This window comes from Rhipicephalus microplus, chromosome 1 (genome assembly GCF_043290135.1).
Source record: "Rhipicephalus microplus isolate Deutch F79 chromosome 1, USDA_Rmic, whole genome shotgun sequence".
Taxonomy (NCBI): domain Eukaryota; kingdom Metazoa; phylum Arthropoda; class Arachnida; order Ixodida; family Ixodidae; genus Rhipicephalus; species Rhipicephalus microplus.
Window position 1 is genome coordinate 130587401 of NC_134700.1, and position 72089 is coordinate 130659489.

At 44.0% G+C, this 72089-nt stretch overlaps 4 protein-coding genes across 4 annotated transcripts; 3 read left to right on the forward strand and 1 right to left on the reverse strand.

Moving 5' to 3' along the window:
- Window positions 1–17051: 17051 nt before the first annotated feature.
- On the forward strand, window positions 17052–18302 carry LOC119178360 (uncharacterized). Its single transcript, XM_075871009.1, has 2 exons — window positions 17052–17165; window positions 17862–18302. The coding sequence occupies exons 1-2, from the start codon at window positions 17154–17156 to the stop codon at window positions 18240–18242; spliced, it is 393 nt and encodes a 130-aa protein (XP_075727124.1). The 5' UTR covers window positions 17052–17153; the 3' UTR covers window positions 18243–18302.
- A 3866-nt stretch (window positions 18303–22168) lies between these two features.
- Window positions 22169–29231, reverse strand: LOC119178359 (uncharacterized). The gene is made up of 4 exons (XM_037429556.2): window positions 29089–29231; window positions 28370–28425; window positions 27207–27349; window positions 22169–22445 (listed from the first exon to the last, which is right to left on the reverse strand). The coding sequence occupies exons 1-4, from the start codon at window positions 29160–29162 to the stop codon at window positions 22266–22268; spliced, it is 453 nt and encodes a 150-aa protein (XP_037285453.2). The 5' UTR covers window positions 29163–29231; the 3' UTR covers window positions 22169–22265.
- Window positions 29232–54287: 25056 nt separating this feature from the next.
- Window positions 54288–56269, forward strand: LOC119177868 (uncharacterized). Its single transcript, XM_037429054.2, has 2 exons — window positions 54288–54373; window positions 55904–56269. Exons 1-2 carry the CDS (start codon window positions 54362–54364, stop codon window positions 56225–56227), a joined length of 336 nt encoding a protein of 111 aa, XP_037284951.2. The 5' UTR covers window positions 54288–54361; the 3' UTR covers window positions 56228–56269.
- Window positions 56270–70117: 13848 nt separating this feature from the next.
- LOC142765714 (organic anion transporter 3-like) lies at window positions 70118–71113 on the forward strand. The gene has a single exon (XM_075867192.1). The coding sequence runs from the start codon at window positions 70118–70120 to the stop codon at window positions 71111–71113; it is 996 nt and encodes a 331-aa protein (XP_075723307.1).
- The last annotated feature ends 976 nt before the right edge of the window (window positions 71114–72089 follow it).

The following is a 72089-nucleotide window of genomic DNA, read 5'->3' on the forward strand; positions in this document are numbered from 1 at the left end:
AGGCTTACGGCGTACAGCCTGACCCAGAAAAAGTTCGAGCTGTGAAGGACTTTCCTGTGCCAAAAACTGCCAAAGATGTCCGCAGCTTTGTGGGGCTCTGCTCCTATTTTCGGCGGTTCATCAAGAACTTCGCGGAAATCACTCAGCCCCTAACAGATTTACTCAAACCAAATAGGAAGTATACCTGGGGTCCCTCGCAAGGAGCAGCATTCTCCGACCTGGCCACATTGCTCACTTCTCCTGTGCTGGCTCACTTCGACCCTACGGCACCGACCAAAGTCCGCACCGATGCCAGCGGTTACGGAATAGGCGCTGTGTTGGCTCAACGACAACGTGGGCAGCATCGCGTGATAGCTAATGCCAGCAGGCTGCTGTCCCCCTCGGAGCGTAATTATTCCATCACAGAGCGCGAATGCCTAGCGTTGGTATGGGCAGTCGCGAAATTTCACCCTTACTTATACGGCCGACCATTTATAGTTTTCACCGACCACCACGCTCTTTGCTGGCTCGCCTCCCTCAAAGATCCCACAGGTCGTCTCGCCCGCTGGGCACTCCGCCTCCAGGAGTATTCTTACACCGTGGTGTATAAATCAAGAAAACTGCACAAAGATATGGATTGTCTGTCACGCTATCCTGTGGCCGACTGCGATCCTATGAGCACTGATTATGTGGGTTGTGTCCTTTCTATCTCCCAGCTGCTTCATTTCAGGGACGAGCAGCGTCGCGATCCGGATATCAGCCGCCTAATACAACAGCTCAAAACTTCACCGCAAGACGCTTCTGTTCGCATGTTTACCTTAAAGGACCACACCTTATATCGGCGTAATTTATCGCCCAATGGTCACGACTTACTTCTGGTCATACCAAAGCACCTGCGCTCCACAGTCCTACGCGAGCTCCATGACGCGCCAACCGCCGGTCGCCTTGGTGTCTCTCGCAAATATGACCGTGTGCGCCGCCGCTTCTACTGGCCTTGCCTTTCACGCTCTGTACGTCGTTATGTCGACGCTTGTGAAATTCGCCATCGTCGCAAAAAGGCGTCGGGACTCCCTTCCGGATATCTTCAGCCCATCGACATCCCATCGGAACCATTCTTCCGTGTTGGTTTGGACCTTCTCGGTCCCTTCCCAACATCCGCCTCCGGAAACAAGTGGGTCGCGGTGGCTATGGATTACGCGACCCGTTACGCAGTTACGCGAGCCATGCCAACAAGCTGCGCTACAGACGTCGCTGATTTTCTACCACGCGATCTCATTTTAGTGCATGGAGCCCCTCGTCAACTGCTGAAAGACCGAGGCCGTACGTTCCTTCCGAAAGTGGTTGACGATATCCTGCGTTCCTGCTCTACCCAACATAAGCTCACGACATCGTACCATCCCCAGACAAACGGGCTTACAGAACGCCTAAACCGCACCCTGACAGATATGCTATCGAAATTTGTCTCGGCCGACCATTGTGATTGGGACCTTGCACTACCCTACGTGACGTTCGCATACAATTCCTCCCGGCATAACACTGCTGGGTACTCGCCATTTTACCTTTTGTTTGGACGCGAACCAACATTGCCGTTGGATACCTTCCTACCAGCCGCTGCGCAGTCAACTTCTGAATATGCACGCGACGCTATTACCCGAGCTGACCATGCTCGTCAGCTTGCCCGCAGCAGAATAATGGCGTCCCAAGACTCGCAGAAGCATCGTAACGACGAGCGGCATCGCGACGAACACTTTTCAACAGGTTCCCTCGTTCTTCTTTGGTCCCGTACGCGACATGCAGGCCTTTCAGAAAAACTTCTCTTGCGTTTCACGGGCCCATACCGTGTGCATGGACGAGGGACCGACACTACATATGAAATCGTCCCGGATAATCCATCAACCTCTTCTGCTCTGCTGTCAAGGGACATCGTCCACGTATCAAGGCTCAAGCGTTACCACACTGCTCCTGCTGTGGACCCGTAAACTCGGGTCGGCGCTTTTGCCGCCGGGGGTCTTGTTACGTGATTTCGGCGGTTTGAAACAGGGCAGAGTGGGACATACCCAAGAAAGGTACCTCAGACTGAGAGTGAAGAAGTGTGCGTTCTCGGTGAGCCGCGTTGAGGCTGTAGACTGTCTACTGTTATTTTCCACGTAACAATATATATATATATATATATATATATATATATATATATATATATATATATATATATATATATATATATATATATAAGGGAAAGAAGTGTATACCTAAGGGCTCGTTTTTCCGTGTTTTGACACAATAATAATGACATCTAACAGACAGCAATGCCAAGGAATGTACAGGGGAAGTTATTAGAACCAATTGAATGTAAATAGGAAGAAAGCAAAGTGGGTGAAAAAATAACCAGCCGTGAGCAAGAATCGAACCTACGACCTTCGAATAACGCGTTCGACGCTCTAACCACTGAGCTATCACAGCTTTTTTTTTTCTTTATTACCTTCTTTTCTCACTGAGCTATGACAGCGGCCTTCCCTCCATCCACTTTTTTGGGTTTATATGTGAATTTAGAAGTAGGAGTGTCAATCAGCACCATCTATAAGCCAAGCGACGAGTGTGAAACACTCTTTTATGCGCATGTGTAGCGTCACGTAGCACGTAAACCTATTACAAGTGGGCAGCTGATCAATAGTCCCTCGTATACAACCTAATGACACCAAGTCTGCCCGTACGAGGCCCTTGTTAATGAATAAGGGAAAGAAGTGTATACCTAAGGGCTCGTTTTTCCGTGTTGTGACACAATATTAATGAGATCTAACAGACAGTAATGTCAAGGAATGTACAGGAGAAGATTATATATATATATATATATATATATATATATATATATATATATATATATATATATATATATATATATATATATATATATATATAGTGAAGAAGTGTATACCTAAGGCTCGTTTTTCTGTGTTTTGACACAATATTAATGAGATCTAACCGACAATAATGCCAAGGTATGTATAGGGGAATTTATTAGAAATAATGTAATGTAAAGAAGAAAGAAAACTGGGTGAAAAACGAATAACGCATTCGATGCTCTCTCTCTGTTTCTCTCTGTCTCTCAATATATATATATATATATATATATATATATATGAGATCTAACAGACAATATAGTCAAGAAAATAATAAGGAAAGACATTACACCGAATTGTAATGTAAATATGAAGAAAAGTGGGTGAAAAGATAACTTGCCGTTGGCAGGATCCTGCCCACGGCAAGTTATCACTTCACCCACTTTTCGTCATATTTCCTTTTCAATTTGGTCTAATGTGTTCCCCTATACTTTCCTTGGCATTATTGTCTGTTAGATCTCAATAATATTTGTAAAACACAGAAAAAACGAGCCCTTAAGTATACACTTCTTTCCTTACTATATATATATATATATATATATATATATATATATATATATATATATATATATATATATATATATATATATATATATATATATATATAGCTACCATGGTATATTTATATTTCATATATATATATATATTTAGATTTCATATATATATATATATATATATATATATATATATAATTTTTTCATCCACTTTTCTTTCTTCTTTCTTCTTATTTACATGCCATTGGTTCTAATAACTTCCCCTGTACATTCCTTGGCATTACTGTCTGTTATATCTCATTATTATTGTGTTAAAACACGGAAATACGAGCCCTTAGGTATACAATTCTCTCCCTTATATATATATATATATATATATATATATATATATATATATATATATATATATATATATATATATATATATGTATATATATATATATATATATTTATATATATATATATATATTTCAACTTTTCCCCATGCTTGATGCCGCACCTGTGGTAGAGAAGTGGCCTATAACATACCTGTGTCATGTAGGAAAATGTACGTCGAGGAGACAGAGCGCTGCTGAAATAATAGATTATTGGACTACAGAGCCTGCTTGAATGGACAACCATGTTCGAACCTTTCGCTGCATTGCAGGAACTGCCGCGGCGCGCCTAGGATGACGGAAGCAAGTGTGCTAGCAAGATTTCAAGAAAAAATGGAGTGGGAAATTGAAGAGGCCTTAATTTTTATCCATAAAGACGGCGATGTGTGTGCCGCGAGGCCGTCGATAGTGCTGCAACCTATCGGAGTTGTTTGCATTACTGCTTGTCACTACAACACTTCATTTCTTTTCATGCTTTTATTCATCCGTCGCGCGTCTAGTTCGTAAAGTTTATATCTGTGTACGTTATTTAAATAAATTTCTGTTGATAGTCAGCGTTTTATTTGCGTTGCCCTTTCCGGTGTCTTTTGCGCTACGTTAATAATTGTAATAAATAAATGTTGAAGCTGTGCAAGTCTTTGGATAAACCAGTAAAATGGAGTCGCGACGCTTTTCTAATTCAATCTGGTTGTAATAAATTGGATAATCACTCTTGGAAGCACTTTTCAACTTCGTGGACATTATATTAAACAACCACTTAATTGTATGGTGCGAAAAAGCAGAAGCTGAGTGTGAAACGAGACCGGGCTATACATAAACCACATGAACAGTAAAATTAGAAAACGGTTGGCACGAATGGCAGGTACTCTCTGTTTCACACTTAGCGAAAATGTCAGAGTGCATGGCATCGTGGTCCAGCCGTAGCCGTAGACACAGTTCTACACTACACCTCCCAAGAGTCTGCACGCGACTGCAGCACTGGCCGCGTCGCCATCTCATGCACTTTGACATTTCCCCTAAATGTGAAACAGACTGTACATACAATTTATAACGAGTGTTTTCTTGCATACGCAGTCTTCTCTTTTGAAATAACACAAGTACTTGTTTCACTTAGGTCAAATTTCAGAATTGTAAATCTTGAATTGCGTATACCGAAGAGAATTGTTCTATACTAGACAAATTAAACTTATATTGACTAATTAGGAAACATAGGGATATTCACGAATCATATCTCCCGACTATAAACAGCCTATGGGCACCACGAAATGAAGAGCACATAGGTTGTTCTGAAGGGACAAATATATCTACGGTGCACACGTTACTATAGTGTGCAATAAGTATTCCTAATCGAAATTGAGGAACAAGAAATCACGTTACTCAAGGCAGCAAGTCAACCTCGTGATTTAGCAAAGCTCAAGCAAAACGCGTGATAGCAAGAATCACCAAGAGTGAGTGAGATTGACTTTATTTAAACATATCCTGAGGAGGCTGAGAAGGAGCATTCCAATCCTACAAGATGTTGTCCAACGTGTCCAACTATAAGGTGCCCTTTGTAGTTACTCAACGCATACGGGAGCGCAGAAACACGGGGTCAACGTTTTCGTTGCAAGACTTCCCACAACTGCCACCATGACAACAGCAAGAAAAGAAGGAAGCACATCTATCAAAAAAAGACGCAACCTCTCGAAGAAGCGCAACGAAAGTAGGGGACACTCGGCGAGTCGCGGCAGAAGCATCGACGGCAAGCGCAGCGAGAACATGAATTACAATTACAGCCAGCAGCGACCGGGGAACGTGGTAGGTTGGGCCCAGGCAATAAACCCGCAAGCAGCGAACCGCAATCCGCTCAATCATGCTGCTCAAGCGAAGAATGACATCGTCGAGTCACTACACGAGGAAAACGACCAGCTCAAGCGATGCATCGCCGAACAGAGAGCTGAAATGCAAGAGATGAACGCCAAGTTGAATCAACATCTCAGTGCGCAGAAGCAGCAACAAGCAACTCTGACACCACCACCGCAGACTCAACCAAGACCCCCCACGACAATGAATAGTAACACAAACTTCGCCATGAAGGTACAAGCCCTAGTTGCAACGGACGCTAACAGCGCAAAACCCGAAATGACTGACACTGCTAGGACAAGTGAACCGACACCCAAGAAGAGCGCGCTCAATTATGCACGTGAACGAAAAGTCAACGCTAGACTAGGCAACCTAGAAAAACGTCATGATCAACTAGAACAGACCATGAAAGCCAACCACGAAACTCTGAGCCAAGCCATCAAGGCTACTAATGATCGTCTCGATGCTACCAACGCACGCCTCGACACGCTGGTCACACTCGTACATGGCATGCCGCTTGCCTACAAGGAAAACAGGCCAATCTGGAAGTATTAGTACAGGCGCTTACGGCGTCAGGACTAATCACACAAGCCTTCACCCAACAGCCATGATGGACGGGACAACGGCAACAGGCATCGCTAACCACAGAAACAGAGCACGGACATAACAGCATCGTCTCCTCATATGGCAATGGATTTCCAACGCCACACAGTGGAAAAAAATATCGTTACAACAGTATACACAGGAAAACACCAAGAGACCCGTCTTCATAATACTAAAACACTTGCGAAAGGCGCAGGGCAAGGGGTCTGCACATTGGTGAAGAAGAATCTAACCTCAATAGATCACGAGTTGCTGCCCAACGGCATCATCGAGCCCACCATGGTCGAAATCGTCACCAGGAAGCACAAGCGCCACGAAAGCACTTTTATAATCAACCTGTCTTTTATAATCAAACAATCTGAACCACTTCCAGCTAAAATTCCGCACTCTTGTGCACAAAGTGCAACAGCTTGCGAGCTCCAACGTAATCCTACTGTGCGGAGACTTCAACACTCAACATGAAGCATGGGGGTACTTATACACGATGGCGAAGAGCCACAGCCTCTACGACAAAACAGTGGACGCAGGTTACCAACTGCTAAACGACCCAAATGCACCTACTAGAAACGAAACAACGTCGCTGCGAGACACAAACCCGGACTTCTCTTTCCTAAACGTGGCGTCACGTGGCGGAACACCAGGGAGACGTTGGGAAGTGACCACGGCATCAATTTCAATAGGCATTGCAGAGAGCGCGCAAAGAGCACACCAGCAGTTAATCGTCGACTGGGACAAATACACAAAGAAATTGGAACACGACGTTATGGAAATCATTGAAGAAAGAAGTATTAACCAACGTGCTGAACGCCACGACCAAAGAAGCCACTCAGACGAGGGAAGTGGATATGGAGGCTGCAATGCTGGATAGCAGATTAGCTCTCTTTATGAAAGCCCTAAACTCAATGAGAAGGCGCTTTAGACGTCAATGCCACAACAGAAAGCTGCGCAAACGTATAGCACAACTTAATACAGACATCGAGCATAATAGCGCAGTCCTCTGCAGACAACAGTGGTACGTGGTGTGTCAAGAAGCCGATGGTCAGATACACAAAGGCGAGACGTATCACCTGCTGCGCCACTTGCTCAACGATCAGACAACCAAGGGAGCTGAGCATTACTTGCTGAAGAAGACCATTCACAAACGTCAAAAAAATGAAACAGGCTGAGGTAGAACGACAGCTGTACACCAAATGTCTTCCTACAATGTCAATTAACCCTCTCTCAAGCTACGAAGGAGCTCCCAACAAGAATCTGGATGCCAACATCGAAGAATAGGAAGTGTGAATGGTTCTGCACACAATTAACTGTAAATCGGCGTCTGTACCGGACGACATTACCAAAAGGCATTAAAAAACTTGAACGACACGGCAATCGAAGCCTGCACCAAGTTTTTCAATCAGTGCTGGTGGACGGGCAAGCTACCGCAACAATGGAAGACCACTAAAACGGTTCTAATCCTCAAACCGGGAACCACCCAGAATAGACAACCTGAGACCCATCCCTCTGACGTCGTGCATGGGAAAAGTGCTGAATCACGACCGACTCAAAAGATGGCAACGTTATGTGGAGGACTCCAACAAACATCCAAATACAGTATTGGGGTTCCGGGCCAAACTGTGCACATAGGACGCCATGCTGTTACTCAAGAACGAGATCGTGGACAGACAATTTCCCACGTTGGACAACAGAGCAGTGCTCGGGCTCGATGTCCAGGGAGCATTCGACAATGTACACCACTCGGCCATCCTTCGGCAGGTGTCCCACTTTCACATGGGGGAGAGACGTTCACTTACATAAAAGATTTCCTGACCAACAGCACCACGCGGCTTCTGGCAGGAGAACTACAACTACCGCTCAGGCAGTCGGGGAGCACGGGGACCCCGCAGGGCTCAGTGATCTCTCCTCTGTTGTTCAACCTCGTCATGATAGGTGTAGCAAGAAGATTGGAACGTGTTAGAAACATCAAGTACATGATCTATGCGAACGTCATCACACTGCAGTCAAGGGGTGGAAGTGACAGCCAAATCGAGGCAGCCCTCTAAGAAGCCATAGTCGCCGTGGAAAAACACCTACGACCCACCGGCATGGAATGTTCACCAACCATGTCAGAACTGCTAGTGATTTCACCGCAACGCGCGCGACGCCCGACAACACCGCACATCAACGTGGTAGCCCAACCTGAACGCCAGTACCACACGTGTCGATGCTCAGAGTTTTGGGTCTGCACCTCTAGCATCTGAACCGGAACTTCGTGACAGTACAGAAGCTCCACGCAGAGCTCTCGCTGCCCTTCCGCTTACTCAAGAAGGTGGCCACGCGGTACCAGGACATAAGAGAAGACAGTCTACTACGACTCATTCAGTCGTTTGCAGTCAGCCATATCTCTTACGTAGCGCCGTTTCACAATTGGAAATTGACGGAGAAGACCAAGGTTCACGCAATGATCAGAAAGGCATACAAGACGGCCCTGGGCCTATGCCCCCACATCAACACGGAACGAATGGTGTGTTGGTAGTTCACAACACACTGGAAGAACTTACAGAAGGCCTGAGAATGGCGCAGTATCACCGTCTGTCCCAGACCAGGACTGGAAGAACGATACTTCAACGCATCGGGATAAACGCGCCGGGGACGACCCCGCAGGTACCAAAGCAGCTACCTCAGGACGTTCTCCAAAGGCTACAGGTTTATCTGCTTCTTAACGAAGTACACGAAGAAAGAAAGTACACCAAGAAAGAAAATGGCGAGAGCCATGATCCTCAGAAAGGGACACACCAATGATCCGCGCGCGTACTACGTGGACGTGGCGAAGTATCCCCACCAGCCAAGCACGTACGCAGCAGCTATGATCGCAGCAGACACTGGAGTGCTGACAACGTCGTGAAGCATACGATGCAAGTCGCCCACGCAAGCCGAGGAGTTTTCAATCGCACTGGCACTGGAGATCTCGGATTGCCGCATGGTTCACAGCGACTCGAAGCCGGCAATAGTCAACTTTGTTACAAATGTGAATGAAACCAGTGCAACAGTATGTTAAATTTAACAATACTGGAAACCAACGTTACCGTCAAGTTGTTTCCTGCGCATGCGGGTAAGCTGGACATGAGCCTGAACCGCAACGAGGAGGCAGATACAGAGGCACAAACGCTAACTAGCCGTGGGTCTTCTTTAACGCATTCCCCGGAACCGGAACGACCTGATGTCGAAGACGAAGAGTATGTCGTCACAACCTATGGCGACGTTCTGCAGTGGTACAGAACGAGTAAACACCTCTACCCACCACCTCATCGAGACCTACAAAGCAGTGAAGCTGCCCCACTACGGCAGTTGCAAGTACAAGTCATATGAACCTCCGTCTGGGCAAAGCACCACTTCCCAGAGGTGTACTCCACAGATATATGCCAACTGTGAAAAAAGGCGCGAGCCACACAGAGACATCTCCTCTGGGACTGTGTACTACCGCCGGCTAACCAAAAAGAAATATCAACTAACATGATCAGCAAAATTATGAGCCATGAGCCAGGCTCTCAAACAGACATGGTCCAGCTTGTGCTTGGCATCCTTGAACGCCTGCGGCTAAAAGCGGCACCCGCACGGATATGAAGCAAGTAGGTTGCTGCTCTGGGGCTTTCGAGCACGCTAGAGTCTTCCTTTAGTTCTCTTACTTCTTCCTCCTTTATGCCGGACCAACAATAAAGTTGTTTCACTCACTCAGCGCATGCAGGGTGAACCATGGTACAGAAGACGATGAAGAGGACTGGCTTGCCCACTGTGCGTGCTGTTCTCAGTCTTGATCAGTGTCATTACACTCGCACTAGGCGTGTCTCGTCTCAATATTATGCCCTAAAACAAGTATATGTGGCAATAAAAAGAAGGAAACTCTATTTTGGAAAGATAAAAATGTGTGCAATAAAAATAAGCTGGCCTATATTACTCTTTTGGGTGACCTAGGGGAGGCGCCAGAAGACTTCTATTTTGAACTCTAGAGCTCACAGACAAGCACTCAATTGTGCAGTGAAGTCTTAAAATGAAAAGTTGGACGAGATACTGAAGTTTCACATGCAAGTACTGATTACCTAAGAAAAGGCATACAACATGGTATTATACACAATAAAGGCATGCACATCTTCACATTCTAAGGTATAGAGCGCTATTGCGTCAATGTGTTTGGAGTAAGCACTGGTGAGGTCGTGCTCACAAGAGAAGCAAGCCAGCTTGTGCGCTCAGATTTGACCACTACAGGCAGCTGGATTCCCGCTGTCTGAGCTGATAGGTGTGGCAGAAACCCTTCTGAAGAAGCTAAAAGTTCGCTCGTGAAAATCGTGGCTGAAAAACGCGCACAATGCGCATGAGAAGCCGATAGTGTTACCCTATTTACACAGGGTAACACACAACTCGAAGAATGTTTCCAACCACCATGGAGTGGGCATAGTGCTTTCTGCATCCTAGAAACTTCCAAAGTTGACCTCGCGAATTTTGAGCGCCGAAGTGCGCGATAGCCTGTGTAGCAAGAAGCATGTCATCCCAATGATGCAATGCGATGGGGGAATAATATACGAGATGCTGCTTTCCTGCGGCAACTCTCATGTGAACCACACTGGGCGCTGCGTACAAGACCATATACGGGAACACCAGCTGTCAATCAAAAACATTAAAATGGGTAATTTGTCTGCTCACTGCGCAGCTTGTGCATGTGAAGTACGATTTCAGCTGACTAGGATACTGGGGCATACCAGAAACACGTCTGCTCGTGAGGTTTTGGAAGCGTTCTTTATTAACATTAAAAGTGGTAGGTGTGTAAGTGGGGCCTTGATATCGCTCTATATACAGTGCAATAGTGTCTTTTTTGATGAATAAGGTGCGTTAGCACGTGATATTTTTTGGCCCGTTTGTACAGTTATAATTGGTTTCCCTATTTAAACGACGCTCTACATTCAATAAAACCCGTTGGTTTATAAATGCAAAGCATTTCTTAGCGAACTTCAGCGACTTTGAGCATATCTATCTATCATCTATCTATCTATCTATCTATCTATCTATCTATCTATCTATCTATCTATCTATCTATCTATCTATCTATCTATCTATCTATCTACGACTTAGCTCTCCAGGTCGTTTCGATAATGGTATCAATACCAAACTTGGTGTGGCATAACGTGACTGTATGAAGAACATATTAGATCAGTCATTACATTAAAACCAGGATACGCATGTCATTAATGTCATGATTTGCATTTTATGGTCCTGCAGCTCTTCGGGTGGTTTTGTTCACATGGCATGTTGCAAAACTTGCATGGTATCAAATGATTGCATGGCGAACACAAGCGACAGACCCTAACATGAAAATCATGACACGCGTGTCATGTAAACACATGACTACATGTCACGCTCATGATGCACTCATGGCCGTTTCGCTTGCGTAACATATTCCAAGTTTGGTATTACGGTATGTCCATAGATGACAAAGGTATGTGGCTGTTGCCCACATGATAATCATGAGATGCGTGTCATGCAGCAACATGAGTACATGTCCCGCTCATGATGCGCTGGCAGCCGTTTCATTGCTTCACTTCTACCAAGTTTGGTATTACGGGCACGAATGGATGACGAAGGTATGATACCGATGCAAACATGATAATCACGACATGCGTGTCTTGTAACAACAAGACTACATGCCACACCGATTATGCACTCACGGCCTTTCGCTAGCTTAGCATATGCTGAATTTTATATTACGTGACGCCAATAGATGACGAAGGTATGTTACTGGTGCAAACATGATATTCATGAGATGCGTGTCACGTGAGAACATAACTACATGCCACAGCCAAGGTGCCAATACATTTCAACGTGACGCGGTGCGCGTTGTCGCCGGCGTTCATTTCACCACGTCACGCCGGCGCTGCCACGCCAGGCGCTGGTCCTGCCATATCTCGCATGCGCGCTCCGCCTTGCGTTGTCCGGCGTCCCTTTGTAACCAAAAGAGGGAGACGCAGTGTTGTCTAGGTAACGCACAGGCGCCAAATGCAGCATGTTGCATTTTGCGCTGGTTGCGGTTGGGCCACGCTGACGAATGCTGGTCGAGCCTGGCGTCAGACTACAGATTGCTCGCGTTTTGCAACGTAGCGTCGCTGTGCCCAGCTGCCCGCGCGTGTTCGCTACATTGGAGTATATTGGGCCCTTCATGATGCGCTCATGGCCGTTTTTCTAACTCCACATATACCAAATTCGGTGTTACGTGACGCCGATGGATGACTGAATCTGGTGCAAACATGATAATCCTGACACGTGTGTCATGTAGGACCATGACACCACACCACACTCACAGCGTGCTTACGGCCGTTTCACTAGCTCCACATATATTAAATTTGGTATCACGTGACGGGAATAGATGACGAAGGTAAACGACACATCCAAACATGATAATCATGACACGGAAGTCATGTACGGAGTCATTTACTTCCACTTCGTAACGTTGCGCTGATGTTAAAGAGACGTGTCAACATTTCTCATTCGTGCTTCGCATATTATCGATTCCAACTGTACGTGGGATCCGACAGTTTTTTTGCAGTCAATCTGTTAAAGTGTTTTCTCTTTATGGTGTCTTTTCTTTATTAGCGAAATTTTTTCTGCATAGATTGAATCAAATAGACCCTCAAGACGTCCTGTTGTCTTTTCTACTATCTAAATTTTCGTGTAAAAATTCAACTTCAATGCCGGTCAAATATAACAATGGCACATAAACACACACACATATCTTCCGAGATTTCTCACCATGAAAACTTTAACAATCTCTCTTTCCCTCGTGTTTCTGCGTGTCTTTCCTCGTGTGCTTTGCCCAGGCTAACGTTTTCTTTCCTCCACCTTGTGCATATGTGTTGCGTTTCCATCAAATAAACAGTCAGTTCACGCTCGTGTTGTGTTATACCTAAGTTTTTCGTGCGTCTTTCATCGTGTTCGAACAGCGCGTCACAAGTGTCGAGCATTCGAGACTCATTTGAAGTACGAGCGATCTTGGAAGCACTACATCACCGTAACATGCCTGAAACATTTGTAAATACCATATCCAACATATAGAAATACTCCGAAGCTGGCCTGCTTCCCTGCAAATAAATAAAGCAGAGGGTGTGGGACGTATCCAGAAATATCGCATATGAAAGTGCTGATTGAAATCCCCTCCAAAAAGTGCGCGGAGTTGCACTTCATCGTCAAAAGCCCGTTCGGTGTGCAGCCTACAGAGTGATCCAGCATAGAACGAACGATGGATGTTGCAGCAGTTTTTCACTGGCGGGGCCTGCAGCGAAAAAGTTTTGTTACTTACACAGGCCTAAATTTGTTCAAGGGTCATAACAAATATTGATTGATATGTGGGGTTTCACGTCCCAAAACCACCATTTGATTATGAGAGACGCCGTAGTGGAGGGCTCCGGAAATTTCGACCACCTGGGGTTCTTTAACGTGCGCCCAAATCTGAGCACACGGGCCTACAACATTTCTTCCTCCATCGGAAATGCAGCCGCCGCAGCCGGGATACGAACCTGCGACCTGCGGGTCAGCAGCCGAGTACCTTAGCCACTAGACCACCGCGGCGGGGCGTCATAACAAATATGAGAAGTCTTAGTGCTTACGTGAGTATGCGTTGCCTAATTGGTAACAGACGAAAAGCATGCTTAATGAATGGATGATGTGCATAAAGTTGAACAATGCTCGCGTAAAGATCACCAATATTCGTCTTTAAATTGGTCTTGGCAAGTGAAATAGCACCCAGCTAGGGTGACGCAAACACATTCTTTACATCGAAGCCTCCCTTTTAGTATTTATGACAAAAGGAACAGTGTAAGTGCTAAAGAGAAGATATTCCAGAATAAACAGCTCGTGGTCGCCTGTCACGTCACTTCCTTGTAATATAGTCAGCGAGTGCAGATTGCTTCGAGAGACTGTTTCCTTTTTGTCTAATTGAGGCGTAGCCTTTTGCTTTACAGTAGCATCAAAGAAAGACATGCGTTAAAAAAAGCCGTAGGAAAACAAAGAACGCGTTGCCCAATATATTCTCAGTGCATCACGTAGATGTTGTGATAGAACAGAATGAAAACGCGGTGGTTCACACAGTGGACCCAAATATGACATAATGACACATTTTCATGCTGTTCTGCCATAATGTTCGCGAACCAAGTAACCTCAATAAAAAGCCTCGTAGTTGTCTCGTCTTTTGAGCCCTGTGCAGGTAACTAAAATGTGTCATCTTATTCGCTACTATATGCTGGACTAGCCACGAACCTCAGTCATGAACTCATACATTTTTTAACTTAGGAAGAAGTGGTACTTCATGGTATTGCGATAGTGCTAGGACAATGTGTTCGCTGCTCTCAAACACACAATGTCCACAATGTCTTCCGGGGCATGCAATACCTGTGAGGCACGGGTCAGTTGTGCCACCTCCTGGCTACGCCACTGCTGACATTCGCTATGGTGTCGTCAGTTCACTATGTGACCACATTTACAGGCACATGGCAGCAAAGAATGTCCAATCATTTGATGATTATGTTTTCAGCCCCGCGCCTCGCCACTGAATCAATGAAGCAGCAAAAACAGCAACAACTTCAGCATCTTGACCTGCGCATGACGCTCACTTCGCGGTAAGCACGTAGAAAACATCAACAAAGATCAACTACACCACTATTGCATGGTATTTCAGTATGCTCTATGAATATCAATTACAATATAGTATTTTCCTCCTTACGTTCTTTGCTTTTAAAGCAGCCACCATCATGTTGAAAGATAGTTCCAGCAGTCAGCTTTTCAGCTTGAAGAAAGCAGGCAACAAAAACTCTGCGAAAACAAGCTGATAAAATGTGTTTGAAAAGACCACGCGATGGCTTGTCATGCGGGTAAGTCTCGTCAGCAAATTTTCTATTAGGCAAAACCTTCATCACTTCTTGAATGGACTAAAATACGTTTCTAGCAAATACCAGAATGGCGTAATTTTTTATGTCCCTCAAAACTTGGAATCATTTTTCCTCTGATTAAAAAAAACGGAGCCCCTTCGTGAAATCCGGATGCAAAACTAACCATGTGAGTAAGTAGGTACCATGTAGGCTAGCATGCATGTATATGATTGCTTTATTGTGTGGTAAAGATTATTACATACCGAGTGGGTAATGCATCAACACAAAGCTGCAAGAACACCGACGCTCGCTTTCCTCCTCTAATACCCCCCCCCCTTCTCTGGCTAATCATTGGCATTTCTGTGGATGTAATTCCCTGTTTTAATGGATGGTCCTTTTCGGCATCATAACAAAATAAGAAGAAATCCTAGTGAAGCTTTTCTCGTCACTACATTACAATACGATTGTGTCAGCCAGCCATCTATTACTCTCTCAGCAAAACAATTTGAATACCGCATACATGCGAGTGCATTCGCCCCTATTCATAAGGTAGTCTATGACTGTGTAGGCTTCTTAACAAGACCACGTGCTTCCGGCTGATATTCTCTTTACGTGGTTCACTTCGCACCTTCCCTGATAATTTCATATGTTTGTCGAAGTTGCTTGCATATGAAGAGTACATTAAAATCCGTAGCATTTCTAAACCATATCTATCTATCTATCTATCTATCTATCTATCTATCTATCTATCTATCTATCTATCTATCTATCTATCTATCTATCTGTCTATCTGTCTGTCTGTCTGTCTGTCTGTCTGTCTGTCTGTCTGTCTGTCTGTCTGTCTGTCTATATATCTATCTATCTATCTATCTATCTATCTATCTATCTATCTATCTATCTATCTATCTATCTATCTATCTATCTATCTGTCTGTCTGTCTGTCTGTCTGTCTGTCTGTCTGTCTGTCTGTCTGTCTGTCTATCTATCTATCTATTTATCTATCTATCTTACATGAGTATATGACGAACATAAATGACAGGTGATGAGGGGAATCTGCCGTCGCTTTGTCTTAGTGCTTTTGGTGCTTTCGAGTCCATTTCAAGCAGTGTTGCGAACCAAGCTTCTCAATGACTGCCACAATGCGTGCGAGCAGCGATATCTTACTGCGGCGTCGTGTCGCTCCCAGTGTTTCGGGTCATACTGGATACAATAAGATGACCTGTCCTTCTAATAGCGCAGTGGTCAGGGTGCTCTGCCCACTTCAATACAATAAATCACGCGGCCAACTTTGCGATAACTTTGATCGTACTAATATACCTGTCTTGTTCAAAATAGCAGCTCAACGGAGAAGTTTCGCAGAGCTATAGTAGCAAGCAACGGGCGGTTAGCTAAGGTGAATTTAAATTCGTGCGTGTCAATAAAAAACATGATAGACGACATGTGCCGCCCGCGGAAGACCATTTATATTTTCTTTCTTTTGTACTGCTAGGGAACTGTCAATACACAAGACTTTCTTCATTGAAAAAACAAACCCAAATCTTGAGGGACAAGAAGCGAAATTATGACGCGGAGAGTGCTCCCGGAAGCATTGCGTAAAGGGCCAACGGCTAACACAAACAACACGACGTAGACGGAGCCGGCGGTCATTCGGGGAGCCAGAAACAAGGTTGGCATTGCGAGCACGCGAAAGGTATCGCCTGTAAAGAAAGCCAGTTTTTTTTTTTTTGTTCTTATTTTTTGCCGTTTGCCATTTCGCGATGGAATTCACGGCCTCTCCGCGGCTTTTCTTACGCGGAGCGCTTAGGACAGGTTACGAATGTTAAGATAACGATTTGGGGAAGGTTGAGAACTAGCTTCCGGACTTCGTTTGTACTGCGTGAGCTACCAACGCCCATTCCCACTTGCCAGCGGAAGTGATGGATACTTATTTTTTCTAAACTTACGTGTGGGCAGGGTATATATACCCGCTTGGCAGCCGTTCCAAGGCAAGAAATCATTGCTGGCAACTTGTCTGCAAGACAAGCACCTTCTCCCGCACTGCTTTTCCCAGTCAAAAAGGATACCACAATTCCACAGAAGACCATGAAGTGTCTGGTGAGATGAAATGTGTATAGTTTATTTACGCATGTTATCCAAGAACTGAATCCATCTGAAGCGCTAGAATTGCGACGGTCGCATAATATTTTCTTTTAGTTTCGATGCTTCAGGTGTGAAGCGACCAAGTTATCAATCATAATTTGATAGTTTCTTCATTCTAGCCGGAAGTTCAAGCTTTTTTACCGTGATATAATCGAATTTAAAATGTGTGTGTGTGGGTGCGTTAGGTGGACAATCATTGATGATATCACTCCATAGTCTAAACATAGTGCACGCAATGAAAATCGTAGGTCGATAACTGTCCAAGTAAATCGAAAACCTGCACATTGGGTAGGCAAAAAGTGTTTTCACATTGATGTGAAAATTTTCTTTTTGACCTTTTATACGTACAACTTCTAAAGAACAAATCACGAATCACGGTATTTGAGAGGTTCTGATGCAGCCGAGAATTCACTATCGGATAGGCGCACTTGGCTGCTCTTTATTCAATTTATTAAGCTTTAGGTTCAGAACATGCTTTTTGCAGCCCCACGGTTACCTAGATGCAGCCATTATGGCTCTTGAACGGTTGAAGTGCTACAATTTAGACAGACAGTGGTATCTAACAGACAACTACGCCAAGTAAAGTGTGTGAGACATTATTTTGTCGTGGCGGAGGTCTATAGAAAGCATACTCTGTTCGTTTGTTTTCAGATGTCACTGCTTGCCCTCTCGGCCGTGATTGCTGTTGTCACGGCTGGCTATGGCTACGGACATGGCTATGGCGGCTATGGCGGATACGGAGGCTATGGTGGATACGGAGGCTACGGTGGATACGGAGGCTACGGTGGATACGGAGGCTACGGCGGCTACGGAGGTTATGGCCATGGTGGTTATGGAGGCTACGGTGGATATGGAGGCTATGGTGGATATGGCGGCTATGGTGGTTATGGCGGCTACGGCGGATACGGCGGCTACGGAGGATATGGTGGTTATGGCGGATATGGTGGCTACGGAGGATACGGCCATGGTGGATACGGCGGCTACGGGCATGGATACAAGCTCATCAGCTACGGACACGGTTACCATGGATAGGTTTATTGTAAAGCAGCGTTTATTGTACTGTAAATAAAGATAACTGTGATATAAACATCATTTTATGGTCGTGTGTAATTTATGGACGACCGTATGTAAAAGAGACACTGCCACACTCACACTTAATTGATACGAATAGACGTCCGTAGTGAAGTAATAGAAACAAATTCAATAGCCTGCTAAAGGCTCAGAGCCCAGGTATTGTGCTCCAGGTATGTTGCCAGAGGTAACAATACATGCTCAAAATCAGATTTACAAGCCGCAAGCGTAGCGCTTTTTCACATAAATAAAACTTGGATCGTGTGCTGTGGCTGCAAATGAGAACTAGTAATTCCTGGCCGTGTATCAGTCCAAACGTTGCAAAAATTCGCATTTATGGCAGGTCGTACGCAAGCGTTTCCTATAGATACAACACGCTTTATTCTCATTCTGCCTTTTCAGATTATCTATCCGAAGCTGGAATCGCTTTTATAGGCCTTTAGATAATTTTCATGGGTTGGTGTCGTTTTCATGCTAAAAACGCTTTCAAGCTGGTCAGGAGCAGAATTGGGTTTTCACAGTATCGTGTCGGCAACGCCTGTTGAATATTCGCTTTTCCAAAAAGAGTAACAGCATACACGTTTAAGCTATACGCGCTATCGCGATTGGTAAGTAACAAAAGCCATCGTGCAGCTCACCTCTGTTCACACCACCTGAATGTGTTCTATGGCGTTATATGTGATAGCGAGCTTCGTATAAAAGTATGTATACATATTCTTGAGCATCCAGGCATGCACATGCCGCCTGATTGTGCGGCTAACACATACGAAACTTTAAAAGAGAGACAGATGCAGGGAAAGGCAGGAAGGGTAAGCAGGTACACGCCTCGTTTGCTACCCCGCACTGAGAGAAGGAACAAAAAGGTGCAAAGACAGACAGAAGAGGAGAATATTACATGGCTTAGGAAAGCACATCTAGTCTGAAGGTGATCACTCAGATTCGTTTATTACAGGTACTTAAGTAGCGCTTTAGTTGCCTTATTTCCTTGTGAAGCACATGTCGGAGGTCCTAGAATATTGTCTGTAGAAAATGATGCGGAGTTGAAATGCTTCAAAAGAAGCATCTAGTGGGTACATCCCTGGGTGTCCTAGTGAGCACCTTGTACAAGATGTTTTTAATTGTCTCAAGTGATGAAGCAGTGCCTATTAGCTTATCTACGCCATTGACCAGTGAATCCGTAAGCGCATATCAAGTCACAGTACTAACCAGCGCCTTACACTCAATAATTTTCAGTGTAACTTCCGAACAATTCATCAAAAAATATTTTGACTGCATAAGAAGTCAGGTGCCTGAGGAAAGTTAGTGTTGTGGATGGGGTACCTTGTACACCAGCCTTCGAAGTTACGAACCCTGTATTTTAGAAAACAGTTTGGTCTGTGTGACGTCGACGATCCACGACATTGCCCCGCCGAAGTTGTCTAGTGACTAAGGTACTCCGCTGCTGCCCCGCAGGTCGTGGAATCGAATCCCGGCTGTGGCGGCTGCATTTTCAGAGGAGGCTAAAATGCGGTAGGCTCGTGCGCTAAGATGTGAGTGCATGTTAAAGAACCCCAGGTTGTCGAAATTTCCGCAGCTATCGACTACAGCGTTTCTCATAATCATAGAGTGGTTTGGGGACGTAAGGTCCTGCCTATCAATCAATCAACGAACCAAAATAACTTGTACTTCAAGCACCCCAAAATAACAGTAAAATAAAAAATGCAGGGCAAACGTGGTAATTGATCGTGTATAATGTCGCATGTTAATCCCCTGTTAAGTGTATTTTCATCGTTTCAAACGAGAGATTTTCACTTCCATCGCCTGTACATGAAGGTTCCACTCAAACGCTATGTAAGCGACATACTCGACAAATCGAAGCTCCACACCACACATCCACACGGCAGGATCCAACTAGCGAACCAATCTTACCTGTGTTGTCTCTAGAGGGAAGTTCATGGGCATAGACTGCGCTTGCATCCCGTCATAATTTGTTTCTGTAAATTGGTTCCTCTGGGTCTTTGAGTTCTCTCTATTCTAAGTTATGCACGATGAGAAGTGCCGCAGCTGTCTTTCCGTATGTAGGCCTGCGGAAAATTGCAGGACGCCCGAGCTTCGCCTTCGGGAGTCCGTCGCAATAACTAAATCGGGTCTGGTGCGCATGGCCTCCTGAACCTACTTTGGTTGTCAGTGCATGTCTGAATCTTGCCATAAAAAAATGAATCACTGCGTGCGTTACATTGGCTGTTTCAAAGTATTATCCAATGCCTACTGCAGGGCCAGTTGTTAAGGGCCTTCTGCGTCATAATTACCTTTTTCTGCGAGGCAGCGAATGGTCCACTACGCGGCAACACGCGGGCCAACGCAGCTGTTCTCTTTGTTTCTGCTGCTGATCACGATTGAATATGTCACAGCGCTTTTTAATGAATGGACCTTTAAAACATCCACTTGTTGCCCAATTGACATGTTTTGAGCTCTGGTGCGCTTCTACTCTTCTGCCACGCTATATATGATGCTTTAAGAAGACTCCGTCCACTACATAGCATTCATATAGTGAATTTTTCCAAAGCAGTTTAAACAAATCTCAGGTCTCTGGTAGGACACCTTGCCATGCGGATTGACTGAGTTGGCTCCTCATTTGGTCCGGAAATTTTCATTATCTATCATTTATTTATTTATTTATTTATTTATTTTACATTCTTATTTATTTATACTGTGGACCCTTAGGTCCAAGCAGGTGGGCAGTGTGAAAAAGACGTAGTTGATAAATTAAGTGACATAACAAATTGTTCGGGGTGGGTGTTTCATACAATCATAGTGAACACAAATAGCGACATAGAAAATAATTTCGTAATAACGCATGTACCAAACAAAAAGAAAAAGAATACTACAGATCTATACTTCATGTGTTGTGTGATTATTGTAAAAATAAATCCATAATAAATGCAAAACAATATTGCAATCATCAAAGGTTCTTGAAAAATATTTTGACCGCATAAGAAGCGAGGTGCCTGAGGAAGGGTACTGTAGTTAATTGGGTACCCTGTATAGCAGTCTTCGAAGTTTTATTTGCATATTTCTCGTTTTTTTTTCTGGCATGGACAAAATGATTATTTCTCGCTCATGGCCAACGACGCCGATTCTGACTCGAAGCCAATGCTGCCATCCCTGCGGAACGAGCTCTACAACGCCCTCGAGTTAATGTCGGTCGCCTTCTCGAAAAGTTTCACGCAACGCCTTCATGTTCGCGACATTTGTGTGTCGACGTCTTGTATTGAACATCGCTTTTATATTATTATAAATAACTGGAATAGCTGTCGCCACTCACTAAGGATAGCCACCGCTGTGCAGTTAATCCTTTATTGGGCGTTACATTTCGATTAAAAGAATGTGAATTGTAAACAGGAAGATTGACTGGCATTTACCAATTCGCGTGTGTGATTCACAAGCGCAATCATTACAGGAGGCTATACAAAACGTAAGATTAAAATGAAAATAATTATGATCCCTGAATTTGATTACGTAGCACTTACTTTGTTACGCAATTCAGCAACACTTGCCATCATGCAGATTTCAACATGTATGCACGTCGGGCCTGCACGTATTCCGAGCGGAGTTCGCGATGCTTGGTGGAACATTTTATTGCTCACATAGAAGAAAAAAATAAATAAGTATTCATTTATTTGTAAAAATAATCTCAACTACAAGAGTTGGAATCATGAAAGTTGTCAATGTTATGTGCATGATTGTATTGTCACTGATTCGTGATATTGATCAAAGCATGATGCGGGTCCTGGGTAAAACGTGTTTGTTTTCACAGCGTTTTCATTTACAAAAATCGTGTGCATTATTCAGTTTCACGACAACAAAATGTGCATTCAAAACAAAGAAAATGGACAAACATCATAATCTGTCTGATGAGATTTGTAAGGCTTTATTAATTAAAGAAAGTGACATTGCACAGGACGCTGAAAGAGCCCATGAAATCCGAAAGCTTAAAATTTTCGATCACTTTAGGGAAGAGCTTTTATTTTGGGATACTATAGATGCCATATGTTCCTTCAACACCTTGTTGAACTTCTCTAAGGAGTCCACCAAACTTCCACCAGCGTGCTCGACAGCTTTGTTCATTCCATCGCCCATTTTTTTTATGGCGTTGAAGATATCGCCAATGAAGTATTCCTCGCCCTGCAATAGCAGAATGGCGCGGTTAGGGCATGCGCTGTCCCGTGATTTGCGGGCGAGATTTCTGTCACCTTCGAGGCAGGCTCCCTTCAAAATGGCTGTACTCGTTATTCCTGCATACACTGTCAATTACCTGTGGCGCATACCCACATATTGTGGATTGAGTTATGCGGGTACGTGTCACACGTGTCTAAAGGAAAAGGTGTGACGCCGTACGTGACGGGAGCTTCCCGTTATTCATGTCATCACCACACAGTCGTATTCGTCGAAACCCTGTTTCTTATACCAGTTTTAGTTGATACTAAGAGCATAGCCGACTTTTCGAAGGGAGCCAGCCCAGTCTTCTTCAAGGCATAATACTATTTACACATTTACGTGCCTTCTTAAAGCGTCTCGAGACAGGAGGGAAGGGGACATAAAAACAATATTAACAACAAAAAAAGAACGAAAAAAAGAACCAAGAAGAAAAGAAGGAGGAAGAAACGTTAAAAAGAAGCAAGAGGGGCATGCCTGGATTGGGAAAGAGCAGGAACTCAACAAAGGCGAACGTAAACGAGCTATGCCATCTTTGTCAACAGTACCTCCCGAGCACCCACCCTTCCACCGAGTGGACATTTTCACCTACGACAAATCGATGGGAGAGCTTAAGCTCTCCTGTATATATATATATATATATATATATATATATATATATATATATATATATATATATATATATATATATATATATATATATATATATATATATATATATATATATATATATATATATATATATATATATATATATATATATATATATATATATATATATATATATATATATATATATATATATATATATATAGGGCACAACGGGAGCGCTGTCAAAAACAACAACAAAAAAATAAGAAAGGACTGTGCACAAGTACGAGTCAATCAGAAAAAAACAAGCATGGTCTCCAGCTATGCTCTTTGTCACCACTGACAAAGTGACACCAGTAAACAAGAAAGGACAGTGTACACGTACGAGTCAGTCAGAAAAAACAAGCATGGTCTCCAGCTTTGAATCTTTGTCACCTGGTCACAAAGATATCTCTGGTGACAAAGCTCATAGCTGCAGACCATGCTTGTTTTTTGTGATTGACTCGTACGTGTACACTGTCCTTTTTTGTTTCTTTTTTTGCTTTTTTTGTTTTTGTTTTCAATTGAACATACAAAGTGTTTACGCTCACCTACCACTTGACGGCCATTGAGGGGACACGGCCGAAGGTGAAAGGTAAAAAGCCGACCGACCCACTAAGTGGAAACCCTTTCCTTACGCACGCCATCGCGGGCCCCTCTCGAAACTGTTGCGAAATAAATATATTTATCCACGTTGACAACGCTCCCGTTGTGTGCCATATCCTATACCTTCACGAAGGCTAAGTGGCCCATCGAATTATTACTCCCAGTATATATATATATATATATATATATATATATATATATATATATATATATATATATATATATATATATATATATATATATACATTTCTTTCTCTCCCCCTTATTCAAGATTGTATAAAGCTGAGCACCAACAAACTGTACCCTCAATCCTGATGAAGGCCAGACTCTGGCTGAAATGTCGAAATAAACCACGTTGTGACTACTCACGGAGGGTGTACTTGACTCTCTCTCTCTCTCTCTCTATACATAGATATATATATATATATATATATATATATATATATATATATATATATATATATAGGAATATGTATATATATATATCTATATATATATATATATATATATATATATATATATATATATATATATATATATATATATATATACACTACTAACGTTTCCCCATTCTTGATGCCGCACCTGTGGTAGGGATCAACATCACACCTTTGTTATGTAGGAAAAGGTACTTCGACTAGACAGAGCATCGATAGTGCTGAAATAATAGATTATTTGACCACAGAGCCTGTTTGAATAGACCACCATGTTTGAACCTTTCGTTGCAATTCAGGGACTGCCGCTACGCACATAGGATGACGGAAGCAAGTGTGCTAGCAGGATTTCAGGAAAAAACGGAGCGAGAAATTGAAGAGGCTTTCTTTATCTCTAAGGGTGGCGATGCGTGTGCCGCGGGACCATCGATTGTGCTGCAACCTATCGAAGTCGATTTCATTACTGCTTGTCACTACAACAATTCATTTGTTTTCGTGCTCTTATTCTCCCGTCACGTGTCAAGTTCCTTAAGCATATATGTGTGTACGTTATTTAGTGAACTTGTGCTTATAGTGAGCGCTGTATTTGTGTTCTTCTTTCCGGTGTCTTTTGTGCTACGTTATTATTAGTAATAAATAAATTTTGAAGTTGTGCAAGTCTTTATATCAACCAGTAATAAATGGAGTCGTGGCGCTTTCCTAATATTATATGGTTATATGAAATTGAAGAATCGCTGATGGAAGCGTCTCACCATTTCGTGGACATTATAGTAAACAACCACTTAAATGTATGGTGGGAAAAAGCAGAAGCTGAGTGTGAAACGAGACCGGGCTATACATAAACCACATGAACAGTAAAATTAGAAAGCGGTTGGCACGAATGGCAGGTACAATATGTTTCACACTTAGCGAAAATCTGAGAGCGCATGACATGGCGGTCCGGCCGTAGCAGCAGACACGGTTCTCGCCCCTCAGAAGTCTGCACGCGACTGCAGCACTGGCCGCGTCGCCATCTCATGCACTTTGACATTTCCCCTAAATGTGAAACAGACTGTACATACAATTTATAACGAGTGTTTTCTTGCATACGCAGTCTTCTCTTTTGAAATAACACAAGTACTTATTTCACTTAGGTCAATTTTCAGAATTGTGAACCTTGCATTGCGTAGAGCGAAGAGGTTGTTCTATACGTGACTAACTAAGTTTATATGGACTAATTAGCAAACATATGGAAATTCGCAAATCATATCTCCCGACTACGAACAGCCTATGGGCACATATGTTGAAGGGCACACTGAAGGGCACATATGTTGTTCTGAAGGGGCAAATATATCTATGGTGCACACGTGACTATAGTGTGCAATAAAGTATTCCTCCTTGAAATTGAGGAACAGGAAGACAATCAGCGCTCTATCTTGTCAGCCTATGACATTGCGTGGAGCAGTGTTATTCATACACATTACCGTGCTGCAACTTCAACTACATATAGGTGACACAAAAATTGTCTCACGTTGGTGAACCACGGTATTTTAATTGGCCTGTTGGCAACTCCTCTTAGTTGGCAGTTCACCTTACCTTTGGCGTAATTTCATACCAGCGCTAGCTTAGAACCAATCACTGCGAATACCAGTGACAAGATTTTTAGTACGCATTGCTCTCGTAGTGTTGTTGACGGGGTGAGTGCATAAAAATAACACAAGCTTTCACGAATGCATGCTGCATGCACGCGGTTCCCGCAGCTACAGAACCCAGTAGCAGGTAGCGCCACCAATCCCAAATTTGGGTTTTCAACGTATTCAGGCTCGATGTATGCGCCGAGTGGCAGGTAACGGAGTTTCCGTGAATAATAAATACTATTCACATAATAAGAAAACTTCAAAGCATCATGCGAGGGGGATAAGCAAATACGTTTTTTCATAGTGTTTGGTAAAGCCAGCGAAGTAAATTCAGAAATTTCACAAGGGGAAGGTAAATCTGGCCGTGGAAGCCATTTTGTTTGTTGAGTGTGGATTTTTTCAGAAAATTATTATAACAGTTATACCTATGTTAAAAGGCATAGATAAACAATCACCAAGCGTGCGCAGAACGGGCCGCGCAGTCACAGCGAAAACTAAAAGCGCGGCCTCTCTTGAGCCTTTTTCGAGCAAGATTAGGGCAACTAGCTACAAGCACACTTTCGTGGTACCCACTACACTATAAATCATAATTTTTGCGTAGTGGGGAAACACCCACTATGCAAGTATTCGTAATTATTCGGAGAAGCGTGGTAACCGCTACACACTTGCAAGGCACTACTTGCACGTTGTTGATGCTGCAGTTCACTACGCTGAAGAATTGCGCCTGAGGCGTTTTTGATGAGTTGGGGCATTCAATGACCGACTCGTTACGCAATTCAGTTTGTGTGACGCGTGGTCGTTATCTATATGGGCTAAAACGCTTTATTGCACATGTTAACGCGATTCCTTACCCGACATAAAGCCTGCATACGGTCAGTTAGAACGGACTTTTGAGCCACGGCATAGATCGGTGGTACAGTACTGGGCCGCCTCACCGAGAGTCTGGGTTTGATTCCCGTTCTGTCTTCAAATTTTTTCATTCATTATGTTTTTCTTTACTCGTACGATAGTGGTTATGGTCAACGGTGGTGAAGGTGGCAGCTGCGGACAACTACGGTGCCTGAATCGGTCGTTGTGATCTCATATCAAGATTCCCCGTAAAACAAGCAAGGGTTCCGAGCTCGCGTAATTTCATTGTTTTGTTGAGTCTTGCCTGAAATCGATCGAGCGGCAGCAGTGATTTAAATAGGAGAATTCTTATGCCACAGCTTAGGTGAATTCTCACTGGTACACACTGCAGAGTAAACGAGAATTTAAACAACATGAATGACCTATACTTAACTGTCAACTAAATCAAATATACGATGTCTGAAAGACAAATCTTAAGGGGTAACGTTCGCTAGCGGTGAACCCCACACATCCTGTCTGAAGAGGAAGGGGGGGGGGGTGAATATTCCTTTGACCCCTTCCCCCATGATATACGCCAAACGCTTGTCTCAAAATACCTCGTCATGAAGTTGTGCGGTTTCCTGCTGTTTTCGTGAGATGACGTGTGGCAAGTCGTCCGAATCACTCGTTTCCACAGCAACATGTCTCGGTTGGCTCTCGATAGCAGGGTCATCAATCTTGTCCAGTTTGTGCGACGAAGCTGCGTGCAAGGCAAACGATTTTTGTGTTGCCCGAATACACTTTAGTGCTTCGCTGGCTGATGACCAACGTGTTTCACGTGCCGAAAGCCATACGGACAAGTGAACACGTTTGATCAGGTAACAGGAGTGTACATATACAATCACACCGGGCCTCTTGCAAGGGGGCCGAAATAGCGATACGGCTAGCATGTGCTACTCAGCTTTGACATAATAATAATAATAATAATAATAATAATAATAATAATAATAATAATAATAATAATAATAATAATAATAATAATAATAATAGTAATCTTTATTGCTCATTTAATAGGAAAGTAGTACATATATTAGGCCTGTCATGGCCACAAAGGGCTTGAATTGCAGTGCCTGGCAGAAGTGCAAAAACATCAATCTTCGAAATAATACATTGGCTTATGTAAAAGGATACAATAAAATAAAAATGTTACAGGAATGAGAACAGCCACTTGCTTAGGACAATAAATTATTCTAACACCGGAGAACATCTCTTAACAGATATTTAGTCCAGGCAATCCGTAGATTTTACGCATAAATGTCAATCGATTACCGAATCTTGCCTAGTAGCAATTCTGAATATTCTATTTAATAGTTTATGAATATTCTCCTTTGAGTAAATACAGTGATCAAAAAGCTGAATATGAATTACCATGACTTTAGGAACATTTCTTACCTTCACTCATATTTCTTGAATAAAAGCCACATGGGCAATCTAAACTTTCAAACAACGTGATAAACACGCCAAAGTTTGGCCTGAAATAGAAACTTAGTTGAAGTCCGACTTCCAGTATACCAGTAGTGCGACCTGATGCCTGTAAAATGTGTGCACTACTCATAGTAGGAAATTCCTGTGCCCCATATAGTAAATGTGCCAACTAAAAATAGCCAAGCTAACAGCAGAGGTGCTTCTCCGGTGAATATATTTTTGTGCTGTGTTCGAAATGCAATTCATTTTCTGTATTTCTGTTGTAATAACGGCAGTCTCATCAATCATCACTTACCAGAAAACACAGTGCAGCAAATTAGGTAAAATACGGCTAGTGAACGTCTCATGGTCCTGTAAAAGAAAGAATATATACGACATGAAAGCAACGTCCCAGAGATGTTCTCCTGTTTATGCTAACGGCGTTGGCCTATGGCGTCCTTACGTAAACAGATATTGTATGTATGTATGTATGTATGTATGTATGTATGTATGTATGTATGTATGTATGTATGTATGTATGTATGTATGTATGTATGTATGTATGTATGTATGTATGTATGTATGTATGTATGTATGTATGTATGTATGTATGTATGTATGTATGTATGTATGTATGTATGTATGTATGTATGTATGTACTTAGGACAGCAGAGCAGTCGATTATAGCACACCCCTTATTGAAGTGTCGTATGCCAATTGCGTGGCATGTTAAAAAGGAGGCTGAAAGTGGGCACAGTAAGGTGATGTTCTCCACGAAATTCGAATCCATGCATAAGATGTAGAATCTCCTTCTTCTTAGTCAAACAATGCTTTCAGAATAACAGTTCTCACGCTATACCTAGCATCCCTTTTTGCACTCAAGTAAATAATATGTGTATACAAGATATACTGTAAATAGCATAACTTATTTGTTATAAAGCATAATGTATGAGTTTTGTATGATGTCGCAGAATGTAGTCCGTCACAACTGCTTGCTGAAGCTTTAGTTGATGCAAAGTTTACGATGCCACTTACCACGGCTGCAGCTGAACTTCGTTCTTGAGGAGGCCGTTTTTCAGTGCTGGTAGTTCATGCTTTACAGGCGGCATTTATATCTGCACTCCCGCCCCCTTGCATGACCAGCTTAATAGATGAAACAAAGGAACACCTACATGAAACATGAAACAGATGCGCGAGACATGAGAGAAAGATACAGATAAAACATCTGTAATCAGTGCTCCGAGCAGCAAGTGTTTGCCTAGCACACACTGATCGAGAGAATACACGCAGTTTCCGGCTATTTTGGCTCCTGCGAGTGTATACCTTACACGGGCTTCCACTGAGGACTTGCTGATAATCCAACTAATATGTATACTGTATCATGTACGAGATACAGACAAGAAAGTTACGAAGTGACCCACATGGAGCGCAACACTGCAATCGGTTAGTGCCAGGACCTTATATATTGAACAAAGGGGAGCTTTCTTCCGAAGACCACGTTTCTCTGTTGGATGCAACCAAACTAGTTCTACGGAAAGTTATGTAAAAACATCATACGTCGTACTAATTGTAATTTTTAACCGCTTCATAGCAATTATAAAGTATTTTCAAACAGATTTTTGTGGTCAATAAGCTCCAAGTCTACAACCTCCGAATGCTGAGCCACATAAAAAGCGAAAAAAAAAAACACTGCTCATGACAGCACGAGCACCGAAACGCTCCACAGACCCGAGCCGTGCTATAGCTCACGAACGCCATTTTCTTAGCAGATAAACTATAGAAAACAGAAAAATATAGAAAGCCCACATTTCTTTCAGAACTGATATCGTGTTTGCTTTAATAATGACACGTGTCATTCCATGTTTCATCTTTTGCATTGAACAATCATTTCTCAAACTAAAGTAAGCAACCGCAGTTGTCGCAATGAAGTACCAAACCACTTTCACATCCCAGTTTCATTTCGGTCCTTACCTTGTTAGCAGGCTCGCAAAGCTGTTTATGCATGCCAGAACCTATGATTCTGCAGCAAACCCTGCGACCTATGTTAGGCGTATCTGACAGGGTAAGCCTTCGCTGCCCTTCACGTAAGCTTAGTTCTTTTCTTGCTTGAGCTGTGGTGGTTAGTCATTTGGCAAAGATTAGTAAATTGTGCGGTGATGTTTTCAATATATATAATCAAGGAGATACTCCGTGAAACAGTAGCAACGGAAGCGTTTATTCCCACAGTTCTGGCCAGAGTCTGGCCAAAACAAATGAAATAAACGCTTTCATTGCCACCGTTCCCACGGAGGATCTCCATGAATAATTGCAACGCGACAGCCACTTTCGCCACCATGCTGTGCAATATATGTATATATATATGTATATATATATATATATATATATATATATATATATATATATATATATATATATATATATATATATATATATATATCAATGGCACAACGGGAGCGTTGTCAACAAGGATAGATATATTTGTTTCCCAACAGTTTAACTCATCCCCTGATGAAGGTAGGACCCCTCCCGAAACTGTAGGAAATAAATATATATATCCCTGTTGACAACGCTCCCGTTGCGCCATATCCCATACCTTCACGAAGACTAACTGGCCCATTGAATCAATACTCCCACCCACTACACGGGATTGTCAGCGTAATATCTAATCGAAACATCCTTACTCTCGAATATGACGCTGACACTCCCGCGCCACGTGATAGGCAAGAGCAGCCAAAAACTTATGAGAAAAATGTCCTCAATCTGTCCAACACAACGCTCACACCCGCTAAGCTTCAACTTTTGTCGAGAGGCTTAACCTTTTGTCTATCATCCGGTAGATTCAATGAATTTGAACTGTACCGAGACCTCGATAACTTTGCGCGTAAACTGCGCCTCCGTGAGTACTTTCATGATCGCAAGGACTGTACGGACGAGAATAGATTGATTGGTGGTGACAAATCATGCTGTCCAGGTGAGCAGAGGGACAAACACCTCGATATATATATATCAGCAGTTCAAAAAGATATCATCAGAGCGTATGAAAAAAAATCGGTCATCTCTAAACAACATATCAAAGTCAGAACGAAGGGCACTCAATGAACTACGAAAAAACACTAAAATTACCATTAAACCGGCTGATAAAGGGGGCTGCATAGTAATTCTAAACACGTCGGACTACTTAAAGGAAGGGGAATGACAGCTATCAGACACAAAATTCTACAAAGAACTTCCAAAAGACCCTACTCCCGAATTTGAAAGGGAGATAAAAGTAACCCTAAATAATCTCCGCCGGGACGAGAAAATTACCGGCAAAATGTTAAAAGCAATGGTACCGGCCCATTCTGTTCCCGGTCGAATCTATTTGCTCCCCAAAATACACAACGCAGCCAATCCGGGACGTCTGATAGTATCCAGTAACAGCACATCAACAGAAAATATATCAGAATTCATCAATTCCTTAATAAAAAACATCCCCCCGAAATTTTCCTATTACCTAAAGGACGCAAATCACTTCATCTGCGAAGCTTCAAGTCTCGACATCCCAGGCGGTAGTTTTCTGGTGACCATGGACGTCTGCTCACTGTACACCAACATACCCCACCATGACGGAATAGCGGCTGTGGTTTCTGAATATGTAAAATCTTACTCATCAACCAGTGTAAGTGGCGAGGTACTGTTTACACTTCTTGAACTTGTACTTAATTATAACCATTTTGACTTCAATGGCAAGCATTTCCTTCAAGTCAGTGGCACTGCAATGGGCACGAAAATGACCCCAAACTTCGCGAGCACCTTTATGGTTTCATTTAAAGTCCCATTCATTGAGCGACGCACCTTGAAACATTTCTACTACAGAAGATACTTAGACAATATTTTTATGATATAGAACCACGATGAGGGAAGTCTTTTCCGCTTCATAGAGGATTTTAACAAGTGCCACCCATCAACTAAATTCACGCACAAAATTTCCAAAACTAGCATTAACTTCTTGGACGTCACTGTCACGGTCAAAAATGACCGCTTGTCAACAAACCTTTACAAAAAGCCTACAGACCGTCAAATGTACCTACATTTCAACAGCAGCCACCCAAAGCATTGCAAAACAGATTCAGGCCTACCGGTACCGAAGAATATGCACCGATATGCGGGAATTTGACAGACACGCAGAACACCTATAGCATTCGTTATTGAAACAAAATTATCCGGAAGACATTATTGACGATGCCATACTACGTGCTCGCAACGTGAACAGGAATGATATAATTAATGGACTAAACAAAGTATCTAAAACGACTTCCCAAACGAACCTTATACTAACTTACTCCTCATCAGCGCCACGAATCAACAACATACTTTCCCGCCATTTCAACATAATCAGGCAAAGCAAACGACTAACTTCTATTTTCATGAAGCCACCTCACGTGGTGTACCGCAGGGATAAAAATCTGAAGGACATTCTTGTCAGAGCAAAAATAAACACCCCCAAAATTCAATCACGGTGCCATCCCTGCGGAAAAGCTCGATGCAAGGTATGCCCACAGATGCACAACACGTGAATCCAAAGCAGCAACGAAGTTTGGAAGCAACGCGGCAGCAACGAAGTTTGGAAGTTCATGTCAGTATAACTCATCCCCTGATGAAGGGAGGAGCCCTCCCGAAACTGTTGGGAAATAAATATATTTATCCTTGTTGACAACGCTCCCGTTGTGCCATATCCCATATATATATATATATATATATATATATATATATATATATATATATAAATATATATATATATATATATATATATATATATAAGGGAAACAAGTATATACTTCAGGGCTCGTTTTTCGTGCTTTACACAATAATATTGTGATCTAACAGACAATAATGCCAAGGAAGGTATAGGGGAAGTTATTAGGCCAATTGTAGTGTAAATGAGAAGAAAGAAAAGTAGGTGAACAGATAACTTGCCGTGGACAGGATCCGAACCTGCGACCTTCGAATAACGCGTTCGATGCTCTGCCACTGAGCTACCATGACAGCTATCCCCCCAGTCACTCTTTTGGGTATATATGTCAATTTAAACGTGGGAGTGTCAGTCAGCGCCACTAGTAGCCATGGTGGCGAATGTGGTACACTCTTTATGAGCCTGTTTGGCGTCACCTAGCACGTGAACTTAATACTAACTGGCAGCTGACCAATAGTCCCCCGTACACAACCTAGAGGCACCAAGTCTGCCAGTACGAGACCCTCGTTAATGAATAAGGCAAACAAGTGTATACTTAAGGGCTCGTTTTTCGTGTTTTACACAATAATAATGTGATCTAACAGACAATAATGCAAAGGAAGGTATAGGGGAAGTTATTAGGCCAATTGTAGTGTAAATGAGAAGAAAGAAAAGTGGGTCAAAAGATAACTTGCCGGGGGCAGGATCCGAACCTGCGACCTATATATATATATATATATATATATATATATATATATATATATATATATATATATATATGTGTGTGTGTGTGTGTGTGTGTGTGTGTGTGTGTGTGTGTGTGTGTGTGTGTGTGTGTGTGTGTGTGTGTGTGTGTGTGTGTGTGTGTGTGTGTGTGTGTGTGTGTGTGTGTGTGTGTGTGTGTGTGTGTGTGTGTGTGTGTGTGTGTGTGTGTGTGTGTGTGTGTGTGTGTGTGTGTGTGTGTGTGTGTGTGTGTGTGTGTGTGTGATGCCCCGCCACGGTCGTCTAGAGGTTGTGTGGCACTCAACTGCTCATCTTCAGGTCAGTAGTCGAGCGAGATTGAATCCCGGCTCTGGTGGCTGCCCATTCGATTGAGGTGAAAATGTTTGAAGCCCGTGTGCTTATATTTAAGTGCACACCAAAGAACTTTCACGTGATCAAACTCTCCGCAATCAACGACTAAGGCGTCTCTCATAACCATATTATTGTTTCGGGGCGTAAAAGTTCAGATAATATATTATATTATTATGCATGTGCGTGTATGTCGCGAGGGCACAGAAGGCGAGATGACACGTTCCGGTGCAACGATAATCAATTGTAATTCTTGTGTGGAAATTGCTTGCAAGAAGACAATCCTATCTGAATAGTGCCGCTTCTATCTCTCTCAATGAGGAACTAAAGCTTCATTGTTGTCTCGCCTGTGCAGTTGCGGGGCAGTCGTGAAAGTGTCGTTTGTTGTCGATGGGTAATGTTCGGACCAACTTGATAAAAAGAAATTCTAGAACCCTTGACCTGTTCCCTTCTTTCTTTCTTTCTTTCTTTCTTTCTTTCTTTCTTTCTTTCTTTCTTTCTTTCTTTCTTTCTTTCTTTCTTTCTTTCTTTTCCTTCCTGTCTTTCTTTCTTTTTCTCTTTCTTTTTTCCTTGTAGCTCATCACGCAACGCTCTACCTTGCCCTTTCCCACCCCGCACCGAACATAAGACCTTCATGCTCGTGATTAGGAGCGCGAATCTTGATTCAATACAGGTGTCCGCGAACAGTCATGTCTTCCTATTCGGGTAACAATAAAATGTAGTAACGTGAAACAGCTAGTCAACTCCATGAGAGGGATCGATAAAAGTTACCACCATTGAGAGAGCGTGAATGGATGGAAAGATGGCGCACGCAAATACGCATGCAACCGGTGCACCTTCGGGGGCCGCTTTTCCTTGCTCTCAATCGTGGGAGCCTGGCTTTTTTAAAGCTTTAGCGTTATACAAGCCGCTTCGCAAAAGTCCAGTGTCGTCGTCAGCGTCATTGGTGTGATTGAAAAATTGGCGATGTCCATGCGCGAAAACTCGAGAAAACTGCAAATAAATAAGTAATAAATATTAAAATATGGCAGGCTCCTGTGGAACTCGAACCCAATCTTCCACGTGGCAAGCAGGGGCTGTACCTCATAGAGGTGCCATTGCATGTAACTGTCTTCGAAAAAAAAAGAAAGATGAAAAGGCGAAGATCGGGAATCTCGTACTCGCTTTGAAGCACGTAGGGAGAAGGATTAAAACGTTCCTGTGCGTTTCCTGTACGTAGTTTGAAGCGAGTAAGTCGGTGGCTAGCAGTAGCCGTATGCAACGCTCATTGCCAGGAATTCGCTTCCCATCAACAAATCTTTAGAAGTAGAGCAAACCATGTAGTTCACTCTGAGCTTCGTCATCGGCGGCCAAATGTCGCTGTAGCACAGCAATGGCACTGTCACGGGACTGTTCGTTCTCGACATTAGCAATCTTAGTCAGATCATTGTCGAGCCACAAGTGGTCCCAAACTTTACAGCGGGGTCTAAAACTTAGGTCCAGAAAATCACGCTCAAACCGTGTATAGGAGCCACCAAAGTCAGGTACCAATCACTTTCGGCGTTTTTCAGCCGCTTCCCGCGCTCTAACCACCTCCGAGTCAGCATGCTGGCGTCGACGTGTCCCTGCAGCTTCGCAATCTTTCACAGTCTCTAGGTCCGCTTGTCCGCTCTGTTGTTCCGCGTCAGCTTCGCGAGCGCTCAACTTCGGGTCAGTTTGTTGGTGCGGCCATTCCGCTCACTGTAGCTTCGTGAGCCTGCCACTCTGAATCCGTTTGTGGGCGTTGGCAGCTGCAGCCGCTCTTCGAGCCCTCAGCTATGCATGTAGCTTTGCCACCAAAATTGGCAAAAGGCACGGCGTTTCAAGAAAAAAAGAAATTTCTGCACGGCTTACCACAGTCACGAGCAGCAAAAAAAAAAAGCCTTTGAATGCTGCTTAAGAAAGAAATTAACTTACGTTTCCTCATCCTGTATCATTGCCTGTGCATTTTCTTTGTATAAAATATTATAAAGAAAAGGTACAGCGAGAAGTTTTCCAGCACTGACCAGTTTTTCGAAAGCTTGAGCTACCGTGCATTACCCTAAACAGGCAACAACAACGAACACCTAATGAGTGCCTATCTTCAACACTCGTTTGATTAGCACTTGCAACCTGCAGTTATAACTGATAACCGGGCCCACATACCCAGGATCGGGCTCCAGGGGCCACACCCGAAATACCTGTGGTAGCGGTGTTTTACCGAGAGAAAATAGTAGTAATAGGTGTTTTGCATGGCTTTCAACAAGTGTCACCAGCCCCCCCCCTCCCCCCCAAAAAAATCCTGGCTATGGGTCTGCTGATAATTACTATTTTTTAACATTTATACCGTCCATTAGACACCACAATGATATAACCGAAATCTATAAAAGAAGATGGTCAGAATCTTTAAAATGTGGAAATGTTGCTGAAGGAGGGATCATATGAACCGATTGATAGATTCATGGATATGTGGGGTTCAACTTCCCAAAACCACCATATGATTATAAGAGACGTCGTAGTGGTGGACTCCGGCAATTTCGACCACCTGGGGTTCTTTAACGTGCGCCCAAATCCGAGCACACGGGCCTACATCATTTTGGCCTCCATCGAAAATGCAGCCGCCGCAGCCGGGATTTGATACCGCGACTTGCGGGTCAGCAGCCGATTGCCTTAGCCACTAAACCACCGCGGCGGGGCGATCATATGAACAGAATCATAAGATTGAGCGTTTTGCTCAAAGCGACGCAGAGAGCTCGCGTGATGTTTTGCCAATGCCAGTTGCATTGCAACCGTCATCATCCTGCCGCAGCTGGACGGTGCAAGGAGAGACATCACCTAAAAAAATATTAGTGGCAGACATTCATGAGCCTCAAGTCCTGCTCTGTAACTATCAACGCAATTCAACTGTCTATAGCTCTAAAGGACGTCAAGTACTGTCCATGAAATAGGGCACTCTAACGACGTCTCACGCATACCACTGCGCCTACCATGAGCGCTCCCAATCACTGAGTTTTTCTTGTTTTTCGGCACACCTGCAAAGCAAACGCAGGTCCTGACCGTGATCCGGCTAAAACGGTGCATGGAGCGGCGTTTCCGGACGTTTGTCACGGTCCAGCGCATCGGCCAGTGCTGATGAAGGCCACTCAACGCGGTCACTGTGGCCCGCGCCGAGGAACGCAGCTGGCGCTGCGCTATTCAGGGCAGCGCTGCGAGGGCCTCTTTGCGAACAAGTCAATAAAAAAAAAAGTTGCAGTGATTGATGCGAGAAGAGTGCGAAGGCGTGAAAATGCGTGTTGTGATATTCTCCTTGTAAAGACTTTCTCATCGTCGGTGAGATGAGTAAGCAAGGCGTGAAAGCTATCTTCTGGCTTGCTCAGGATACACTCCAGGCGTTCGTTCACGACCACGTCTCTTTTTGTAAGGACGCCTCGCTTTTCTGCGGCCGCCCACAAAATATAAGATCGCCAGCCAGAATCGCAGTGGGTAAAATGTTCACCGGTATATCTTTTGGAGAGGGAGCAGCGTCTTATGTGTGAAGGCAGGTATATAGGTGAATGCTCAGCCCGTAGCCCTCGCCATTGAATACGCCACCTGATTTCACCGTCGTACAGCGCTCTCGGATATCGCACGCCAACCGCGCTCCTACTTCTTGAGAGAAAGCATGGCCCCCCTGGTAAGGCTCGGCTCCAAAGGAGGCTTTTCTTACGAAGTCATATGGGTACGATTCTGATCGCAGTTATTAAGGTATAGCTATGCTGATCCTTTGATGTCATTAAAAACTTTCTTAACTATTTCTCAGTCGTCTTTAGTGCATCACCATGTTTTTAATTACAAAATGCCGCTCCACTTAGACTTCAGAGAGGCTCTGAAAAAATTGCTGCGATGCCTGCACAATTTCCCCCAAATTGCCACAGTGACCTCAAGGTCGCGAAAATCTTTCGTGTCCCGCGAAATCAATCTATACGTCTGTCAGGAGCTAACCGCAAACGTTCTGCAATTTTGTGGGCTTATCTGTATGAACTTTGCAATATTTTTACGAATCTTATAAAGACGGAATCACAGTTGTCTATAAAGCGCCCAGCCAACCGCCCCTTAAGGCTGCGGTCTTCTGCAGAAATGTGCAGATGTCGACGACGAAATGATACCTAACCTAGTATTACTGCGTGCTAGGTCGTTGTGCTGTAATTCAAGCATGAATGAAAGCTTGTATCTAAGCTGAGGTACCAGCTGCGGACCCCGTGTTCCCCGTACTGCTTTAGCTAAGTGTGATTTCGCCTGCCCCATCCAAGCTAACGAGACCTGCACCAAGTGAGAGAGACAGCACCATGAAAAAAAGAATACATACGGGCAAGCTGCCTTGTTGATATAAAACAAAGTTGCAGAGCTTGGTGTTTTCAATGCATTCAATCCCTTTCTGCGCAAGATACTGCGCTTCTTGACTAAAGACCAAGTATTACTTACTTACACGAACGTGGAATGGTAAAATGAAGCAAAATAAGAGCTGTAAGGAGGCTGATGATTGACATAGTGGGTTCTGTATGTACGGCGCAGGATAGGCACAATGACAAGAGGTCGAGGACTGGTGGTGACTTGCCATTAAAATGTAAATCAATAAATAAGAAAACAAAGTAGCACACACCATAACTGGTACACGCACACCCAATGTGAAAGAACCACCGAGATAACAGCAAAAAAAAACAAACGAAAAAACAAGCAACATTGAGAAAATCAACTGGACTAAACTCTAAGTTATACGCGTAGAAAAAGTCACGTACTCTATTTCTTTGTCACTGAAAGAATCTGAATCTTTATTGATGCAATTTCCTTTAGCAATAGCCCCAGCCTCAATGATGATACCTGTGTTGTTCTGGAAATGTGTAGCTAAAATTGGAGTGTTCCCGGTTGCTGGGGCATATGCGCAGGGAAACAGTGAACTCAAAGAAAGCCATCAGTTCTTGTTTGTACTTTGTAGTCGTGTTCCTGTAAACGCATATTCAAGTGACTGCCCATGTGACAGGCATAGGAGTGTCCGCATGATAGGGGTATGCTTTAAGCAATGCCACCAGATTAGTCAGTGAAGCTGCTGCTGTCATTATCATTGAATGAGCTGAGGACTCGGCCGACTGGGCAAGTTCTGACACACAGACCGGACAGTTTACGCGGTGCCGAAGGTAGGACTGAGGTACCCGCCTTTTCCCCATTTTTTAAGCGCACGTTATTTCCAATATTTGTACGAAATAAGTGTTTTTTTTCCTCGCCGTTGCTTCAGCATCTGCGCGGCTTCCAGATTTTTTCAAACTAGATATTGCGCAGACTTTTAGCAGCGTAAACGAAAATATGATGGGAATAACGTACATTCTTCTATCTAGCGATCTGCACGTGTCTTCTCGCTTCTGAGACGAATTTTGGAGGTGAACTCGACACCCCACGATGGTTTTATTTTTCTCAACTGAGTTTCAAACTGCCATGAAATAATTGTTGCATAAGGTATACTCAAGGGATACTTATCGTGAACTCAAAGCAATTAGGAAAGGCCTTATGTACGTGGAATCGTTTTCGTTATTTTGTGTTTACGTTTTCGGGGAAATTATTTTTAATGTCTGCGCAGTATGGAGCCACGTGGGGTCGCTTCGGTAGTTCATTAGGGCATAGAACGGGAAACTCATCTGAAACATTCAAACGCTAAAAAAGTGAACCTTTGAGCCAGGTCGCCAGCAGCTATACAGTAAGAGCACATTGTTTGTTTGTTTTTTTGTCCTGCTGCCTGATGACCAATTCGGGTTCACACTTTTTGGTTTTGATGCGCCAATTTCAGGTTTGAAAGACCTTTCTTGCTTCCGATTTGCTCAAGCCCCTCTTTCCTTTATTATTACGCAAAATATAAACCATTTTTATTATTTACTTCTCTGCAGTTCATCGGCACCTTCTTTCATGCTGTTGTCTTAATCTTACTTGTTTGTCCCTGCAGAAATGTAGCATAATTAAAGGAGCCGTGACACCAAGTTTTCCATGAAATTATGTCTTAAGTGGGTCAGTGTTCGTGCATTCACAAAAAGACCGGCAAAGTTTTAGATCACTCGGCCGATAATTTCCTTCATAATTCATTATTTTGCTGGATACTACTGTGGCCTCAGTTTCGGGCGAACCTGGCGTAATTGTGAGCCGTGACGTAACAAGGAGCCATAGCTGTACGAGCGCCTATGTTGCGGAGAACGATATCGTTCCGCAGTCAGCTGCGAGTGAGACTTAGATAATTTTTTTTGCTTTCTTTGGCTTGACACTGCAAGTTAACGATATGCAGTGTATGAAGCATTGGTGGAAGGCGAAGACTCCGCTTCTTCCAATAGATGACTTCATACGCGCCAAGGCAAAGTGGTGGTCTACTGCGGTCGGCAGGATTTATAGACGGCGACTTCAAGTTTTTTTTTTTTTTGCGCTGCAATAATTTTACAGCCTACTTTTCACATGTGTACAGGCATAATATAGCTTCTCCTTTTAGTTTTAGCTGGGTGACTGTTGAGTGACCATGTCATGGCCTGTACTAATTTGAGATCCGTATTTGTTATGTTTTGGTGTTATCGGCAAAACGCAGCTTTTATATACATTTTTATATCCCGTGCATTTTTCGTTCAACCACTCTTAGAGCTAAGGAATAGTCCAAGCGTTACTTGCTCACTAGCATCTTATTACAGCTTTGAAAAAAAAAATATTTTATTTTCATTTGCGAAGCTCAACACGTGAATGTGTCCTTGAAGCTTCATTTATTATTTGTTCATTTTCAGCTGTTCCTGCTGGCTGTATGCTTATCGTCTGCTTCCCTGCTGGCCGACTACTGCTGGGCATTCAGTTTAGGAATGATTAATCCCTACGTATTAAATGGACGTTACGGCACATATGGGCAGTACGGCGACTACGACATGATTGGGAACTATGGCGCCTACGCAGGGCGTGCCTACGGCCCGTACGACTACTACGGCGTTCCGGTTGCATTAAACTGACTGGCAATGTACGTGTTCAGGCAACAGCTGCCAAGTGTTTTTTTGTTTTGTTTTTGATGAGGCGAGTATAGCCTGCTGATAGACTGACCACAGCTCACCTTCATACGGTTGGCAGTAGTATCATGATATCCGATGAACAACACCCAGCAGCAGTCACACGAGTCGAGAAATCGACGCTCGGTGGCATAGCACGATGGTAATGGCTATTATTGAGTCCCCCATTCGGAAGAGAGTCACAGCTTGGAAGCATCCGCGACCCACATATGCCCACCATCTCCCCTCTTAGTATCTATGCTACCACCAAACTCAAGCGGAAAAAAAAAGAAAGCCCACTTGCCCAAGCAATATGAGGGATCACCAGTCAAGGACTTTACAGTGCTCACTGATTTGGGCATGGCTAAAGTAATGCAAACACTTTAGTTTCTTCCATCTTCAGTGTGTGCTACATACGTGTAATTTTGGCACCAACACTTGGATAACAGCCAACATAACTTTCAGCGACCAGATTAGTTGTGGCATGGTAGTAGTATTCATCGTAGTAATAGTATTAATAACAATAGTAGTAGTAGCAATTGATTGATTTTTTGGGTTTAACGTCCCAAAATCATGAGTAGTAGTAGTAGGAATCAATAATTCAATAATTTATTCATTTAACGTGCCCAGGAGCAACCACAAGATCCTTGTGCATGCGCACGCAAAAATAAACTAATAAACAATACAATATCCACAGTCATAAAAAAAACTGAAATAAGAAGCACAAAAACGCACAGACCTAAAGAAATCAACGCGAAAGAAGAAGAATAAAAAGGCAACATAGCAATTATGTAAATTAAAAAATGACATCTGTCTGTGGTATCGACGATACTAACACCAAGCTATTGAAGACACAGTATCTATTTCAAGTGTTTTTTATACCATAACTTCGAGCTGTCCTTATCATCTGGAGTATTGCCCATTCACTGAATAATTGCGAAAGTCATCCCCATTTTCAAAACCGGAAACAAGCGTCGGCCTGAAACATGGCGTCTAATATTGCTAACATTGGTATGATGTAGCTACTTGAACCCATAACTGCCTCCCACATTTACACTCACCTCAATAAGACAAAAAAAAACTTTTTTTTGAAACACGGCTTCAGAAAGTTTTTTTTTTTCCTCTGCGAAACACACTTACTCGAATTCACTACTGATCTGCACTCCAACATGAACAGTCAACAAAAAGATGCCATTTTTCTAGACTTATCTAAAGCTTTCAATCGCATCACACATTGCCGTGTTATTTCTAAATTATCTAATTTAGGTATCAACGCATGGACCCTTGCCTGGCTTAGAAACTTTTTTGTCGCTTCGTCTGCCGTTCCATACCACGGAAGCATATTCAAGTTGAGGAAGACATATTGAGGTGTACAATTTCTGAGAAGCTGTCGGAAAACTGAAAGCTTGAAATATTCTGCAAACACAGCCAAGGGAACGAAGGCTTCACGTGGCAGTACGTTTAGTGTGATCAGAAAAATTGAGCATTCTATCGAAAAGAACACCAAGCTCTCTGAACCCGTAAACTTGCATAACGACACGGTATTGACACAGTGTGAAAATGAAACCGATGGATGTTTTGCGAAATATACTCATGAACTTGGTATTTGAGGTATTCAGGGAAAAGTTATTGTTGACCCATCATTCACAGAAAGAACACAAATCTGGCTTCACCAAGTGACAGTCGTTAACTGATTAAATTTTCCCAACTATCTTGATGTCATCGGCATAGAAGAGAAACGAGCAATAACGAATTGCGAAGGAAACGTCGTTAACGTAAATTAAAGATAAGTGCGGGCCGAATACGGACCCTTGAGGAAACCCACTTATAAATACAAGGAAGACCTTTGGCCATTTACGGCATTATAACATGATCTATTAAGCAGATAGCTGTGCAAGAGACAATTAACAGACGAGTCATCATCAAAATTTGCAGGTTTAACCAAAAACACTGAGTGGCTGAGTATACATCAAAGGCCTCACTTAGGTTACAGTAGACTACGTCAACCTGTCCTCTCTAAAAAATAGGTGGCGTTGTTTGAGTCATAAAACAAACAAGATTGGTGGCATTTCAGCAGCCAGGAAGAAGCCCGTGTTGGTTAGGAATCAATGAATTTTTCACGCTAACGTAAAATATGCCGTGAAGAGCCAGCTCAAAGATCTTCGATGTGGCGCACACTAGAGCAGTCGGGCGATAATTAAAAACATCAGTTTTGTAGCCTGGCTTAAATACTAGAAAACACGCGCAGTTTTCCACGTGGTTGGAAATGTCGAAGCACTTAAACATTTATAAAACATTGCAGTCAGTATACTGGGGTGAATATATTACCATAAGCCTTCAGTATTGCGGAAGGGTTGCCATCTGAGTGACCCAATTAGGACGGTTTTAAGCGCCTAATGCATGAGCAGATCAGCTTTTCATCCATTGATTGATTGATTGATATGTGGGGTTTAACGTCCCAAAACCACGATATGATTATGAGAGACGCCGTAGTGGAGGGCTCCGGAAATTTTGACCACCTGGGGTTCTTTAACGTGCACCCAAATCTGAGCACACGGGCCTACAACATTTCCGCCTCCATCGGAAATGCAGCCGCCGCAGCCGGGATTCGAACCCGCGCCCTGCGGGTCAGCAGCCGAGTACCTTAGCCACTAGACCACCGCGGCGGGGCAGCTTTTCATCCAGCGACGGACTACTAGATCTGATAATTGCGTTTTGCGGTTGTCCCATTAGAGACCTAGAATCTGATGACTTATAAACGGATTGAATATGCGTGGCGAAACAGTCAGAAATGGCAATGTTTTGGCAAAGTCACGTCGACATCGGCCGAGTCCAGTAGCCAAAAGGACTCTCCACTTTTGCTTGACCATTTGCGTGCATACTTACAAAACTCAGCTGGCCTGAAAATAGAAATATAATAATAATAATAATAATAATAATAATAATAATAATAATAATAATAATAATAATAATAATAATAATAATAATAATAATAATATTAATAATAATTTATTTGCATCAACGATACAGGAAGCTGCGAAAAAAAAGTAGGTTGAAGCACAAGCAGCTTGACAGAAAGCCAACAGCACTCATGTCCAGCAAAAAGAAAAAAAGAAAACCATGCAGTATACACATCCTACCTTGGGTGTGTTTTCTTTTTCTTTTTTTTTCTGGTGGGTGGTTTCTATATTCAATAAAAAAAGTCTCGCTGAAATAAATAATCGATTCTTGGCCGATCCTCTGAGTGGGTACGAGCCATGGCTGTGGAACCAACATCATCATCATCATCATCATACACATCCCCAATACAACCTCTCAAACAAAAACATCAATACAGTTGCGTACACTGTAAACGGTCACATAAGGAACAAAAAATGAAGGAAGCAAGACATTGCTTTTGTTTTCTATGTGAGCATCAATTGATAAAACGTTCGCGCTGCGTTCGTGCAAAAGTTGCTTGTATTTCAATGCCTAATTTATGGAATGAGTTGATAATGGTAGCTAGTATGCATCATAATCTCTGCATAGAACAATTTGGTCGCGCAGTGACAACCTTCCACTAATCGTGTGGCGTGTGCCATATGAATGCGTGTTTTCAGTAATAGATTAGATAGCTCATAGTAAATCTTCGTTTACTTTTATCTCTTGTTTGAAAGCTACCATTTGTTGTAATGGTTAAGCACACGGACGTAAACACTTCACAGCTATCCCTAGCTATTGCACAAACCAGTCGTAGTAAGAGTCTTGATGTCGCATTGTAATCCGTGAGATCGTTAAAAGAGAAGATAGATGGCCTTCTTGCCACGCTGCTGTGACAAATACGTTTATATCCGCTAATGCTTGATGGCTTCGAGACATTTTCGTGGAGGTCGATTCGGGAGGCAACGAACTTCGACCATGAGGTATTTAGATGATTACTTGCAAAAATTTGTTGAGAACCTCATTGATATTTGCAGATCACGGGATTATCAGAGGCGCTAAATGGAGTTGCAGCTCGTCGGTGGTGGAACCTAGCAGCGCACAGCTCAACCAGCCAAAGATAAAACAGCTTTAGTATCCCAGTCTATACTGTGGTACTTGAAAGTACATATACTAAAATTGGAACGATGCAGACTTGTACATATTGACGCATAAATGAGAACACATATAATATATATGTGTATGTGTATTGATGATTATGTAAGTGAATTTATTTAGGGATTGATTTCTTGGGTTAGTATAGGAGAGGACGAGAGAAGTGAGAAAAATAAAAAAAGGAGGACAAAGAGTGAAGAGAAGAAATCAGAAGGCCCAAGCCAGTTGATGCCAGCCTATACGGTCTAGACAAGAAAGTGGAGCCAAGCAAAAGGAAGGAAAAGGCAAAAGGGATGGAGGACTCAGCATAGAAGATGAAAACTTCAAACCAAAATCAGGAAAAAAAAGCTAAAAATTGTATTTTAAATCAAGGCCGAGTGCGAATATTGATTTGTGTATTAGGTCATATAGCTTTGTACAGCATACCACTGAGGTCCTCGTTCGTTGCCTTGGAGGTGGTTGGCAAAGGTGGTGGTGCTCTCTACGTCACGTCTCCTTGTTTTTCTCTCTCTCCTTGATTGCGATAGCAAATATATGGACATTCTCGAGTGGACTTTGCCACCGGTGTCGGCGTCGCCGTCACTCACCGTATATGTATACGTATCTATATAAAAACGTGAGAAAGAAAAAAAGCCACGCAAACGCTATGGTGCGTGGAATCGAATGTGGGACCTCTGCGTCGTAAAAACGAGGCATTCACCACTGATCCACCCCGGAGCACGGAAAGGTATTTAAATGGCAAGGTATTTATATCTAGCCCTTACCGCTGCTCACGAGCATCTCAGGGGGCATTGTGTTTTCAGAATTACCAGCAAGATGGCGCAATGAGCACGCTCCACCACATCGCGTGGCGGCGCCCGCTGTAATCTCCTACACCTATTTTGCCCGGCTTAGAGAAGGGAAGCGACGCTCCCTCGCACGCCCGTATCTCGTGGTGTCGAAGAGGGAAGGATCTTATGTCTTGGCGGCCGTCGGGCTTTACCTGGAACGATGCTGCTGTAGTTACTGGGCGCACAAGTGTCACTTCAATTATTGCAGCCTCCGTTTGCGAAAAGCGGGCGCTTTTCTGAAAAAGCGAAGTAACAAACGCGACGCTTATTCGCGTGCATCCGCACCTGTGAGTACGTTTCGTGCGTCGTTTGTGCGTGGGACACGTGGGGCATGTTTAGATCTGCTTTCCGCTATGCGCGTGACCATTCAATTTGTTGCTGTCGCGTTCATTGCTTCGCCTTTGCGGCAAAATGGCCTATTGGCACTTGTCCTATTCATTTTTTAAGTGCTTTATAAGCGACCCTGAATCCACCGTCCGCGGTGCGCCTCTTCCTCTTCCCTAGCAACGGCGCAAGGAGCGGAGAGGAGCGTCCGTAGCAACGGCGCAGCGACGTCACACACCACGTGATTGCGCGCGCTCCGCCCTCCGCTCCGTGGCTGCACGCGCCCGCGCAGCCACGATTTGCTCGAGATCGGCAAGTCGTCATAGGTATGGATCCATCACAGGCACCAACCTCGGCTGCGATACCTCCAACAACGAGTACAACGCAATAGAATGCGAGCATTGCACGCGTCGTTGAAGATGTCGGGCTGGTTGAAGACAAGGCAGCGCGGCGAAGTGCCCTTGATGCCGAGCGCAAGCGGGCGAAGCGGGCCGCGGACATAAACATTATAGTGCGAATTTACTCTCAGATATATGCCTAAACTCACCAAGATTTCCCGAGATGGTCTAATGGTTCCTGGGAATTGCAATGTGATCCCACGGGGGAGTTTACGTCAACTCACTGGCGAATGCCAACGGATTTTAACTTTACTCGCCCTCGTAGCATCACCCCACGCGTGCATTCGCACTTAACCATGTTCACCTTCGGGAAAATGGTTGGGAGTTTTTTTTAAATTTGGTAGCCTGCAGTACTTCAGTGCAGTTGGCACAGCATTGTTTCTAGTTTTAGTTTTCTTATTTTAAGATTAAATTTTGCCACACAAACCTGTCATTCAGTCAGTCACTCATTACTGCTGTTCTGGTGTACGTAGGAAAGGGAGCATCACTATCATCAAAATTCTCAAGTCATTAGTTTGGTAGTTTCAGATGCCACTGCACAACAAAATTGGGGACCTTTAAGCTTCGCCTTAAGGGTTGAATGTAATAATAAAATTCGATCCCCAATGCGTACTTCAAATACTCAGTGCATGAAATCTTTTCGAACTTGCTATGTACCCAGTATGTGGCCTTAAATAACAGGCGCAGTAACGTGCGCGTTTTTTGTGGTGGGTGACCAGCTTTAAACCACGAAGTTCTATTGATAGTCACATGTTCTCACGCCCTACCGGAATGTACGCTTGTACCACGTATTAATTACTGCCATATTTCATGTTGTAATGTGAAGCAATAACAGGCCGCCTGTGTTTTTAAAGCATGCGTGTTACTTTCACTGCATCTCCAAGCAGAGGAAGTTATGTTCACTGTATATACAAGCAGCTGCGTAGCTGTGTTGTAGAACGACCGCTTGCCACACAGATGATTGCAGTGTGATCAGCACTCAGACACGGAATTTTTTATTGTTTATTTTATTTGCATCTTTCTAGAGTTTCCGGTCACGCAGAAGATAATGATTTTTCGCTCACATGCAACAACGCCGACGCCGATGGTGCAATTTCTGAGAAAAGAGCGCTTTAACGCTATCGCGTTAATAACAGGGCTCTCCTAAATTATGGTTCATTCTCTTCCTTCATATATGCTAGGAGAAAGTGTAGAAACGCTTATGTTGCCTCAGGTACATATAAATAAAAAAAAATCAATCTGCAAGCTGATGCGCTCACGTAATTTTTTTTTCAAAAAATAAAGGTTTCTGAGGGCCAGGTTCAACAGAAAGGTAGCTTTGCGCGGATATATTGCTAATCAAAACCCTGATATTCTAATAATTAACTAGCATTACCACATTATGTGCGTGTGCATATCGGCCACACCAATAATGGAAGGTCAAGTGCTTCTGCCATTCCACTGAGAGGTGATTGACCTGACAGTTGCCTCCACCTGCCTTCTTCGGCTTGCGCCCAAGACCAATTCTCGTTGCCACAGCTTTAGCTCGTCAAATTCTAGAGATCGCACCCTGTGCGCCACATGTTCGTGAGACGTATTCGCGCTCACGCGAAATAAGTAAAAGTACGAACGCGCGCTGTGCCGCTTTGAATGTCGCGAAGACCACACGCTATTTCAAAATTTTCGCAATGTAGGCAGCGGTACAATATATTAAATGCGGAACACTGCAGTGCAAGCAATGCGAGCACTGAACTGCAAGTCCTTTCGGCGTTTATCTATAGTATCTATCTAACTAGCCGCCTACGTCTGGGTGCTATCGTGATCATACCCTTATCATAGGGTAAACCGAAATTAGTATGTGAGGGTAAGGGGGTTCGACAAATATGTCTACTACGCCATGACATGAATAATGCCACAATCCCGTCACGTACGTCACCATACCTTTTCCGCTAGACACTGGCGCATATCCGCGGGTAAGTTTCAGCCACTGGTATGCGGGCACATGCCATAGGTAATTGACACTTCATATATGCCCAGGAACGGCGAGAACACACACGGGTAATTTTAATGCATGACCGTTAAGAAAAAGCTGTCATCAGCGGCATTGAACAGATGAATGTAAAGAAAAAAATGCCAGGGTCTCAGCAGGAATCGAACCCCTGCATTTGGCATGGCGATGAAGTATTCCACCACAGAACCACGCCACGTCTCGCAACCCAAGCAGAATGTAACATTCCTAAGAGGTCAATAATTGTTGTAGTGTTGGCTATCCAATTTTATGAACAGTACATACGTACTCTTTTGATACAGCCGTTACGTCGGGTTAATGACAGTTGTGGCGAAGCGCCATCCACTGAAGCTCATTTATCTACAACAGTGTCCACGGCCGCCCCGCCGCGGTGGTCTAGTGGCTAAGGTACTCGGCTGCTGACCCGCAGGTCGCGGGTTCGTATCCCGGCTGCAGCGGCTGCATTTCCGATGGAGGCGGGAATTTTGTAGGCACGTGTGCTCAGATTTGGGTGCACACTAAAGAACCCAGGTGGTCGAAATTTCTGGAGCCCTTGACTACGGCGTCTCTGATGATCATATGGTGGTTTTGGGACGTTAAACCCCACATATCAATCAATCAGTGTCCACGGCCACCGTCCTCGCTGCCACAAGGCGAACTTAAAACTTCTGGTGTTGCTAATACCCATGTTGCTATTGGCATCGTTACGCAACAGTAATGGCTCCTTACATTACGTGTGTGCGCAAAACATTTGTACGTATCTTTTTGGTAACGTTTCGTTCCACTTAACCTCCGCATGCTTCGCATAACATCGATCCCCAAGGTACGTGGGATCTGCAGATTTTTCGTGTGTGTGCGTGCCTGTGTTGATATTTACGCTTTGTGCTTCAATGATCGCAATGTGCGTGTGGGCGTATGAGTGTATGTGTGTGTGCGCGCGTCTGCGGGCATACACACACACACACACACACACACACACACACACACATATATATATATATATATATATATATATATATATATATATATATATATATATATATATATATATATATATATATATATATATATATATATATATATGTGTGTGTGTGTGTGTGTGTGTGTGACGTATCAAGTGACGGTTAGTAGAGGCAGAGAAGGAAGAAGTGACAGTAGAATAAACATGGAGTATGAGCCAGGCCACGTCTCCCATTCATCATAGCGTCACACGAGATGATGGGATGAAGACCTGCCTGCCCCTTCATCAGTCACTCATCATCAACGCAGTTCCCCACAAGACGCCCTGACCATACATCCACTACCGATTCATCTTCAACCAGGACACAACGACCAGCACCATGACAGATTCATCGGCCGAACTTGAGATCCCCAAGTACACCGGAGCAGCGGACGATGGACCCGTGCAGGACTGGTTCTACCTGTACGAGCTCCACGCTACCGCTGCATCATGGTCGGAACGGGAGATGATCATCAACTTTACCGACTACATCTCCGGCGAGGCTTTCAAATTCTACCTCACACACATATTCGAAAACGACGAATCATGGCAAAAGATTACCCGCTTCAAAGAATACGATGAAGACATGTTCATACCTCATCAGCGGAAGGCTTTTCAACTGACCCATTACAGTTACGCGAAGTCTTCCCGCAGTAAGCCTATTTTCCCAACGAGATCTCAGAGAAAATATACCACCATTGTACCATCATATGACTCTTCCGAAAAAACGGCACGCATTCGAACACCGACTGGTAACGTGCACGTCGCAACAGACAAGGTAAAGCGTCCGTATACTAAAAGGAATCGAGAAAATTTCACCAAAAAACTGAACCTAAACCCGCCTTTCCCAAGTGCAATGAAATCGGCATTTTCAACGTGTTCACTGCACCACAACACTTCAGATTTTACAGAACCACCCGAATTCCTTAATGCTTCGTGTCACACACAAGGCCCAGACGGTTTCGAGCGTGCGACGGAATTCACGCGTGACGAACTAGTGAATCCTCACAATACCAGCCCCTACCCTGACGTTTCGGACCAGGGTCGTTCGACAGACATTGTCCGCCTAACTACGCTGCAAAAAGAAAAATATACGCCATCAGAACCACCTGAAGCCATGTCTGTTGTGCTCTCATCGTCAAGTGACAACACACATGTGAGTCAAAGCACTGCAGGAATTTCGAATCCACCAACGCCGGCGCATTGTCAACTGACAGAAGCATTTACAATCAAGGATGACTCACAACCATCTTGGGAGCATTCTCATCAGCCTGTCACGCTGCTTTCATCGCAGGACAGGCCTGGCAGTACAGTGTCGACTACCGACAATCTACTGATCACATCACCATCTAAAGAAAAGCAGACTCATGTTCCTGAAAGAGGCCCATCTGACGAACTTTCACAAGAAGACGAGCAATTTCAACAAAGGCAACTCCATGAACCCCAAGAACTGAAACGGCTACTCGAACAAGAACAACGATCAAGTGAAACCTCCTCACGAGTACACTTGTGGCTGAAAGATCATCAGAGACAACATCAATTAAAGAAGCAAAGACGAAGTCGATGCCTAAGCCATCTTCGCAGAAAGCAACGTCGACAAAGTTTCCTGCACCAGTTCTCAACGCCGTGTCTACGATTCAACAAACTGAGAGAAGACTACAGAAAGCTACGAAAGAGACGTGCAGCTACCACGTGTACAATGAAGGAACAAAAGCATCATACCATCTGCTTCGGTTCTCGCACATGCAGGCTGCAAGCACTCGTTATGTCTCAGCCACGACACAGAAAGCAGCGTCTACGACGGAGAGCTTCGTGCCTACGACATCCGACTCTCAAATGCTACAACAAGTACTTCGACCCTTGTTCATTCATGACAGGAATCGCTGTGTCATCAGTAATTTCTACGTTTAAGGCGTGCTTCTGTTGGCCAGAACGCAATAGTCAACCTCGCCCACCAGAGTAGTCATAAAATTCATCGGACTGCTCAATCGGCCTTGAAGATTTAAAGAGACTGTGGAACTCCGTCGGGACGTGAAACTGCGAATTTGGACAGTGTCTGTTTATTGGCTTCTTCAATTTTTTGTAGGTTATAAATGGTGCCATCTTTCGGGGGGAGGGGGAATCGTGTGACGTATCAAGTGACGGTTAGTAGAGGCAGAGAAGGAAGAAGTGACAGTAGAATAAACATGGAGTATGAGCCAGGCCACGTCACCCGCATCTAGCGTCACATGTGTATATATATATATATATATATATATATATATATATATATATATATATATATATATATATATATATATATATATATATAATGTGTTTGTGTGTGTGCGCGCGCATGTGTGTCTGCGTGTCTGTCTGTGTGTGCGTTTAGGGTCGCACACTGAAGTATTCGAACATGTGCACTTTGGCTACTGGAGACCGTAAGTACGTAGGTGGGTAGGTAGATAGTAAAATTTAATGAAGTCCTGTAGCTGTCATCCCCAGTTTTCTTTGAGGGAAGACGATGGGGAAAGAAAATCTGAGTAGCTCCCGTCTGTCCCCAAACTTTCCACGTCTCCATTTCTTAGTATATTTGAACATGTCTTGCACATTGTTGGGTTCATATGTTGGCTGTGCATTCTTGGGTGCTTCTTTTTTTATTAATTGCCTGCGCACGTGTGTTCATCAAAATTTTACACATTACAAGAAATAAGTGACTGTAATTACTTTACTTCATTCATTGATTATAATTTCAAATACCGGCCTAGAAAGATCTCTGAGAAATCACAAACTGATAACCTACTACATTTGCGTTACTTTACATCAAAATTTTATTGCCCTGGCCCAGTAACAAGTTTTCTAAAACTACAATGAAATATCATGATTCGCACTGTAGACAAAAGGCTGATGGCTTTCGTTAAGGGTGTGGGGCTTACTGTTGCTTCTGAGATATATTGTTACATGCTGTTAAACTTCTACAGCAGTTGTTAATCAAAGCGGTCGTGACTGATTCTTCAACTTCATTCCAATCACGAGGTCAGCTAGCTGCTAAACTAATCACTCTCTGAATGCATGCGCCGTAGGGAAGGGCGGCATTAAAACGTAGGAGCACCTTGGGCAACAGTTCTGAGTAGCGCAGTGCTTCGACGATGGTGCCTATGTACTCTGTGAAGTTTCGCTGTTGTTGGCTCTCGGGTAAAGCGTTGCAGGCAAGGACAAGGAAAACGTGAAAAATAGGGACCCCCTTGTGTGTTTATATGGAAGGGGGGCAGGGCTACAGAGCGGTGGCGTATTTTTCGGGACGATAACTGCAGTAGTTGATTGATATGTGGGGATTAACGTCCCAGAAGCAGCATTTGCTTTTGAGAGACGCCGTAGAGGAGTGCTCCAAAAATTTCGAACACCTCTGGTTCTTTACCGTGCACCCAATTATGAGCACATGGGCCTACAGCATTGCCTCCATGAAAAATGCAGCCGGGATTAGATCCCGTGACCTGCGGGTCAGCAGCCGAGTACCTTAGCCACTATATACCACCGCGGTGGGGCATAACTGCAGTAAAAGACAGTTGAGAATATAACCTGATTCTGCGAAATGCAATTAATACCCGGCAATCATTTACAAGGAAATTTAATTACTGGGAAAGTTGTTTTTGTGAAATGTAATACATTACACTACAAAATACAAAACAGAGTAATTGATTGCAATTACATATAATGCGTTCTGTTGTCTATGTGTTGGGTATGTGCAAGAGTGTTTGCGTATGTCTGTACCTGTGGATGTGTGATTAAGCGAACGCAAATGTTTGCGTATGTTCCAACGCTTCCAGTTCGTTATCAATTTATTCATAGTAGGGTTGACGCCACGGGATAACCTCTTTTGAAAAACGGGACGCGCAGTGACAGACACGGTATAGAAGCCTGCAGGCGGCGCCCTGGGCACAATTTCAGTAGTCACCCCACAGCTAATGTGACAGCTGCGCAATCTCAGTATTTCAATAGAGCCCCCTCACTGAAACGATCGCTCAACTTTGGAGTAAAGAGGTAGCATTTACGTCGTCCCCATATTCAGCCGCCAGGCTCGTTCGAAGAGCATATCAGCGTCACCAAATAAATGCACGACTCATTTTGTGCTATAGCCACCTTGAAAACCGACAGCGTTTTGTTCTTTTCAAACCTGCTTACACAATGCCGAGTGGTGATTGAAAATCAGCGTTGTGTGAGCGCGCACGTACGCGCTGCCCAATCAGTGGTGTCCAGATTTTGAGAACAACGTGGGCGCGGCCAGCGTGGCAGCCAGTTCGGTAACGGGCCATCGCCCACGAGCCCGATGCCGACACTCTGAGGTCTGGCAGAATCGTGCATAGCGGTAAGGTTAACAGAACCCGTTCAGTTGCTGGCGCTCAACCGGAAACGTGAGAGGGCTTAGCGTTGTAACAAATGCCTAGCTTGCTACAGGCTGCGATGCTTTGACGTTATATTTCTTCGCTCGATCTGGAAGCAACACCGCAATTACGACTTTCAGTGCAGCGCGGGTTGGGGTGCCTTTTTTATTTTTGTTCCATCTCGATAAATTTTGTTTTTATTCATCAGCCCCAAGCCCACATGAGAAATGGAATGAAACGGACAAGAAAAGATATATGAGACAGGGTAGCAAAACGCTTCCAACAATTTCTACAGCCTGGCCGCAGAATTGCTCTTTATTCCCCTTTCTCTCGAACTTTTTCAGACAGCATGACGCTTTCACTAAAGAATTTCGAAAGAAAGGAGGTAAAATACGAAGTGAGGGGATTGTCGTATATATACGGGCCCTATCGGTCCATGCCGACACACCGACTGATCTTTGCCTGCAGTGCAAAGGACCAATCTCGGATAACCCGCATCACCCTTCAGCCTAAACGGGAGAAACATGAAGGCCTCGGTAAGAAGGAAACTCTAAATCACTCGTGAACGCCAACTCTTCTTCTGCTGACTTATATGCAAGCATTAGCAGCATTAAGAATTAAATGTTGATCTGAGCACAGAATTTATGAATCAAGTCCGCCACGGTGCCTCGGTGCCTAACGTGCTCGGCTGCTAACCCGAAGCTTGCAGGTTTCGGTGGAGGGGAAAGTTTCAGGGGAGGAGAAATTGTAGAGACTTGTGCGATGTCAATGCACATCTAACGACATCAGGTGGTAAAAATTTCCGGAGCCCTTTATTTTACGCCGTCTTTCATAATCCTAGTGTTGTTTCGCAGTGTACATTTCCAGATATTAATATTTTAATAACTCGTCAACTACATCGGTTTAAGTTGATTGATTTGTGGGGTTTAACGTCCCAAAACCACCATTTGATTATGAGAGACGCCGTAGTGGAGGGCTCCGGAAATTTTGACCACCTGGGGTTCTTTAACGTGCACCCAAATCTGAGTACACGGGCCTACAACATTTCCGCCTCCATCGGAAATGCAGCCGCCGCAGCCGGGAATCGAAACATCGGTTTAAGTTTGGATTACAAAACTTCGTCACCTATTATCGTCACTAAATTCGTAGTTTCAGCATAAAATATGATAAATTATCAACTCTACATACGCAGAACCAGAAAGTTTAGGAACGCAGAGTGTTTCAAGAAAGTATAAGTCAGTTATGTTAAGTCTTGATAACATTATGCTCGGACGAGGTTATTCATAAAATGCTCCTCACCACTGAACATGACCGCAACAAAGCAGTATTACGATTTTATGTTCATCACTTGTTCATGCCTCGTACAATTCAGTGTTTCCCCTTTCCCGTGGTTTGTGTGGTTTCGCTATGAGGTATTGTGACATTCATATGAATTGAATATTTATTTCTTCACTTGACAAGAGACTGAGCTAGTTTGTAGGGATTCGCAATGAAAGACGGCAGGAGTCTAAACAGGAACACGCGAGAAAAAAAAATCGGGACGAGGGCTCAGCGCTTACATTGTCTTGACGTTTCTGTAGTTTCCGTGTTTTCACGCTGACCGCCTTTTATCACAAACCCTATTTTTTGTTATGCAAAGTTCAAGAAAAGCGAAGGACCTAAAGGTGCGAATCACCTCACCGAGGTCCCTGCATAGCTGTGGTATGAAGTTTTACATATTTTTTTTCTTGTGACTGGTTCTTGAAATGCGAGTTCATCTACAAGTAGCACTGCTCAATCACGTGTTTGCGCTCACGATCAGTGATATATCAAAGTAAATCAACCCGTGAATAATGTGCATGCAATCATTGACTGTTACAAACCAGTACATGTACCCTTAACATGAATTCTGCGATTGTTGTCTGTGCTCTCACTTAAGTGACGTTTCAGTGAATTCTCTCTATGAAATCAGAAAAAAACGTACAATCATAGGTACGGGACATGGCCACTAACGAAGTACGTCAGCGCCCATGCAATGCGCACAAACATCTGATTTGCATCAAATGAAAATACTTATTCTTTTTTAGCTGTGCCTGCTGACCTTCTGCGTGGTGGTCGCGACCGCCATGGCTGGCTACTACGGAGGCTACGGAGGCTATGGCGGTTACGGTGGTTACGGCGGTTACGGCGGCTACGGTGGCTACGGCCACGGCTACGGGGGATACGGCGGCTACGGGGGATACGGCGGCTACGGTCACGGTGGATACGGGGGCTACGGTGGATATGGCGGATATGGAGGCTATGGCGGTTATGGAGGATATGGTCACGGCGGCTACGGCCATGGCGGTTATGGCCACGGATATGGATACAAAGTAATCAGCTACGGACACGGTCACGGCTACCACGGCTGAAATGTGCCCTCTTGTATACAGAAATAAATTGTACAGTGGAAACTACTGCCCCTTTAAACACTTATTTCAAAGGTCCGCTGTCTACGTGAGGCGAAAGCACCATGCTCGCCCTCTACGCACTTTCTTATCTCCGGAAATAATAAGCGAATGGCGCAGGGTGTTGCAAATACACTATCGAAGATGTTTGAAATCCTGGGACAAGGGTTTTAGCATGGAGACAACGCTTCGTCTAGTATTCTTCCAGCCAGCAACTGCCGTGATGAAGACAACACCCGTTTCCCAAACGTTGCCTGCAGTTCAATGGTCTGAACCCTTTGTTCAATGGTCTGAAAGCCCTAACTGCAAAGTTTTTGTTGTTAGAAATTATTGACAGCAACTTTTCACAGTGACACATGCTTTATCATATTCGCCTGGTGATTATCCTTATCGCGCGGAAACGGAGCTCGCCTGCCATCAATGATAACGGCCGAAGCCTCGAGAGGCCGCCGCTACGGGTCGTCTACTTAAGCATGCCAAGCGGCTGGCCGCCGGGCGAAGGTTGTCGCATAAAACGGGGCTGCGTATTTGCTGTTTTATAAGGCCTGCTCCGTGATTATGCCCCGAACCACTTGTATCACATTATAAAAGGCATGGGCGCTACAGGCTGAGGAAGTCATATTTGACGCATTTTAATATGTTAGTCATTGAGGCAACGCAGCGTTCTTTTTTTGTTTTTTTAGCCTAGTAGTTCACAATATCCCGTCCCTGACTTCAACGAAACAGATGTAAAAAATTTAAAAATGGCCTTTTCGAGAAAACTATCTTTAACCTATGGCGTTTCCTGTAAGCCACATTCCTTTCAACTTTTTTGGGGTATAATGATACACGCAATGTTGACAAAAGCTTTTTTTTTTTCATGAAAAACGCATCTACATAGTTCAATATAGGGCAAGTTTTATTACCATAGTTCGAATGGCATCTACGAATAACTTTTAGAAAAGGAAGTATTTTGTTCCGCTTACAATTTTCGTGAGCTTCTCCTAAAAAGAACTTCAACAGCAAAAAATACAATACTCATTAAATTACAGCCTGTTTCTTCATTCATGTGAACAAATGTTGTGACCAACGCTTGCGTCGTTCTTTCTCTAGGTGCACTGAAAAATGGGTAGAAAAGTGTAGTGCTTCCAAAACTTCTATACTTCTTTTTTGGACGAATAATATTTTTTTCAGTGAAGGTTCTGGTTTCATAATGTTTGCATACAGTATATTCCATCGAAATTGAGAATGCTGACCAGAACCTTGTGTTCTTATCTGCACAACCTGAGCGTGACGTTTTTACAAACCAAGTTTAGTTTTTACTGTGAATATCAAGGTATCTTGAGGGATATAATCCTTAGTGGCAGAACTGTTCGTAATGCTAGGTCATTCATGAGCAGATTATAAGTGAAAATCTACGTGATGGTTACATAAGATCTATAGAAACACGCGAAAGTCTGTTAGCTCTATCGATTCGCAAGGTGCTCCATCATCGCTTCAAAGCAATGGGAAAAATTGTTTACGCTACTTCTCTGTTATTGTTGAAATCACTCAAGGAAAACATAAAAGCAAGCGCATCGGACAACCTAAATGCATTTCAATAGACACCAGGTTATTGCAATATTCTTGGTAACACTTCAGTGGAAGAAGATGCAAATCAGACGCACCAGCACACATAAGCAATTTTCATTTTCCTCACTGAAAAATTATTCTAATCCTGTGACAGACGCACTGAAATTTCAGCAAAAACTTACTATTGTTCGATTGGCACTGTAGGCATTAACTTCTATAATTATTTACGTATCTGTATCTGAAAAAAAAATGAATTGCCATGTATGAGCCAAAACAAACTTTGAAACATGAGGCCACTGCTTGGCGCATTTATGCGATTCTTCTTAAACACGACCAAAAGGTGGTTGACTGATCTTGGGATCATTTAGATGAAGACGTCCAGCATCTTATTCTGAAATTTACGAAATATAATACCAATGAAATGTACTGAGACTTAGCTTGGTACTTTTAGGCAGAAGACTGTTAAGTATATAGAAGAAATAAAATGAAAAGCCATGTGATCTTGGAATAATAGCGGGTGTTTAAAAAAACAAATGCTCATAATTTTTAGGAAGTTTTCCTAAAGTGCAAATATTTTTGAAACAGTCAGTTTTAGCCAACCCTGAAGGCTAAACCTGGACTGGAAATCTCGAGGTTCCCAAAAAGGGTTCAAATTAAACTGAGGACGACGCAGCCAGCGATGAAAAGGAAAATGATGAGTGCCATTTTAAGAGACACGGAGGGAGCAGAGTATGTCAGAACAAACGGGAGTTAGGATATAATAGTTCAAATCCAGAAGTAATGAACATGGGCTGGGAAGGTAGCATGCAGGCAGAATGACCGCTGATCAGAAAGGGTAACTGACTGGATATGAAGAGAAGGCAAAGCGTAAGGGAGAGACAGAAAATCAGGGGTGCAGATGAGCTTAAAAAGTTGGAAGGTGTAAGGTGGCAGCAGAAAGCACAGGATCGTGTTAATTGGCGGAGCATAGCAGGGGCTTTTGTTCTGCAGTGGACGTATTGAGGCTGATTCTTAATATAATATTATCAATAATAATAATAATAATAATAATAATAATAATAATAATAATAACCTTTATTGTTATCTTGAGTTGTACAAAACAAATAACAGGCCTGTCAAAGCCAGACAGTGACTTGGAGGACTTGGCCCGGCACATAGGTAGACGAGAGATGATATATATATTGAAAAGATTTTCATGTAAACAATCAGAGAAATAATACATGTAACTCATTTACGCTACATAAAAACACAATAACAATCGAGAATCAAATTAGCGGAAGCAATACCACCTAAACAGCAGAAGAGTGCAGACAAGCTTAAAAAAAATTTAAACAGATTATATGCAGTATGCAAGAAACTAGAAAAAAATAATAATGCGATAACTTATGCAGCATTAAAGAGACCTTAGGCTCTTTCGTAGACTGCGTTTAGTCGTTGCCAAAAAAAAAACACTGTCAGGGATGTTATTAAAAGCAGTAGGGACATAGACCTTTTTAGTAGCTTTCCCATATCGTGTTTTGATGAATGGTACAGAAAAGCGGACAGTTTTTCTAAATAACGAGGGGTAATGCATTTGTTTTTGAACTGAAAGCCCCATAAATGTCGTAATACAACAGTTTGGTTAAAGGACGCTTTGAAAGACGGTAGGCGAGGTAGAGAAAATAAATTTACATTGTCTGTTGAAGAACGATTATACACAATGGACACAACAACAATAATAATAATAATAATAATAATAATAATATCATTATTGCGGCTAAATGAGTGACAAAAATGTTGCAGTCTAAAATTGTCCCATTGTGACCATGTTTTCTACGTTTTCTAAAATAATTTTCCAGGTTATTTTTAAAGTACAACACACATTCGACTTTCAATAGAAGTCAAATATATATTTGAGTTCTATTTGTCTAAATACATTTACTTGTGTCCTTGCTTTTCATGCTGAACTAATTAAAGAAACTCTTTGAGATATGTGCTAATAAAGAAATTGTACTACCTTTGCACATGTGCTATTCTGCTAAGAGTTACGTTTGATGGCATTTTGCTTCTTTTTAAAGTAACTGATGTTCAGTTTGCTAAGCGACTAGACACAACGTATTAAGCCTCATAAGTCAGAGACCCCAGAAGGAGCAGACGACCGGCATTGCTCACAACTGCATCTTTATTTCAAAAACATGTACTTATACAGCCATGAAAACCCCTTATAAAACAAGAATTTACCTCTCTTATCAGCGCTATGGCTTCAATAAATGTAACAAACCAACTAGACCAAAACTCTGTTCTCTGTTGCCTTTGAAATAACTGGTGACAACATGAGTACGCCTGCTAGTCTCGGCCATTCATAATCTCCATAAAGAAAGCAACAGGAGCTACTCACGCTCAGAAGACGAGAAGATTTTTCCGGAGAACAAAAATCAAGGAGTGCATGGTGACAAATAAAAAGCAGCGAGGTGCAAGCATTCATGCTTGCCCATGAAAGCTCACCCGTCCACAAATACGAGCTTTAACTCTGGCTCCTTACCTCACTATTTAGCGTTATTATTGCTCGGTGAACTAGGCACACAGGAAGAGACAGCGAATGAAACTCACTGAACGAATAATAATCAGCAGAAGCCCAATTAATAATCTTTTTGCAATCTTCTCACCGTTAGGTCCCCGCTGTATAGTAAACCATGGTTGGCTGCTGAGAGCCGATATCTTGACCGTTGGCGTTGTAACTTATTAGCTGCAATGAGTATTTATAGTTTATTGCACACATTCAGTCGATAGTTCTATCCGTGGTGGCCGAGAAAAGCACGGTGGCCCATGTGCGCTGGCGTATGTGCCACTAAGCTGACAGCGTGCCCTCTACCACCCGTATAACCACCACCAGATGCTATGTATATGGGAGGTGGCTGCGAATTCCTCCTAGGTCTCCGTAGTATAGTCACCGTTCATGTACGCTCCAGCATGCACGAGTCCCTGGAACATGTATCCGTCCATCACCACGTTAGTGAAAATATACGCACAACATCGAAGAATAGCTGCCATAAAAACGCCAAAGCACGTCATTAGAAATATTTTCACTCAAGCTATGGGTTAATTGTGTGGTAAATTTGGGTGTGAGCTGTATGCGTAGTTGCCTGTCACACAATCTCACACTGGGGGCTACGGATGAAGTTTCGTTTGATTAAGCAATCCAATGGAAAGCTACACACGTTTCGTACGTGGAGACATGCACGTGACAATCGCAACCGATGAAAACTAGTCAAAAGTGTCGGGACAATTGTACTCCAGTCTTAAATGTAGGAATGTGTAAGTGGATTTTGCTACCTACTTTTTTATCAACAATCACTGAAGCCAATGAGCGCATTCCGTACTGAAGTTACCTCTTTACATCTTTGTATTTGTGCAGCCGCAGAAAAACAAGCCGTTAGCAACGCCAGAAAACACTAGTTAGCGTTGTCTGAAAGGTACTGAGCATCGTCACGTACTACTTGGGGAAAGCTGTCTGCTCGAAATTGCAGATGCGAAATGAAGGCACATGCAAATTTCCACTGACGCTGGTTGTTGTTGCGGACCGTAACGTAGAAATTATCTTCATTGTGGGCATAAAAGTTCATTGCCCGTGAAGATATTTCAAAAGCGAATTATAAAATGTATTCTTTCATCCGAAGCGGTCAAGGACAAAAAAATGTTCTAGAGTAGGAATGCACTAATATTTCTTATTTGTTATTGTGCTTATTCCATTATCACCGCAACTTATGAGTGCACTTATAGAGGTGGAGAACGACATATTCTCAAACAATTAATTGTTTCCTCCCCAACACTCTCGCTAGTAGAGAATGCTATTTTTTAATTAGTAGAGACCCTAGCCAACTACGCTATTTTTTTATCTTCCTGAGTTGCATGTAGTTGACGCAGTTGCACCTCTCACACAAAGTGATTTGAGTAAGTGCGTATAGTGACTGGAATAAATCACTTTTGTCATTCAAATAATTGAGAAATCAATGAGCGAAATCGTTGCCTTTTTCACAGCAGTCATTTATCCTGACATCGTTCAACGTGATTTTATGTACTTGTAATTTTTCTGTATTTGAAAAACCTGAAGTGTTATCGACACACTACTTTCATATTTGATTGGCGCCTTATCTGTGAATACTGTATCCGGACGATACGGTTACGTGTGGCCTCTATGAAGGCTGTTCAGCTACATAAATTTTGATTGCCGCCATTTTAATGACACGCGAGAGCAAAAAAAAAGGCAGAAACAAAAAGATGGTGAGCACTGTTGGCATGCGTATAGTAGAGGAGAAGAAGAAAAAAAAAGGAAATGCTTGGATAGGTGGGGCTGTAACTAGTCCAGAGCCATCGGTGATATATACCTACACTGGGGAAGCGTATAGAGCATTTGCCAATGAAAAGCGATAGAAACAGGCAGCCTATAGACAACGCTTCCGTTATTCCTCATTCTTCGTTCATTCTTTTCATATTTACGTAAAGTAGTGATGTTTGATAATTACGGACTTTCAAAAGCTGTGGCGCTGCGTGCACTGATGGTGTTGGCACCGATGCACCATTATGTAGCCGGACTGTTATCAGCTTATCACTTTCTGCATGCGGTAAGCGAAGGCTTACGTCACCTTGACGCATGGGTGTCAGCAGAATTTTGCATTAGGAGTTATGTGCAGACCGGTTTTCTATTGTGGCTGATGTAGGAGGGCTCCTGCAGCTTGCACGGAGCCAAGTGCTAGTGTAACGTTATGTCTAGAGGAGTGAGGTGCAACAGAGGTGCACCGGGGCAGGGCTGATCCACCTTTTGCACCTCCGCTGCTGACGGTCATGTACCTCTGTACATAAGCGTTGGCAGAAAGGTGCCTCGGCTGACGCTATCGGCGTCCGCTAAACTTTCGCTCTCCGAGTCCAACATTACTCGCAATAACTTGCAGAATCAGCAACATAACGTGCACATTTTGTGCAACATGACACGCCTTTAAAAAGAGCGTATACGTATAAAGCAAAGAACAGGGGGGGGGGGGAAGCAGCGATTGCGAGTAAAATTGACTAATCGCAATTCAATTTTAACAACTGTGAAAGTCACAATAACTCATATTAACCTTCAGCGTATTTTCATAGGCGCTGCCAAAAGGTTTAGTCGTGAGGCGTGTCTCACATTATTCCTACCTAAATATCGTTCGGAAGTGACACCCCTTTTAGATCCTTTCAAACAACTGCGCTGCATCGAGTTAGTAATTTTTAGAGGACGCCATTTCTCATATGCTTTCAATTCACTTTATTTCTAATTGGGCTCTAAATTATATATGAAAGTTGCGCAATACATAACAAGAACGTGCTGTATCTATAACTGTGCACCAACTAGCTAAACATTAAGTTTTATTAGATCACATAGTTTTGCACTACTGCTATGCTGGTTATCATCTGCCATACATTATCACTTTCAATTAGGCTATGACGCAGCAAACGTTCTCACAGTAGCCGAAAACAGATAACATTGATTTTGTTAAGTAGCAGGTGATGACATTCACTGTAAATCTCTGAGAGTTCCACACTGCCCTTGCAATATTTGCCCTTTTTTATACTTCACAGAAATGATTGATGGCAAACTAAGTGCCCTTTGTTAGCTGTCCGAAGAAAGTACACAATATACTCCCTGAAAGGCCGATCTTCAAGCTTTGACTATGACTTTATTGCATGTATCAGGAAGGCCTGGTTTTCATGTTTTTTTTTAAGTATGGTGCCACAAAAGACGTTGCGGACTGCGAAGGATGACGTCATTTTTGACTAGGTGACTGCGCTATAATGCGAAGCGGGTAGCGACATCCGTACACTGCTCGAGGCTTATATATGTATGCAGCCACATGTTAACTTTATTACGTGACTTCGCAGGCAATGAGGTAGCCAATGTGTGACACAACGGGTACGGGCTCCTCTTAAAATTCTCTTGTACCATGGGACAGAAATCTCAAGATGACGCTGGCCCGCAACTGTCTGTCCGGCCCCCACTTCAGAATAAGGACGTGCTCCTACCAGAGCAGAGTTCTGACTATGCCTCTGTTCACAGATGAGCTGTCTAACCACTCTATCAGGAACTCAGTCAGATTACTTAAACCATATACTCTACGTTATTAAAGTCAATGTAAGCCATTACCAATTCCAAAAAGGAAATAAAAATTGGGGGACCCTTAAGCTTCTCATTTAAGAGTGAAACGCGGCAGCAAAATTGTGTACCTAGTGCGTATTTTAAACACTTAGTGTATGAAATGTTTTCGAACTGTGCCATAGCGTGTTTTTTTCTTATTTTTTGTAGTGATAGACTGGCTTTGAACGGTGAAGTTGTTATAATAATCCCATGTTCGGACACCTGATAGCAATGTACGCTTGCACCACGCATTATTACGGCAACGCTTCATGATGTAATATAAAGCTTGTATACAGGACATGCCTGTTTGTAAAGCATGAAAGCTTTCATTGCGTTGCAGTCGGAAATGTCGACCATACTTGTTTCGCCATACCTTCTTGGTAATTATGGATCACCATGCCTTGTACTGGCTGTCGTGCCTTAAAGATCCAACGGGACGACTTGGTCGTTGGGTCTTGAAACTCCTAAAACACAGCTTTGACGTAACATACAAATCTGGCTGAATGCACCAGGATGACGACTGTCTATCCCGTCATCCCATGGACCTTCCCAACCTTTCGGCACATGATTCTGATCCTTGTGTATTCGCCATGTCTGCTTTCGCCGACATACGCAAGGAAGAGCTCAGTGATGTCCACTTGCGGTCTATCATGCACCGTCTTCGTTTACGCCACGTAGTCCTGTCACTACACTTGTTCGTACTACGCGATGGCATTATTTACCGACGCAACGCCAGTGCCGAGGGATACTACTCCTAGTTCCTGCGACACTCCGTTCCATTGTTCTCGAACAGCTTCACGACGCCCCAACCGCTGGACATCTCGGGGTCACGCGCCCGTATGATCGCGTGCGGAGTAGATTCTTCTGGCCAGGCCTTTACCGTTCTGTGCACCGATACATTACTGCTTACCAGTCCTGCCGGTGCTCCTAACATTCCACCTTGCCACCAGCTGGTCTACTCCAATCCCCACCGCCCTCTTCTACCACGTCGGTCACAATCTCGTTAAACCATTTCCTACTTCCCTGACCGGAAACAAGTGGATAGCCGTTGCCACTGACTACGCAACAAGAAACGCTATCACACGAGCGCTACCGACAAGCTGGGCCACTCCCGTCACGCACTTCTTGCTTCATGACGTTATTTTTCACCATGGCGCTGCTAGGCAGCTGCTGACCGATCGTGGTAGCTGATTTCTTTCAAAAATCGTGAATGACATCCTTGGCTCGTGTTCGACGCGTCACAAGCTCACTACGGCCTACCACTCGCAAACAAATAGTCTTACTGAGCGCCTAAATCGAATCTTGACAACAATGCTATCCATGCAGGTTTACAAAGAACAACTTGATTAGGATAGTACTTTGCCTTATGTGACATTCACACACAATTCGTCACGCCAGGACACCGCTGGTTTTCCCCCCTTCTTTTTATTGTTCGGCCGCCACCCAGCGTTACCCTTCGAGACTTCTGCCAACAACTACGCAAACGGTTACAGAGTACGCCCGGGTTGTCACTGCTCGGGCTGAAGTGGCCCGGCAAATCGCACGGGAACTTTTTTTTTTGGCTCGCAGCTCTTTCAGAAGGTCTGCTAAAATAGCCATCACAGAGTAGTTTCCTACTCTTCAAGTTCATTGGTCCTCCTCTCGACACCATGCCGCCACGTTGGCCTGTCTTCGAAGCTCCTACCTCGCTACTCGGGGCCTCACAAGGTTTTACGCTGGCTTACTGAGGGGACATATAACGTCGCTTCGTTGGACAGTCAGTCGTTGTCGTCCGCACTCGCCATTGACCTCGTACACGTGTCCCGTCTCAAACCATACATCTCCGCATATGATCCTCTCCTTTTGGCGCCGACACGGCGCTACCGGCGGCGGGGGGTTATAATGAAACAAGCCATCATTAACATCAAGAAATGAACCATAAAGGCGACAAAGATGACGATTGAACAAAAGCTCGTGTCGTTGTTGCCACTCCACCATCTTGGTTCAAGGACACTGTGAACTCTGTGTACAATCTGTAAACATATTTCTACCCTATGCCTTCTCTCACCCGTGACAATATGTTACCCGACATCGACAACGAGAGAGAATCAGGTAGACGGTAAAGACGATGAATGCGATCGCGCTCGTGTTGCTGTTGTTCCTCCATCTTGGCTGCAGCTGCCTCTCACTGTTCTTGTATACTTTTGTATTATATTTATTTCATTCATACTTTCACCCCCCTGACAGAATTTTTAAGCAGGGGAAATTATTTTCACTGTATTCGCAAACACACACGTGGGGTTTAAGGCATGAATTTTACCTCGCAGTTCAATTCCCTGAAGCTCACTTTTCTGTAGAATACCTGTACGTAGTATCGCGCCAAGTACTGTACAAAGATTCACTAAATAAGCTTCTCCCGCCTCCATTGTACCAGTCATTGTGTATTCCGATCTTCCAGGCCACGATGTGTTAAAACGAGTGCAAGAAATGTACATTCCACCAAATTAAAAAAATACATATTATAAGCCTCACTTTGGAACACTGCCAGTAAACACATGTTTAAAAGCCTCGCCATGATGATGTAGTGATTAAAATACTCAGCTACTGACCCGCAGGTTTCCGAATCGAACCCCGGCTGCAGCGGCTGTATTTTCGATGAGGGCAAAAATGCTATAGATCCGTGGGCTCAGACTTGGGGGCACGTTAAAAAAAAACCCAGGTGGTCGACATTTCCGGAGTTCTTCACTACAGCGCCTCTCATAATCATATGGTGGTTTTGGGGACGTTAAACCCCATATATCAATCAGTCAACATGTTGAAAAAGCAAGGGTATACTTTGTTCCTTCTGCCAACGGTCGGCTACGTAATATGCCGCAAACAATTGAACACTGATTTGTTAGCTGCGAAGAGGCTCTTCTGTTTAGGGATGCCTTTCAGCGACCACTCAAAAACCGTTTCGTCATTAGTTGTCCTACCATACATTACCTCCTACCGGCATCGCTTGATGAAGTGTCATATTACATGTTTTAAATGCGAAGCCTTTCTTAGCAAACTTCGGCGACTATGAGCGTATCTATCTATCTATCTATCTATCTATCTATCTATCTATCTATCTATCTATCTATCTATCTATCTATCTATCTATCTATCTATCTAGCCACCTACGACTTCTTGATCTCCTGGCCGTTTCGATAATGGTATCAATATCAAACTTGGTATGGCTTTACATGATTGTATGAGGAACATATTTGACTAGTCATAACATGAAAATAATGACATGGATGTCATGAATATCATCATTTACATTTCATGGTCCTGGAGCTCTTGCGGTGGTTTTTCACTTGGCATGTTGCAAAACTGGTATGGTATGACATGACTGAATGGCGAACACAAGCGACAGACCCTAACATGAAAATCATGACATGCGTGTCACGTAGAAGCATCACTACATGCCAAGCTCGTGATGCGCTCGCGGCTGTTTCGCTAGTGTCACATAAACCAAATTTGGTATTACGGTACGTGATCGGATGACGAAGGTATGTGACTGGTGCAAACATGATAATCATGAGATGCGTGTCATGTAACAACATGACTACATGCCACGCTAATGATGCGCTGGTGGCCGTTTCACTAGCTTTACATGTACCAAACTCGGTATTACGTGACGTGACCGGGTGACATAGGTAAATGACACATACAAACATGATAATAACGACAAGCGTGCCATGTAACAACGTGACTACATGCCACTATCGTGATGCGCTCGCGGCCGTTTCGCTAGCTTCACACATGCCGAATTTGGCATTACGTGACGTCAATGGATAACGAAGGTATGTGACTGGTGCAAACATAATAATAATGAGATGTGTGTCATGTGAGAACATGACTTCTTGCCACAGTCAAGGCGCCAATGAACTTCGATGTGACGCTGTGCGTGTTCTCACCGGCGTTCATATCGACGCATTACGCCGGCGTTGGGACGCCAGGCGCCGATCCTGCCATATACTCGCAGGTGCGCGCCGCGCTGCGTTGCTTTGACGCATGCGTGTCTCAGCGCGTCCGGCGTTGCTTTGTGAGGAAAAGAGGGAGACGCAGTGTTGTCTGGGTAACGCGTCGGCGAGAATTACAGCATGCCGCATTTCGCACCGGTTGCCGTCGGGCCGCGCTGATCGTGCCTGGCGTCATACGATAGAGTGCTCGCGTTTTCCTAACGTAACGTCACTGTGCTCAGCGTGCGTGCGCGTCAACGCCACAGTGAAGTGTATAGGGACCCGGCGATGCAATTTACGAGATGTGATTGTAGCGCCAGAACGCACAGCCTAGCGAGTAGGAGCAGCCAAACCGAGTCTCCCAATGTGTAGCCTAGCGAGTAGACGCAGCAAAACAACGCCGACTCGAGCAAAACCGAACTTGCGCGTGCATGCCATTTTCTTTTCTGGTTGTGAGCAAGGGGGTCATGGCTGATTATGCAAGCGCCCAGGAAGCGTTCTTTGAAAACGTGCCAAAAAGGGCACTGACACTTCAGCGTGTCACTGTGCTCAGCGAGCGTTCCATTTTCTTAGTATCCCTGGCGGTCGGTACCAACAATGCTGAGGCGGCCCAAAAAGCTTCGTCGCGCCCTCTGGTCCACTGTCAGGTGCCTATCGGGCCCTTCATGATGCGCTCACGGCCGTTTTGCTAGCTCCACACATACCAAATTTGGTGTTAAGTGACACCAGTGGATAAAGAAAGTATGATTGTTGCAAACATGATAATATTGACAGGCGTCTCATGTAAGAACATGACAATATACCATGCCCCTGACGTGCTCGCGGCTGTTTCGCTAGCTCCACATATACTAAATTTAGTATCACGTGACGTGAATAGCTGACGAAGGTAAACCACACATTCAAGCATGATAATCATGACACGGAAGTCATATAGGGCATCGTTTACCTCCACTTCGTAACGTTGTGCTCATTTAAAAAGACATATCAAACATTCTTTTTCGTGATTCGCATATAATCGACTCCCACTGTACGTGGGATCTGCCAATTTTTTTTCCTAATGGGTATGCACAGCTTATGGAAGCTAGTTACGCAGTACCGCAATGCATAACCCACCGCCTCTTCAAGCACACACTTCATTCAAATAGCTATTCACGTAAAGAACGTGTATGCTTCCTAGGTTTTAGACTGGACTATTACTCCAGCTTGATGAGATGTTTGGCCTCACCCCTTTGTTGCTTGCATAACACGATGTGAAGAACTCCCGATATGAAGAACTCATGCTGTGTTAGCCATTGCGTGTTTCTTAGTAACGCTTGGGCACTTATTTTCGCCATCTGATTGTACATTTGTTTGCTTCATTTTGTCTTTATACGCAAATCCTTTATTAGTAACCAGATGCGTGGATGTGTGGTAGAACACTTGTTTAACACGAAGATTACCCTGGTTTGATCCCTACTCGTGTCCAGAACTCTTTAGTATTTACTGTATTTGCACCTTTCTGGATTTTACGGTCACGCAATAATAATTATTTTTCGCTCTCAACCAACGACGCCAACATTGATGCCAGAGTTTCTGCGAAACGAGCTCTTTCGTTCTGTCGTGTTAAAACTGAGCGGCAGAAGCATCAGCAGTGCCGTAGAGACAATCTTGTGTTACTATCTTGGCTAATACCTCTACATTTTTTTTTTCTTTTTCAACTTCATTGTGCTATGCTTCGATTTCAGTATGTACCAACTTGCCTAACAAGCAGCACTCTTGCTGAAGAACGCTGAGTTTCACGACTGTTCAAGAACTTGCAGCCATATGCTTGCAGTCATTCAATAATAGTAACTGTGTAGGCAAATACACAAATATCTTCTCCTCATTCAGACAAGGCAGCTTATTGAGCAAAATTATTTGCTCAAAATTTTTCCCACAATATGAAAATTGCCTTGGACAGATACATCGCATTTTGTCGCACATCATATGAATAACTCTTCAAAATATATTTCCATGTGGCTGAATACACATCGAATTTTACTAATGTATGTCACAAATAAAATGAACGTCTGTCACATGCATGTGCTCGCAAAAGAAGTAGAAGTTGGCGCACCCTCGTGCGTCTCATGCGCTCGCTCCCGCTTCGTTCTAGGACGACGTCCATTTGCCGAGTATCGGTCTGCCGAATTCTCCAGCAGCGACTCTCACGGGTTCTACATGGCGCGGATGCCTTCTCCTGCATGCCCAGCGAGGTACTTCGCAGAGAACGAAAACAAACCAAAAATCATCAGTGATCCCAACTCAACCGCTCGTATGGCAGTCAGCGGCTCGCTCTACGTGGGCAGTGACGTGGACCGCGAAGAAGTGCAGCAGGGCGCCAATGTCATTGGCGACGGCGACTTCCAGAGGTTTATCTTCAGCTTCACCACCATCACGCGGATGGGGCTACTATGCCACAGCAACGTAGTGGCTCTTATCACGGATCCCGTCGACCACTGGTGCAAGCCGCCGCCCGACCACGCCGGCATGTTGGCAGCCCAGTGGAAGAACGTCGGCATCTTCACCGACGAAGCAGGCCGCTTCAGCCAGTGTAGAGCGTTCGTGCGACCTGGTGCCGCTTCTAACGACAGGGAGAACATGCCGTGCGACCTCTGGGACTACGAGCCGGTCGAGGCACGTAGGAACACGCGCAGCTGCTGGGACCTCGTGTGCAAACGCAGCTGCCTTCTGCCCCTAGGTAACGGCGTCTTCACGAGTGGCGCACTCATGGTGGTTCTTTCCACGAGCTGTCTGGCTGACACAAACGGGCGCAAGCCGGTAATTGTGCTGTCGTCATTCGTGCTCATGGCGAGCGCCATCGCGAGCTGTTTTTCCGACGCATACCCCGCTTACCTGGCGATATTATTCGTCAACTCGGCCTGCGCCAGCACCGTACACATTGTCACCATGATCCTCCTGTTTAAGGTGTCGCCCGTGCAGTACCGAACCTTCTACAGAGGTCTCGGCAGCTCCCTGGGCGTTGTGTCTGTCGAGTTGCCATTCGTCATCGTCACCACCGTCCGCATCACCTGGTTCACGTACCAGCTGCTGATTGTGGCGCCCACCCTGCTGCTCCTCTCTGCCACGTTCACCATGTACGAGCCACTCATGTGGCTCCTCGCCATGTCCAGACTGAAGAAGGCCGAGAGAGTAATCTACTCGCAGCCAAGATGAACGAGATGTCTCGAATGCACAGCAAGAAGGTCCTCGACCGTATACAGTTCGAGACGACCAAATGGAGTGGGCCTCACGCGGCGGTTGCGTCCACAACACCGCTGCTCCCCGGCTTGCGGCGCGGCAGGAATGGCGTGGTGTCCGTCACCACGTTCATTTTCATGCTCGCCTACTACTCGCTCACCTGGAGCCGTAGACTGGGTGGAAGCAGTAACTTGGTGGTGCGCGTCATTTACGTGGTGGCCCTTGTTCCCACCTACGGTGCCATGTACGCGGCACTCAACGCCGTGGGTCGCCTGCACCTCATGCTGCTGCTCTTTGCGCTTCTTGGTGGAGTTTCGGAGCTCTACGGCATCGCTAAGTATGAAGATCCACGGGAAGTCGGGTGTGCGCTCGCCATAGCGAATAAGTTGGTGATGAGCGCCATGGTGTCCCCCCAGCTACCCGTACACGGCCGAGTTGTTCCCGTCGTCAGTGCGCAGTGCCGTCATGTGTGGTGCATACACGTGCGGCCGCGTCGGTGCCGTGTTCGCCTACGTGCTTGCCCCCGTCCAAGATGTCGGTCACGAGGAATCAAGCTTCGCGTTCTTGGTGATAGTGGTCTTCAGAGGCCTGGTGGTGTTACTCAGCTTGCCTGAGACGACCGTCGGTGGCGCCGTGGACGTAGCTGTCACCACCATATACGGCAACCGCAGAGACTTCCTGGATGTCGCGCAGAACTCGCTGATCACCAGGCTGAAGAGGAGGAAAATCAGACACAGGCCTGCGTGCGAGCATCGCGTTGACAGTGGACTGTGGGGTGGGGTCGCCCAAGCGTTGAAAACGCTGCCACTAGCCGTCGAAACTTGAACGCGACATCCAGCCATTTGTATAAATTTGAACAGGCTAAGCACACGAAAGAGGCGGAGAAAGAATAAGCCGGGGGTACAAAAATAGTCTTTCGTAATTTCGTTTCCTCATCCAGGTAATTTCAATA

Excerpts from the sequence above, each read along its gene's own strand:
- LOC119178359 (XM_037429556.2), bottom strand. The coding sequence starts at position 29,162 with ATGCCGCCTGTAAAGCATGAACTACCAGCACTGAAAAACGGCCTCCTC. Across the intron at positions 28,426-29,088 it reads GAAGTTCAGCTGCAGCCGTG|GACCATGAGACGTTCACTAG; the intron begins GTAAGTGGCATC and ends TTTCTTTTACAG. Across the intron at positions 22,446-27,206 it reads CCGCACAACTTCATGACGAG|GGCGAGGAATACTTCATTGG; the intron begins GTATTTTGAGAC and ends CTGCTATTGCAG.
- LOC142765714 (XM_075867192.1), top strand. The coding sequence starts at position 70,118 with ATGGCGCGGATGCCTTCTCCTGCATGCCCAGCGAGGTACTTCGCAGAG.